The sequence below is a fragment of the Ixodes scapularis genome, unplaced genomic scaffold (assembly GCF_016920785.2).
Source record: "Ixodes scapularis isolate PalLabHiFi unplaced genomic scaffold, ASM1692078v2 PGA_scaffold3__209_contigs__length_174095766, whole genome shotgun sequence".
NCBI lineage: Eukaryota > Metazoa > Arthropoda > Arachnida > Ixodida > Ixodidae > Ixodes > Ixodes scapularis.
Window position 1 is genome coordinate 69,449,666 of NW_024609868.1, and position 72,089 is coordinate 69,521,754.

General features: G+C 46.5%; 1 protein-coding gene across 1 annotated transcript; it reads right to left on the minus strand.

Annotated features, from left to right (window-relative positions):
• Positions 1 to 7,340: 7,340 nt before the first annotated feature.
• Positions 7,341 to 27,300, minus strand: LOC8040742 (solute carrier family 25 member 35). Its single transcript, XM_029984568.4, has 4 exons — positions 27,143 to 27,300; positions 10,486 to 10,633; positions 8,649 to 8,947; positions 7,341 to 7,921 (listed from the first exon to the last, which is right to left on the minus strand). Exons 2-4 carry the CDS (start codon positions 10,601 to 10,603, stop codon positions 7,370 to 7,372), a joined length of 969 nt encoding a protein of 322 aa, XP_029840428.1. The 5' UTR covers positions 10,604 to 10,633; positions 27,143 to 27,300; the 3' UTR covers positions 7,341 to 7,369.
• Between the last annotated feature and the right edge of the window lie 44,789 nt (positions 27,301 to 72,089).

The following is a 72,089-nucleotide window of genomic DNA, read 5'->3' on the forward strand; positions in this document are numbered from 1 at the left end:
AGGTCTACTTCCTGAGGATCCTCACCCCTGCATCCACTGTGGCGACCGCCCAAATACCCATCACATCTTATGGATCTGCCAACCCCGCCTTCACCCCTTCCCCCAAACCCCATTTCCCTGTCCTTCCCCCCCAACCCCGAGTGGCTGACTGCGGCCACCACATTATCGGACCAAATTTACCTGGCTGCGTAAATCCAGTCCTCTCTGGAGTGCGCCACCAGAGGGGCCTGAACTGAGGGCCCCTGCTCATGTTCTTTCGGCCTAATAAAGTTTCATCTCTCTCTCTGGTAGGATCCTATTCGGTACGTCAGAGGAGTGTGCACACGAGGTGGCGCCACACATGCACACCCGGCATTCGCGTTCCATTCTCGTAGCGTTGTTTTGGCTGCTTCCCTGCTATATGCTCAGTCGTGTTGTTATCCCGTAGACCGTAATCCTACAATTTCAGGAGCGGGAAGCATAGTCGGCGCATCGATTCATTCAGCCAATTAGCTGTAGAAGCGTTTATGTAGTGGTAAATGATTTTGCATTAAAAGCCCGTTCACGCAGCACCCTTTGCTTATCTTGCGTTATTCTATGGGAACTTACATCTGCTTACGCCGCCAATCGCCGAAACATCGCGGCCTACTTCGAACTGCTGCGTGCATTGCGCAGTTGGCAACCCACGCGGATTTGATGCGAAGGAAAGGGGTTCAAATCCCGTTCGGCCCAGTCCTTCCTTGTTATCAATCTTTGCTATTCTGGAAGTTTCCAGCCCCTTATCGGTCGTCATCGTGTGCTCTGGTTCGGAGCATTGCCGAACGTACCGCGTGATATTAGAGAGTTTTAGTAAATCGTTCCCATGACTCCGATAACGATACCCGATACTCCGCCACCGCCTCCCTTGCGCATGCATAGTATCGTTATCGGGGCTATCGGGGGCATCGGAACGATCTACTAAAACTCTCTATTAAAGCAGCAGGAAACGGCTGCTTCAGGCAAGTCGCCGTCGCGCAATGTGCGGTTCCAATTGTTTAAGCTTGTACAGGGTGTCACAAAAGAAAATTTACACGGTCTTTTTTACCGCAAAAATAAACTAGGCATCGCCGAACGCTAGTTTTCCGCCCAAATGTAGCGCTAGACGTCATAACCAGATGCCAATGTTTCAGCCCGATCCGATAAGTTAATCAAAAGTTATAAGTGATTTTCTGAAAATTTCAATGGGAAAATGGAGCCCATTTTTGCCCGTTTTCGGTTTCTGGTGCCATAGTGCTCCATGTGTTCGAAAACTCCGTCGGCCGCCATTTTCCCATTGAAATTTTCAGAAAATCACTTATAACTTTTGATTAAGTAATCGGATCGGGCTGAATGTTTGGCATCTGGTTGTGACCTTTAGCGCTACCTTTGGGCAGAGAGTGAGCGTTCGGCGATGCCTAGTTTTGTTTTGCGGTGAAAAAGACCATGTCAATTTTCTTTTATGACACCCTGTATGCAGAAGTTCGCCTCATTCAATGTTTGTTTTCAGTTTATATTTCTCTTTTTATTTTTGACAGTATGAACCAAGGCGACCAGTTCGAGGGACAGATTTGTAATCGACATACGAAGCCCGGATGTGCCGGTGACTCATAACGTAACATACGGAAATGTTCGTGTGTCAATGCGCCCGTCTTGCGTCTGCGCTCTAGAAGCGCAATTTGCCTCGTCCAGTGCTGCTAACCGCGAGTCTTCGAAGTGCAGTAGCGACTCACTTGGAAGACATGTCTCACCCGTCCCTTAGCAGTGAGATTTCTGTTGCTGTTGTTTTATACAAAACGCGATGCCTGAATCAAACAATTTGCGAATTTCCAGAGCGAGCGTTTTGGATAGGGAAGCGTTCCTCCACGGCAATAGCGCTCAGTCGGTGGTGACGTTATCTCAAATGAAGCGCTTGCTCATGTCGTGTTCCCGTGAAGCTCATATCACCCCCCCCCCCCCCCACCCCCTCCCTCGATTCGAACTTTGTTTTGACCGCATCTAGTGTTTCATTTGCAGGTGGCCACTGTTGTAGAAGCCAAGAAGCTCGTAATCAGGGCAGAACGACTGAAGAACAACCCTGCCGTTCCTATCGCGCAGTGACTGTGGTGACCGACAGGATAAGAATGGCAGGGAGGTATTTTCGTGGTCCCCCACTTCGGCGCCTCGTGAGCGAACCCAGGGAACGACGGAAGGCAACGTGCACGCGCTGTAGACTGGACATACGAAAGAGACGCATACGTATACACGTGCAGAACGCATGTTGAGCTCTGTTAGTTCTGTGCAGCATAGTGGAAGACGCGAGCGTAATTTTAGGAGGTGGTTTTTTGTGCGCTAGAGTGTTCACGTAAACGAAGCATGTCCTGTAGCTTCATTCTTACATGTGAGGTCCCAGTATTATGCTGGTGGCTACTTGCTCTTGCCGAGAAAAAAAAAATCTGGTGCTTCGAAATGCAAGCTGTAGAAGGTACGGACTCAGCAGCAAGGCCACCGCAATAAGTGCGAGGTTAGTGCAAGCCGTGTATATTGGTTCCCATATGGTAGGGTTGCCGGCAGCTTGCAAATTTCACTACTATGTGATGCACGTTAAGGGGTATCCACACGAAGGAGAACTCCGCGGACGGATGTCGTGACGTCAACAACCCGGGAAATCCGTCCCCGGCTCCGCCGCGTGCATCGGCGGAGCTTTCGTGCAGTCAGCACGAAGCCTCCGCGCCTCCGCCACGGAGGAGAACGAGAGAACGGCGCCGCGAGGCGTCAAAAAGGGATGACGTAGGTCGCACATGATGCGCGCTCCGCGGAGGAAAGGAGCGGATTTCTCCTTCGTGTAGATACCCCTTTAAAGGGGCCCTGCAATGACTTTTTGACTGGTTCTTAATTTGCACTGAACTTGAGCGTACTGATCGTAGTAACTTAATCCAACTTTTCTTTTCTCAAATTTCGCTTTATTTTAAAAGTTATAGGCAAATTAGAATTACAAAAACAAGCAAAAAATAACATCCTTCATGACGTCGTAGGTCCTGCCTTGAGCGGCCTTGAACTAGAGGAGGAGTAGTGAGCTGAGTGAGCTCATCGAGCGCATACGGCTGCCGCACTCCGTGTCGACGGCTCGAGAGGGCGCCACTAAAGCACGTGTTGGATAAACTGTATGAAGCGGGCGGGCAGGGCAGCTCGTATTGCATTTGCAGCGCGACTAAACTCTAATTCGGCATAACATTTCATTGGCCACAAACGACAGCAAACACGGGGTAAAGATCAGTTCAGAACGGGAGCCACTTCGCGCTGACGCACCGCCAAATGGCCAAATCGCCAACAGGGCCCGCGCCGAAGGCCTTCGGAACGCTCGGAACCGGTCGGAATCTTGAGCCGGTATACGACCACAGCGCCGCCGCGTACATCCGGGACCTTTCTACTCTCCTCGTTTGTCGTGGCCTCATCCCACTAACCTTTTCTAGCTTGCGCCGTTTTTTTCCGCCGCTTGGTGGCGGTATGTCGACGGGTCATTTCTCGTTTCCGTACTTTCTAAACTGCATTTGTTTCTTTTCTGATCTAAAATAGTGAATAAAAACTACTTTCATACATAATTGAAACGGTTCGCGACACTTCTGTTTTGTATCTTGACTAACAAAAAGCTCTTGGCGGCTTTGACCAGTGACAAGCCCAGGACCAAAGACGTCACATTTTGCGCACTTTCGGTACCGCGGGTCGCCCTCGTCGGTGGAGGAGGTTTCCGCGTCGTCCGGTTAAAATATGACGCACTGATATTTAGTTACTCTCTCCGTGCCCGCTGGCTTGCCCCAACCCCAAGAGACGTGGAAACCGCAAAAAAGGTAGACGCTAAAATATGATTGCAGGGCCCCTTTAAGGGGTATCCACACGAAGGAGAATTCCGCGGACGGATGCCGTGACGTCAACATCTCGGGAAACTCCGTCCCCGGCTCCGCCGCGTGCACTTGCGGAGCTTTCGTGCTGTCAGCACAAAGCCTCCGCGCCTCCGCCACGGAGGAGAACGCGCCGCGAGGCGTCAAAAAGGCATGACGTATATCTCACGTGATGCGCGATCCGCGGAGGAAAGTGGCGGATTTCTCCTTCGTGTGAATACCCCTATAAGAACCCTATGCCAGCAGTCGCGTGGCTAAATTTCTCATCCATGCGGAGACATGAGACGCCTATTTAGGGAAGCCGGGTTCACACTGCTTATACATCATACAAAACACCGTCTGGCAGATATCAGTCACCGCAATATCCGTGGTTCGAATGCCTCGTGCCAAGTTCCTCTTTGTCATGCGGCATTCAAAACACGGATCTCATGGTGACTGGCGTTCGAATCTGTTTGCAGGCTGTCTTTTGTATGATGTATAATCAGTGTGACCCCGGCTTAACACCTTGCTGTCTAAAGGCGCGCGTCAAATGCACGAGCTAGAAAGAATCGGCGTTGGCCAACAGCACCGTATAACACGCGAACATGGCAGCAACATTTTTTTTATTAACACTCGTATTGATAGCGTGCGGAAAAAGCAAACAAAAATATTATTATACAAACTTTTCTCGAATACTTTGTTTGGGTGATGAGCGAAGAACTCTCACTTGGCAACAGCCATTTCTTGGCAAGCAACTCGGCTTCAATCAGAAGCAACAACTGTACACCGAAAGCGTGCGCATACAGAAAAGGGTGCACCGATGCTTCCGGCGTATTGAATGTCAACGTGCACTAAAAGCCGACAATTGAGCGGGTGGCATCGTGTGCAATGTCGCTAAAAAAATTCCTTAGATATGTCGAGTTAGGGTAAAACATTGGCCACTAGAGACGATCCAACGAGTTTGGCAACGCATGGTTCGGAACGGAACAGCAAATAAACAGTACAGTAGAAAGTTTAATCGTTCGTTTCGGCTGAAGTCCAGACATAGCCGACGCTACAAGCTAAAGGGACCAATCAGGCAAAGTCAAAAGCGCAGGTCATTCGGCATTTTCTGTTTATGATTGGTTTCGCGATGATGGAGCACGAACAGAAACATGACGAAAACCATGATGGTGCGCTATTGATGCTGTCCGATTGATCCGATCAACTCGTACCGTCGGCCCCGTCTGAACATAGGTGAAACGTAGTAGTTTCGATATCTCCGATAACGATACCCAAGACTGCCGGCACCACCGCGCATGCATCGTATCGTTATCGGGCATTGCTGTGAGAGTTATCAGAACGATCTACCGAATACTTTACTATAGGGGAATACGGGACACTGCCCTCATTCGCATTAGATAAAACGACGGCCGCGCCGAATCCTTCCCTGGTGGAGTGGTTTATTTGACGACGCCTTTCCCCCCAACCCCTCTATTGCAGCCAGAGCACGTGACCAGGCGACGCCTTGAAATACGGTGCGGTTGACGGGATCGCGGGTTACGAAGACGGTACCAACTGGCCATCGCTGCCGCCATCACGCGTTTCCCCGGTTCTTCGTTGTCGTCTTTTTCTATGTATTCTCGGGAGACTCCTGTATTCCCCTAGTGAAGTATTTCGATCTACTAAAAACCCCTATTAGTACAAAAACGTAATCGGGTCTTCCCTGCTTGCTAAGACGAAAAATCATTGAGAACGCTAGAGAGGTCCCTCCTAAGTACGTATTTGGTCGCTTCAACCTTGGCACCTATTATGGTGCTTAGACAGAAGTGATAGCTGGAAAGTCTACTATTCCCCCAGCCCCCGATCGGACCATGGGCGGGTATTTCGAAGCATGCAACCTCGTCCGTGGCGCGTGCCCACCGGTATAGGTAGGGAGTTTCAGAATAAAGCCTGGTTCACATTGGCCCGTTTTCTTGCGTTACGTTACGTCCGTCACGTTAAATCACGTCGCCGGGACATTTGTACTTCGTATGAAGCATGGCAATCAGTTTAAGGAGCAACACTGCACGCGACATTCGAAGCACGGATTCATAACGTAACGTAAGAAAACGTAAGCGAAAGCGCTTGTGTGAATGGGTCTTGACATTTTGGGTCCCGCGAACAGCTCGGGGCGTCGGACTGCGCATCTGTAGAAGTTGTGCGCATGCGCAGTGCGACGCCCCAAGCTGTTGGGGGACCCAAAGCGTAGGGACCTCCTAGTCTAAGACTCACTAATATTGTAACAACAAAAAAAAAAAAAAGAAAAAAAAAAGAAAAAAAAGCTTATCAATACTTGCAAATTGCTCAAATCGAGCTCGGGCGGAGATGAACACAGACGGCTCACGAAGTTCGCGCGGCGAGAGATCAAACCCAATAATACCCACCCCGTCCTTCTACCCCAAGTAGTGACTGAGATCATGCTTGCCGTTTCGTGTCTAGCAGCCTTATTCTCGTATACGCCGACACGGCGTGTAAAAACAGCCCATAAAGACATCGCCTTTCGAAGGAAATATGCCAGTTTCCCGGAACGTTTAGCCCTCCCGCAACATTTGAGCTGTTTCATTTTCTTCGTAACTTTTCTTCGTAGTATTTAGAACCCCTAATTATAAGCCACGCTTCAGGGTAACGACACTCGAGCCATCTTGGTGCTTAAAATAGGGGTTGCCAGTTATCTGAAGCCTTGTCTGAAATGGCAGAAAACGCTTTTCCGTCCTGCAGAAATTTGTTTCCAGTCCGCAACAGAGAAAAACAATATCGACAGAGGAAAACGATATCACCTGAGCTCCCCTGACACCGAGTCGAAAGCTCAGAAAGTCGCGTTTTCAAATGGCAACAATCTCCGATAGACTCTTTTTAAAAGTCCGAGCCAACGCCTGTCTGCCATTGATCGATCACGCACGCTGGGCATGTATTGGACACGAGCGCCACGTCAGCGTTCGGCGACGACTCGGATCCAATCACGCGCGTCGTGTCCAAGCAATGGTGACTGCCATTGTTGCTCGATGGACATTTTGAAAAGGGCCCATCGCGCCCGCTCTGCGCTAAGCACCAAAATGGCGGCGCCCACGAGATAATCGGTGAACGGAGTGCCGATGCTCCGAGCCTAGCTTATATTGTGGCTCCATACTTCGTTTCACATTAACTCCGACGCTACGACCCGATGGAGCCAATCCAGCGGCAGAGAGACTGGATCGCCACGGCGCCGTCACGTTTGTGCCTTTCCAATCACCCGCTAAAGCTAAGCCAATCACGCAGAGAGAGAGAAAAAACGTAGTATCACGGCGCTGTCACTGTGCGTGATTGGTTTAGCCCGCAATAGCAAGCGAACAGAGAAGACGAGCGCCGTGACGCAACAGTTTTGGCGCCGCTTGATTCGAGATCGTAGCGTTGAAGGGCGGTCGGACTTGGTGTGAAACGGAGGTATAGTACGATCTGGTAAAGGTAAACGCGTGATTCTGCCGAAGCCCGTTGCTAACCAACAGGCTTGCAGCTATAGCTTATTGGTAACCAAAGTCGATGTAGTAGTCTCTGGAGTGCCTGCGTTCCCTCCTGGCGCTCTTGAGCTCGTCCCAGGAGATGAGGGTGATCGACGACGTCACGAGGGTGTAGAGAAACGCACCGCCGGCGCCCTTCGAGAGTCCCCGCAGACCTTCGGTACGCTTGATCTTCCGAATGCAGTCCCAGATATTGCGGTAGTAGAGTCCCCGGCCCATAGAGTCCGACGGCTGGGCGTACATGCGTGCGCGTAGCACGTCCACCATCGCGATAGGAGGAGCGGAGATGAGTCCCGACATGATGGCTGCCAGCACCGTGTTGATGAAGAAGTAGCGCTCGCGGTTCTCGACAGCCGTGTTGAGGAGAGTCTTGAGGCCGATGAAGGTGGACATCTGCAGAGCGGACCCGGTGGAGATGCGCAGGATGTTGGACGAGGTAGCACGCCAAAGTCCGTTCCAGAGTCCCTGGGTGCGGTAGATATGCATGAAGGCAGACCGGGCGGTCAAGAATCCGTGCTGGTAGCCTACGGCGATGGAGGCAGTGGCCGAGTAAACCTGAAAGGCAGTGGACGACGTTTGTTGCTCAGAGAGCAACAATCACAACCGCATGCATCATTTGTGTCCAAGACCAAGTGAAGAAAATGACTGAAGAAAAGCGTTAGAGCCTGGGAACGGCAGCCAACTAGGAGACAGTTGCCTTTAATGGGCCTCTTACAGCAAGACGTCAATTGATATTCTGAAAATCTTCAAAGAAAGATCTTTCCAAACCCTTGTAAGGTGCCCCCGCTAAAAAGAGTTAGCAGTTACTCGATGGCAGACGATCATATCATAGGATACTGTGTGTATGTACTCCAGATTCTCCACTAGTTTTTATTACAACTTCGGAAATTCAGGGAAGTGAACGTGAGACTCTGTAAGGTGTTTTGTTCTTCATACTTCAGAATATGTACAACACGAGTTTTCGAACGGCACTGCATAAAGAACTAATAGAATAGGTCACGTGAGCACACACTCGCACGTTGTAAGACATACTCACGGACCATTTCTTTAGTTACCGTGATACATGAAAACAATCAACTAACGGTACAAACCTGTTCCGAAAAGTGTTCAGCATCCAAGGTGATTAGCCCGATATTAAATCAATCGGCCTTATCTAAGGCAGTCTCAAGAAAGAGCATTGCCAAGGCTCGGACCCAGTCTGTATAAACCTTATAACGCTTCTTGTCTAGACTCTCGTCGATAACAGCGACTAATTTAATTTCGAGGAAGATTTGGGACGCACCTGCATGTGCGTCTTGAGCAAAAAGAGCGGCGATCCGGCGAAAGCGCCCACCGCTCCAGACACAGCCCCAGAGATGGCGCTGAGTCGGATGCTGGGTTCCAAATTTTCATCCAGCGTAAAGCCGAAGTCTTCAATAATCTGGAAGATCCCCAGGCGCAATCCGTTTGCTAGCAGCTGGTAGCCTAAGCCTGGCAACAGGCCACGGTAAATGGCCAGCAAGCCGTCGTATCTGGCGACGGTATAGATGGCCTGTGGCACGTTCCGGTAGACGAGGCGAGGTTGCTTGGTCCGGTCCTTGCCTGCGAGAAAACCATTTGTTCAAAATATTATCCAAAAGAACATCCTTCTACCAGACACTAAAGACGACGCTGACTTCAGAACTACACGGAGCGGTTAAGACTTTGTTGCAGATAAAGCCGCGCATTGTAGAAGGACCCGCCAGTATGGCGTCGTCTCTTAAGTACAGTAACGCCTTCAGCTTCACGCAAAAGACGCGAAAGCAATCTAGGCCTCTGTTTAAAAGGGGCCAGGACACTAAAATTAAACGGATAGATTATTTTTTTTTAAATGGAATGGCCAAGGAATACTAAGTATATACACCAAGCTTCGGAATTTTTAGAGCTGTAGTAATTGCAATAATCAATCTACAAATTTTGATAATTTTCATCTGGCGAGCAGGCGACACTGGCCAAGTTAGTCACACCATGGTGCCGATAAACCACGTGATCATGAACGCTCTCTCATTCTAGGCGCCCACATGATCGCCGAAGCTCGCCTCGCCGCGGTACGATCAAAACTGCTCACGCCACTCCGCAACCCCAACTCTATTCTCGCTCTCGACACCCGGCCCTTTTACTTTCCACCCTGTATACGCCTGCGATAATGTCCCGGACGACGGCGACCACGGCGAGTTCGTCCATGACTCGCTGTCGCTAAAACTGGTCGCCAGCGGGTCGCAGTCAAAATGAGAAGCTTCCCCCATCTCTTGATAACAATATCTCTTATCGCTGCCACGATCAGTGTCGAAGATTTCGACGAAGCGAGCGATGCCATACACATAATCGTCACGGACCGCACGCTCGAAACGCCGAGGGTAAACGAAGAAACTGAAGCTCGAGACGCCAAAATAGCAAAGTCCATGAGTGCGTGCCAGGGGACGCCGCGGAGCTGGCTGGTGACATCACTAGCCCGCCAACTACGGCGCCATTCTCGAATTGGGCGGATCCGAGGGTCCCGCATATAAATCTATTTATTCACGAAACGATCGCGCCATTTTCAAAACAAATTTACCAGAATTATAGGAACATACAATGGGTCCTAGCAGTATAGTTATTTCATTTTTTGGCGTGTACTAACCCCTTTAATGTCCCAACAGCTGCCAGTGTGGTGGTCTTGCTGGCGGCATGTCTTCTACAGCAAACATTTGGCACCACCGAATTCGTGCTCCTCGGCAAGAACAAGCAGAAATGACCGTCATTACGGTGCAGCCTAGACTATCACACGTGAGCCCACGGTACAAACGGAATCCCCAGAGCCTATGTTTTTGACATGTGGACCCATACCGATGCACAAGGCTTACCCATATCGTCTACTCTAAAGCTGACATAGAGGCAAGTCTCAAAAGCTAGCACTCAGCGTGGAAGACATTGGTGTTGCCAATCCGTCAATATTCCCCAAAAACCTGAGCGCCAGAATTTAACAAGCCCGGACAACAAACCCCCCGTGTGCCGTTACGACAATAAGCGTAATTATTTTAAACACACTCTGTAAATTACTCTAAAACAGCGAAATCAAAGGAGCATGGCCGTAAAACCACACAAACATCGCTTCAGCTTACGTTTGACGGGAGGCTGGAGTTCTCCTTGTAACTGGATACGTATCTTGGCCACCTCGATCGGGTGCGTGAGCAGACTGGCCGAGCATGAGGCTGCAGCACCAATCAGGATCTCTGCCATCGGTCTTTCGGCGCCCGACTCCCCGCCAACCTGCAACAACGATGCCCCAATGGCAGCATCAACACACATACAACATGGAACACAAAAGCAGTCGAAGCTGGTGGGAAGAACGTAAGAGGAGCCTCCTGGAAACCACAGCGTAGCAACCAACGTTTGGCTAAACATCTTCGTGTGACATGCTGAAGAAGCTAAGGCTCTTAGCAAAACATGCTGAAGAAGCTAAGACCCTTAGCGAAACATGTTGAAGAAACTAAGCTTCTTAGTCACTCTTAGCGAAACATGCTGAAGAAACTACGACTCTTAGTGAAATATGCTGAAGCCACTCTTAGCGAAACATGCTAAAGAAGCTGAGACTCTCATTGAAACGTCGGCTTGCTGCCTTTCTGAGGTCTTCGAGAGGTTTCTTATTTCAAGAACATACCATATCGCTGTCAACTCCCCACGCTCTGAACACAACGTTTAGTAACTATGTAACCAACATAGCTGACGGGTTCGGGGTGGCATTTACCTCGACCACCACGTCTACGCGATGGCCAGGTGGACTATCGTCTTCCTGAACCCCCGGCGTCAGCATTCGTTCATCGCCTCCCTTCGCTTTTGCTTCCATTGATATAGTCAAGCAAGCATCCGTGTACAACGAGACGGGAATGATTCGAAAAGATCTTCTTCTTCTCCTAATGCCCCTCTGCCATTTTCCGAAATCGCCGGTTCGGAAGGTTGGGATGTTACGTTTGCAGTTATGTAAGTGAACGCGCGTGCGTTGCACGAGCGCCGACACGAGCATGGTCGCTCGTGAGTTTCTGGAACGCGAACATATTTTCGTACAAAAACCTTTGGGACCATTAATCCATCCCACAAATGTCTGAAGTAAAAGCACGGTGTAATATACACTCTTTAGATGAGGACACGGCGGGGCTGAACGCGCGGCGCGAGGAATCAGATAGTGTTCGTTCGACGGGCATCCGAAAGGCTGCATTTATTCCGCGGCCACCGTACCCGCGGCTGACAGTGTCGCCGGTGGCGAAACGGCGAAATTGTGTGAGAGCGAACAAAAATTATCTCGTTGCCATGACACCCCGGTCCACCGTGGTCTTTCTGCACGAGCGACAGCCTCGCTGGAGCTCTGTGCGTGTGGAGCATGAGGCGGCACGAGCCGTCTTTGCCGTGCCCACGGGTCGACGAGTCATCTGCCGGCGCCGCTTGAAACAATAGTGAGAGGGCGAAATAGAGAGCGAAAAGCGAACTTTATCTGCACTGCGCGAGAAGCGCGCTGTCCTCACCTGAAGAATATTATCTTACACCGTGAGTAAAAGCAAAGGTACCGGCGCGTGAACCTAGCTCAGTAGCATCTGTAGAATGATTTTGCTTGTAAGAAAACTTGTGCGTACGAGGTTCTTTCCGAGGCCACGCCCTCGTGCTCATGCCTTTCTCTGCACCGCAGATGTTTGTGAGATTGAGTAATGCATTTCGAATAAGGTGGTGTAGTTGGTTTGACTTAGCACAGTCTAGTTTCACTTTATGCGCGAACGAAGCCAAAGCTGCAAGCACGAGTATGGTGGCGTTTACATGGATGCGACCGCAGCGCATCGAATCGAGATATGACTATTTTTATTGGTAGTAGATGGGTAGAAGAGGAAGAAGTGGGAAGAAAGGGTGCGTGTGATTGGTCCCTGTTCGTTTCATCGCGTTATGATCGCATTCATGTTAAGCCAGCCTATGTTGCCTCGAACGATGCTTGCATTGCATGAGGCCTCGTGCTCGACAAGAGACGCCGGTGCTTGTTTTAGCTTAAAAATCAGCGCTGGAAACGGTGCCTGATGCAGCGCTGACATCACGCCGATAAAACACATATTTTGCGCGGCCGATGTGACAAGCGCACTGTAGTACCGAGCTCCGGAGACGTTCCTCGGGCGTGAGCACACCGTCACGAGAACTGTCTACGTCGTACGCGAGCGTTTTCCTGGAGCATACGGTGGACATCGAAGCAAATTGACTATTTCGTGCAAGGTAGGCATACGCTGCAGAACCGGAAACTCGGGCGTACGCAGCCAATCGTCGAAAGCCGTTGGCTTCTGCCCACCAAGGGAGGCACCACTCAGACTGTGGAAGGTAACGTGCGTATATGTGCAATGCACTTCAACGAACGATTAGCAGTGCGGTATCAATGAGATGATATCAGGACGGAGGGGAGAGCCCGGACCCCCTCCGTACTGGGTGTGTAAAAGCCGTGGCTAATAGATAGATCCTACGTTGCTTCAGGCTGTTCAGTTGTTTCCAACTGATGCACAGAGATAGAATAACCTCCATAATAGAGGTAGGATTTATAGATCATAGATAGGGTTTTGCACTTTTGGTTTAAACCGATAAAACCAAATAAACATAAGCGAGATTCATTTTTCAGAATTCGATTTTAACCGAAAAAGTACGCCAGTATATTAGAGTGAGGCACGGCTGATGAACTTCTTTTTTTTTACGTCTTCCTTTTATTTTGGGGGAAAGGGGGCGGGGGGTTCTTTTTGCGACCCCTCGTGACTCACATCCCTATGGAATTGTTAGCTATCTTCGGTATCCTCCTACTTTATACTGGGGCTAGTTCAACATTAAACAATCTTTTGGGGGTCACATTTTTTTTTTCCTTTTTTGATCCGGCTTTGTGTGCCGAATTCCCATCCCAGTCCTGTGGAGAGTGGGGTTTGGATTGTTTTTATTGCCCGAAATGTCCCAAAACTTCTAAATATATGAGCATTTTGAAAGTTCTTAGTGAAACTAATGACTAGATTCGCACTTTGCAACCAGAGTTTCGTGAGTGCATGAAGTATGCAGTGCTTTGAAATGTGGTACCGGTTGCATTTTGGCGCCCGCATTTGTCTGGTTGGTAAGTTTTAGCTGATGTAGTATTTCATCTCGGCAGCTTTCCGGTTTCAAGCGTAAACGCACGGTCACTCGTACGGGAGGAGAGCAACGAGCGGTCGTGGTAAATCGTGAGAAATCGTTCCAGAAACCTGACTCGTAAATGCAGAAAATACCGAGTGTGCTTTAACATAGAAAAATATCACAAACGACGTCAGTGGATTTATTATACATTTCGACAAAAACCCCGAGACTGGGACAAAAAGGAACGGACAAACACAAAGTCTCAAACACAGCTGAATTTTATTTGACAACGAAGGGTGCTTACTATATTCATATTATAATGTAATTGCGATCTCGATTACCAGATAACTTCAAGGTTGCTTTCTGTGTCCACCCTGGGTAGAGCGCATGTCGATAACTCCCTAATTTGTACTTGCCCGCGCGTATTTCCTCGTTATTTTAACGTTGTATTCGCTACCGTGAGAATAATGCTGTTTTACGAATTTTTCCAACTAAATTTTAAGCCCAATTACACAGAATCTAGATTGTCACCTTTCATGTGGCAGTTCCATAATCCCGACAACAGCGTAGTGCTGAGCAAAGCCATTTGTAAACATTCACTCGGTGCTAACAAAAAGACGAGAAAACCGAGGACCGTACACGGTTTTAGGTTTAATGGCAATACCTCACGCATCACCGAAAAAAAAAAAAAACTTTATTATTAAAAAAAAAAAAATCCAACGTAAACCGAAAATTAGCTTTCTAGATAAAAGCAAAAAAAAAAAAAAAAAGTATTCCGAATTTGAAGAAAAAATAATCAAGGCCAAAGCGCCAGAGCCTCAACAGATCATTGAATGATGATCTGCTGAAAGAATAGTAAAGGCGCAGGCTAGACGGGAAACGAGGCTAAAGCTTCAGGCACACCGCTCATTCATCATGGAGAAGGCACGGCGTTCGTTACAGACATGAGACAGAATTATCTGCGAACACTCGTCAAGTCCGCTCGAGGCACGTTTGCTTCATACATATCTGTATGCTTCGAACGTATAGCTAAAGACAGTTTTCATGTGATCAATGCGACAGGACAGTCATACAAGGAAGAAACACGCCTCAGGCACTCTCAGTGCAGACTCTTTGATGTATGATGCATTATCAGTACGACCGCGGCTTTAAGGAGAATGGATGGAGGTAAGCGGCAACGACCGCGAAGGGTCCTCACTCAAGTATACCGGCCCTAGCAAGTTGTCCTTCGCCTCATTCTACGAAGGTCTCAACCAACAGACGCGTCAACGTTTGCGCCCGGTGCTGATTTGTCTCCGTGGATGTATTCCTCGTGAGTGCGTCTGCAGACGTATAGAACGCGTACGTACGTGTGTTTACCCAGGTTGAGGAGAAGGCACTGGGAATTGTGTCTGGGTGTGAGACATTCGGCGAATTTCCAGCAGGAAGGAAAAAATAGTTGCGCAAACTGACCATTAACCATTAATCGCTTTACCGAGAAAAAAAAAAGAGAGACAATAAAGAACCGGGGCAAGTTTTTGTCGATCCGCTTGATGAATGGCTTTTATTGATATTTTAATCATAGAAAGAAGTTGGCGGTTGCGACCACTTTCTCGCATCTGTTGTGAATCACGAGCCAAAGACAACGCAACCGACGTGGACAGGCTTCGAGTCCAATTTCTGACAGAACATCTAAAAACGCTTAATATTGAACGCAATCGAAAGCTTATTTTACGTCTAGAAATGTGGATGTTCAGAGGAGCCGTCGCATTTTTGGTGTTCAACACTCGTGACATTTGGTCTGATTCGTTATCGATTGAGCCGAGGCCACGCCGAAAGCCAGTCATCGAGATGGGGTAGACGTTGTTCTGGTTGTTTTCTCCTGCTACGACACAAATCTTGAAAAAACGACGCATTCGAGGATCTCTCCGACGCGGTCAGCAAAAACGAAAAAGGTGTGTGTGTGTGAGAGAAAGAGAAAGAGAGAGCATCTGTCTTTGAGCTTTCATAAACAATAAAAACTATAAAAACCTTTCTTTTCTTTTTTTTGTCGTTTTACACAAGTGAGAGGCTTATGGCGCTCTCGCTTTTAGTCGCAGGAGGAAAAATCTAGGTGCCAGGAATCCTCTCGAGAAAATCCTTCCCCCAGCAATCCGACGCCCACGTGGTGCTCTTGTCCCACACCCGTCTGCGTGATAGTTCGTGCCCGCCCCGACAGGAGGCTCTCCAATTTCCTGGTAGGTCCGAGGGTTTCGTCAAACAGGCAAACACTCGAGCGATCCCGAGACGCTGAAGTTCCATCGTCCGTTCGCTGAGCTGCTCGCGAAAATATGCATTTTCGACAGCCTGCTTTTATGCTGAGACGTCCGACGGCACGCACCGAAGAACGATGTACCGACGGCCCTCCTATTATGTTTACCCATGTCCGATAGATGCGCCGCGCCATATCCGACAGACACACGGCGCTTTCGGTGTCTAGGACGATACCTCATCGACCACTCAGGTGCGAATTTATGAGTCAGGCTGGGTGCGGGGGAGGGGGCCTTTGCATAGAGATGTAACATCACAGACAGATATAACGGTATGGATGTGACGTCAAGAACGGAAATAGCTGCCCTTTCACAAAATATAGACGAAAAAAGATAGAAACAAACTGGTTTATGCTTCTTTTTTACATTAAAAGATCGCCTTTGGGGACTAGGGAAAGGGGGGGGGGGAGGGGTTGCGATCGCTCCCCCCCCCCCCCTTTGTTTTTCTCTTTATTAAAACTGGTTTTGGTGACCAAATAATGCCTAAATTACAGCAAAGTGTCAGTACTTGCAAGTTACATTTTCTTATTAACTTGCAAGTTCGTTCAGTTACAGTTTTATCTATTACGGTGAGAAATACACGAAATCAGAATTATACAGCCGGTGTTCAAAGTCACTTGAGCCAAAGTTTAAAAATATTTTAGTGCATTTTAGGAAGATGATACCAAATGAATAAGTTTGCTAACTGTTTGGAGCAAGTCACCCTATTTTTTTTTTTTAGTTTGCCCACTGGAGTAATTATTGAAGATTAATTTTTGAACTTTTTTTAAATACTCTATTTAGAGCAAAAATTGAAATGACAAAGTTGTACATGTATCGTAATTCCAGCCTTGTAGTGTAGCGCTCTCAACCGTGGCCTGCACGAACTAGGCCCGCATGCTGGACAGGGCACTGTTGACAAGGCGCTGTTGGCAGATTCGAACTATAGACGCTTTACACACGCGCCAGATTACAGCCGCCATTGCCGACCTTCTCTTGCCTTACCGAGATACCGAGCCACTGAAACAGGTGATGAGCCTCCACAGAGGCCAATGCTGAGGAGAAGGACGCAATAAACTCTAAAATGGCGATGATCTGGCCTGCAACGGTTATGATGAAACGGAATAAAGAGGAAACAAGAACTGAAGTTCGGTAAGGTGGCGCCCATGCACAGCTACTGCAAAGCGTCTATACTTCGTTTCTCCTTAGGTCCGAGCGCTTCCGATGTTATGAGCCTCTTTCTTTTATGCTGAGCACTCAACATAAAACAAATAAAAGACGATGTTCTCGGGAGCGTAACACCCGCGCGCCTGGAGACAGAGAGGTACGCCAGTAGAGCGCACGAACCAGTCGCTTCTTCTTGTCTCGGCTCGGAGTACACGCTTATTATTCCTTCCCCACAAGCCGAAGGGCCAATCAAACAGTGTGAAAAGCGCAACGTCATGGCATGCTCTCTGCGCTCCACGGAGGAACACGCACAGAGAGACGGCGAACACCCGGCCGGTACTATCAACTGCAGAAAGCACCACGACACCACGATATGACCTTGTGCTTTTTCGCTGTTTGATTGGCCCTTCGGCTCATAACACTGACCGCACTCTGCTGCGTCATTATCAAAACCATCGTTTCTTTTTTTTTTTTTTTAGCGCGTTTGTTTGGATGGCATATTTAATTTATTTGAGCCACTGACGGGGGAGAGCACTACAATGCTTGGCACGTAAGCGCGAAGTCACTTTTTTTTTTCTTCTTTTTTTGTAATTTGCGGAAAAAAAAAGGATTTTTTTTTTTTTTTTGTAGGCTGAAAAAAAAAAAAAATTTCTTAAGGGTTCTGCTTGGTTCGAAGACCTCTTGGTATGTGTTTTGTGTTTTGCTTGTGTCCCTTCTTTTTTTTCAAAAGTTTTTGAATTTATGATTTAGGAACGACACCGGTGTGTACAACACCGGTTTCTCAAGGACAGATCAGTAGGAACAAATTTAACTGCTTTCCTTGGTCACAGCGGACCTGCCTTATGAAACCATAGTGAGGTGGACACAATTTACTTTGGCATGACAAAGGCTTTTGATAAGGTGGACCACCAGATACTTGTGTTAGAACTGAAAGAATATCGGTTATGTACATTGTGTTATGCATGGTTTGAGGCTTTGAGCCTTATATCGGTAGCCGCCAAAATAAGGTTAGGTTTTCGAACTGTGTCCGAGTAATTTACATCTTTGTCTGGTCTGGCGTGCCACACGGTTCCAACCTAGGACCACTCTTGTCTTTGCTGCTTGTAAATGATTTACTGTCTTGTATTATGAAATCAAAAATACTAATGTTCGCCAATGACTTAAAACTGTTCCGCAAGGTAGGTCAATGCGAATGACTGCTTATTGGTACAAAATTATATCCGCTCCATTGAGCAATGGTGTTTGATGAATAGGCTCCAAGTCAACCTAAAAAAAAAAAAAGCGCTAGGAATGTTTGCTACTAGAAAGAGAGCATTATTATTTTATTATTCCCTATTTTATGGACAAATACGGAGAGTACTTCACTTGAGTAATCTTGGAGTTTTTTTGTGGATTCTGAATTACATTTTCGTCTAGACGTTTTGCGCATTGTAAACCGGGGGCTACGCAACCTCGGCGTCATTTCGCGGCTTACGTGAGAATTTCGTAATTCCGTACGTTTTTTTAGGCTTGTACTGCACTTGTTAGATCCCGTCTCGAATTTTATATTCGGTGGTGTGGAGCTCTGTAGCGGTGTCGCGCAGTTATTCAATTGGAAATGTGCAACCCAAGTTTATTATTTATTTTTTTATGATAGGTGGTGGACGTGGGTCTCTTGTCCCTGTAGGATCGTAGAATTGAAAGAGATACAATTTGGCGCATTTCCTGCGCCAAATTGTGCGTGCCTCAGTCGAGTGCACGGAGTTGCTGACGGCGCCGAAGTTTCGTGTACCATCGTGGCGGACTTCCAAGTGCCGAGACACCTTTTATAACGATGTGCAAGCCATTTTTCCCATGACACGTCTCCAACAGACTTACGATACTTTGTTTAATCACGTAGACCTCTTTGTGTGACTCGATTGTTTAGTTCCCCCTGCTCTTAGTTTTGCGCTTGTATTTCACAGGACAGTGCATTGCTGCCCAGGTCATTCGACTGTTAACACTTCAATAAAATACCTACCTACCTACCATAAAACAGGAAAAACATATTCAACTTCTTTTTTATTTTTTTTTATAGAGCTCTTTTACTTTATAAAAAAAGAAGCATGACCCTTTTTTTCGCGCTCTGATTTCCTTGCATGATGACAAGGGTGAAAGTTCAAGTACGTCCTTTCTCCGAAGCATCCACACATTCCGTGGGTATAGAAAGGGTGAGACAGGTGAGACAGCTCACGGAGCACTCTGGTGCGTATCGGCTGCTGCCGCATGAGGTTCCAACACCGGAAATAGCCCAGAGGATCCGAGAACGCGTGGCGGAGACCGAGACAACTTTATACTGGTTTTCACCTCAAGAATCGTAGTAAAAAATGTCCGGCTCCTCGCAGAGTAAGAATAATAATAATTTTATGTGCACTTAAAAGGACGCAGTTCGCGGTGTGCGAGGCTGGACAGATAGGTGAGAACCCTTACGCGGAGCGTCTGCCAGCCCACTACCACCTGCGATTTCCCTCTTATGCAGAGTGTTAAGACGTATGTAGGGGTATTTTAGATTAGACAAGTGTTATCTTATCAAGACGTACGCGTTCCAAACGCCAAAAGCATCGCTTCTTGCTCTGAAAACCAAGTCTTGTAGGTACTACTTCGCACGGCGTATGAACAATGCGCAAAACTTTTTCTTTATTTTTTTTTTCCTTGAGGTGAAAACGAGGCGACGTGCGCGACCGAAAGCGTCGCTGTGGTCGACCTTCCACGATTGGCCCAAGAGCTGACTATGACGTCGGAAAGGGTATACCATCGACGGAAATAAGAGGAATGAAAGAACTTTAATTTCGACGGTGTTGTCAGTGTTGCTTTGAGAGCGCAATGATTTCAGGCTTCCACCATGCTATTTACAAACACCATCGAACTTGTTGTTCGCAAGGTAATGACGTCACAAGGGGGAACCATAGGAGGGCGCCACCAAAACATCTCGCCGCTAATACACAGCTCCTCAGCAGCACGCGCATTGACGTCGCTTCGGAACGCGAGCAAATCACGCGCCGTACACACGAACACCGAAAATGGAACTGGCCAGGAGACCTTCTTTGGAAAGGTCTATAGGGAATATTCGCTGGCGGCCATTGGGCAGATCGAACTATAGGGGGTGCTTTATCGAGCTTGCTGTCCTCATAGCCCGGTGTTTACTATACTTCGTCTCACCTTAGCATGGACTAATAGACCGATCTCACCAGCTAGTTTGACTACGCCACCGCTGCCGCTACGACAACCTCGCTGGAGCTCTGCTCGAGTAGAGACGAGACAGGCACAAGCCCTTTTGTGCACTGCCGTGTGCCTCCCGTGAACTAAAGTTATGGCGGCATCACGCATGCGTGAAACGCTTAGTGATATCGGTCTATTGCGAAGGCTGTGCGAGCTCGAGCGGTTAGCCTCGGCTGCCTTGACTGGAGAACTCGCTGCCCAATTCAAAGCAACTATAACTCGAGCTTTCAGCATGCGCGGCTAACAATAGTCCATGCTAAGGTGAGACCACGGTGGGTGAGACGAAGGCTGTGTTCCAAAATTTACTCGATCCGACTCCGGAGTAAAGTTTTCGTACCGTGGCGTTCCAAAACTTACTCGAGCTTACTCGATGACGTCAGAACTCGCGTTCCAGAAGCGGGTTGTTTACTCCGGAGTAATTACTCGCGCTACCCTCCTCGATCGGGGGGTAACGTCGGATCAAATCGAGTAAATACGTCACGTGATCTGCTCGTCGTCTGCTTTCTGCGCCGACAGCCGTCAAAGCTCGCTTGCTCCGTTGGTTTTGGTGCCGGACCTTCGACATGACAAAGAATAGGTGCAGCATGTGTGGTTATTGCGATTTGCTGTTTTCAACGCACGAATTGACTGCATTACATCAAGACCGTGCACCTTCCCCGGGAAGGTATGTTATTATCAGAGTGCGAGCGTAAACAGGAGCTTCTCCGCATTCTCGTCCTGGGCGTTGGAGGGAATGCCGTATTCTCACGTTCAAGGCAGAAAATGGTTGAACGCAGTAAATGATAAGATAGTATTTTTGTTTGCTCCAGAGTGTGTGTAATGAGAGGATAACGATTGTAAAGCTGTGAAGACTTCGGTGATTTTATTGTAATCATATTTGCGTCAAAGCGAACGTCAGTTTCATGTCATTTTTGAGAAAGCAGCCTCGTGCTGTACCACTACACCGTGTGGAATCAATTTCTGCAAAACATAATCGGTGCAAATTACAATGCGTGGAATATATGCATTTAGGGAGATCGGGCTGATTAATAAAAACACATTTTTTGATATCTAACTGTAAGGAGTAAGTAATTTCTATCTCAATATACAGCTCAAAAGGAAGGTGAGTAAAAGGAGCTAGTGGATCCACCGAAAGAAAAAAAAAACGCGTCGTCATTAATATTATCGTCCCTTTGAGTGCTTTCTTTATGATCAAAAGGATCGTCTGCTATTCTCTGCCACCGCTGCTGTGTTTTCTTTTTGCCGTAGCTTAAGACGAAGCCAATCCGCGTAGCATCCAGGTTATTATCCCGGCCGTTCCAAAATCGAGTCGCGGATCGTTTACTCGCGATGTCACGTGGTATTACCCTCTGACGTAGGAGGCAGGTTACTCGGGTAAAATTTGGAACATAGCCGAAGTATAACACATCATAACAAAGAAATCGAACCTTGCCTAGCACGGTCCGAGCACACGCGCTTCGCTCCGTATACAGTGCTTTGGTCGCACGAGGAGCGGCCTTCCAGTCGTCATATTCGATTTCTCTGATCAAAAACAAGAACGAAATTCGGTTTGTTTCCCCCACAGCTGAAGCGTACCGCTAGGGGCGTGACTGTTCGATCTCCTCCCCAACAGCTGTGTGCGCGATTGGTGAGTGCGTGCTGACAACATCAAGATTGCCGGTCCTTGCAGCCTATTAATATAAGCTCGTTCTGAGCATGCGCTCTAAACAGCGCCCTCAATTACGGAGTCCAGTGAGTAGCCTTATAGATGGGTCGCCGCGGCCGGCACATAGCACGAGGAATTCTTTCACAACTCGAAGGGCAGCACCGTTGTGTAAGGAAAGGGCATACTATTGTTCCAAGGACAAGACAGCTAGGTCGCCAAAGTACACGCCAGGGTTTAATACTACGTGCCAGCAATGCGGACAGAGGCAGAAAATAGCCCTATCTCGTGACCGGAGTGCTGTGAACCGAGTTTGCTAGTGCCCCCCAAATGTGAATGACTATGCCGTTGCCCGGAGACTGAGGGGGTTGACTGAGACCTGCGCGACGGGAGCAGGCGACGTGCAGTGGCGACGCGCCAACTGCGACGACGGCTGATGTACGCCGTCATGCCGCCCGTGCATTCAAGGCGGTGGAAAATAACGAAAAGTAGAGGGCGAAAAGCCTGTGTATAAACTAGAATTTTTTCCCCGTTTGATTAGGCCGCCATATTTCAATCCAGTTCAATGGCCCCGCACCGTCCTCGATTCACGGTATATTTTAACAGTAATTAAAATGCAATTTGATTACTTTTGTAACTATAACTAGATGGATTTGTAAAAATAAAGATATACAAGTTTTTTTTTTTTTTTTTTTTTTTAGCTTTACAGATTAGTTTAAAAACAGCCGTGAAAGCTACTTATACAGTTTGTGCAGGTGAGTTATACGGCCAGGAAACATATATAGTATAAAGGGTTAATCATAACGATCAGTCGGCTAATGAAGTAAAATATGTTAATTAACTCGTGACTGCCTGGAGCTGAGCCGGTTGGTATGCGGTTGGTATGCGGCGGTGGTCAGATCCGCCAGCAGTGTGTGTCTCTTTATCTCCACTCCTTGGATTTTTCCTTCCACGTTCAGCTGGAAACCTTCAGAATCACGTTAATTAACGTTCTAATTAGTGAAAATAGACATACGGTCTCAAGGAGAAACTTGCGGAGCGTCATCGAGAACCATTAAATCAGTCATTTTTAAAAATACCTCGAGCGCGTGAGAAGAGCATTACTGAGCTAGAGTCACCACTCGTGCAGCAGGTACAAGGCTACCGGTGCAATAACGCGACCGCGCGATTTTTCTGTCTCTTATCATAGCTCCAGCCTTGTGGTACCTGTTGCCCGAAAGACGCCTTTAGCGCACCAATACGCTTTCCATGCGCTCAAAGTCTTTCTGAAAATTACTGATTTAGTGGTTTTCGATGACGCTCAGCAAGTTTCTAATAGGAACCATGTGTCTCTTTTCGCTAATTAAAAAGTTAATTAACAAATTTCAGTTACTTAGCCGACTGATCGTTACGATTAACCCACACACCATGTCCCCCTGGCCGTATAACCCACCTGCACAAACCGCATAAGTGTAGCTTTCACGGCTTTGTTTTTTTGTTTTTTTTTTGTCCTATTTTAATTAGTGCCATTTTTAGAAAAAAAAAACTCCTACTTTAAATAAAGCAACTGTAACTTCATTAATTTTTAGAGTAGCTTCTACGACTCTGCCCGCATACCATCAGTGTTTCTTTGCTTACAAATTGGCTAATTGGGAGAAAGGAAGCACATATTAAAGAAATGCAACGGTCCGACAGCTCTTTTTGCCGCCTTGTGCTCCAACTATATATAATACGAGATTATCGGACGGTTTCACAGCAAATAACGAAGAAAAATTAACACAAACTTATCTATCCACTCATGTCCTCTTGCATCACGCTAGATGAGTGGCGCTGACTCAGAGATGGCTTTCGCCGAAGCTTCGCGCGTCAAGCTATATGCGCAGTGCAAACACAGTTGGTCCTTACTTCGTCACCTCTAGGACCTTTTCTTTTTTTTTTTTTTGCCTGCATATTAACGGTTACTACAATTCCCAGAAGTCCTAAATTTTGGCCAGCGTCGTAACCCCACCCCCTTTTCACTTTTTCCCTAAAAAAAATCAAGTAATGTGTATTAACTCGATTACACTCCAACTTTACTATAATTTTTTTTCGAAAATATAATTTTATCGCAATTACACCCGCTGTGCTCCGAAAGTAGTCAACTAGAATTACTGGTGCCCAAAAATGAATTCATTACAATTACGGATTACAGATATTTCAATGTCGCTGATATAACAGCATTTCTCCGCAATGAAATGTATTTGTCCATTCCTTGCCTCACCGCTGAATTCCACCAACCCTACGAATTCAACGTTGAATTCTGCGTGTGATTGGAGCCTGAAGTTGTATTATTCTGCAACACTGGCAACATTGCTGGTGTTCTTTTTACTGCGGCAATACAAAGTAAAAGGGATCTACTAATACTGTAGTTAGGCACTAAGAAATAGTACACAGTCCCAAAGTCGGAATTTCAAGAGTTAACATTCTCAGTGATGTGATTGCTCGGAGTCATTTTGAAGCACCTTTTGGAGCAGTAAAGATAAAGTTTGTAGCATAAGCACCACACTTCATCTTTCTTCATACCACTGCAAAGATTGTGTTAAAATTGGCGTGTTGGCCTGTCGAACTGGAAGTTTGCCTTCCCACTTTTGTGAAACCTTTTCTTAGCATCTGTGGCATGGTAGGTTTGATTCCTCCGAACACAAAACAAGCTGCTTAGTTGTGCGCAGAAAGAAAAAAAAAAACACAACACGATGACATTTTATGAATGACAGTATGAATTGCAGTACGTAGTTATTTTAGGTACAGAATCAATGATAAAACAAATAGTATATTCCACTGAAATAATGTTCAAATATAATAATTTAGTGCACCCATACTGATGGTGTGTTCAAATACTGAAAACTATAATAGCACTTCTTCAGTGAGATTAAAAAAATGTGTTCGTATTTTATTGTGGACATTAATAACATTTTATATGTAGAATTCATAATAACAAAAATTGGCGCGTGAATGATAAATATATGCCCTCTTAAAAACATCACCAAATTCGTTAATGTTGTCTTTAAATTTCCATCCCCTGCTTTAGATATTTTAGCTTTACTGTACTCTTGACTGTGCCATCGAACAGATATAAAGCCATTTAAAGATAATAACCAAACAAGAGATAGACATAAAAAATAAACCTATAAATCATTCCATTAAACCTTAGCAATACTCAATTATCTTAGCTAAATCTCGAACTTTAAGATATCGTCAGAATACTGCAGTCTATTATACTATGTATAATAGCCACTGCTTTATTCAGAAATTGTACGTCACGTCCGGCCTTGAAAGGGTGCCTTCCCCTTGGCATACGGGTGCACCGTGGCGAAACAAGATACGCAGAATCCGGATGTCTATTTTGCGGTTTTCGCTTCACTGCAGTGCACCTGTGGGTTGTGAGAAGCGCACTCAACGAAGCTATTAGATAGACTGCTCAAGTCAAGAAGGTAGGAGAAGCTCCTCCCACAAGTGTGATGCGCCCGTTTCAAATCTCTCCGCAGTCGAAAGAAGAGTTCACTGGAAACGCTCCTTGTTCCGTTTCAATGGATTCCCACTTGTCTCCGATCCCACTTTTTAAGAAAGCGACCTTTGTATTCATCGGAGAGGGAACCGAGCCCCTGAGTGCAGCCTTTGTATCCATCGGGGGGGAAGCTAATCCCCGAAAGTCGTATTTGTTTCCGTCGGTGGGGGGAACTCTAATCTCCCTCTCGTGGCTTCCACAATGCTAAGTCAGAGTCGAAAGATAAAGCAAATATGTACAGAAAGGCAAGACCCTCCTCGCGCGTTGGCCGCGACGTCACGGAAACGGTGGGACGCTATTGGATGCGGAGGTGGCGGAGGGATATCCGATTTCCTTTGAGGGGCATTTGCCGCTACCTTCTTAACCTGTAACTGACTATAGAACAAACCAGGCACGTAACAGATATTGCGGAACTTACGAGTACTGTCAGTGTTTGATAGAAATCAATTCAAATAGTACATTTGACGCTAAAATCAAAAGTTCTGATAACCCGCACGAGCCTATCGTAGGCTCGTGCGGTGTAGCGAGGCCTCAAATATTATATTCTAAGTGACATTGACTTTCGGCGCAAAGTTAGCGCAAATTTCTCAAATTTGGGCAACATGTGCAGTATGCAGCGAGGTAAGCATTTTGGCGCCAATGGCGCAGTAATCACACCACCGCATTCTGGAAACGACCGACTCGAACCGTGATAGCAAATTCAATATGCAGATTCTACAATCAAATTCTTTATATTTTTTTTTTTTTTTTTTTTTGCACCAGACCATTTTACCAATTTTCGTGCTCGCTTCCTTTGCGTTGTCCATTTACATGTGCAGCACCTGGCACTGACGGTTGACCAGCTGTGCTTACGAGGTCGGTGCATAGGCACAGTCTTGGCGCTTCCACAAGCTGGCAGAATATCAGCAGAAGCCGACGCCCAACACATTTCTGTCGTGTCAGTGGCTCCAGCGAAGGGAGCTCGACAGTGACAAGATACTGCGATGACTGATGCTAAAACGTAGTTGAATTACCGTTAGTGTTGTCATTAGCCAAATGTAATAATTAGAACTTCGCATATGTTACTAAACAATCAAGTAACTAATTTAACTACTATCCAAGCATGCAAAAGCCGCACATATTTTTTCTGCCAACTCACAGAGCAAAGAGTTCAGAGTCTGAAAACGCCCCGTGCCAGTTTGTTCGCGTAGTGGCATGCAAGCGTAACTTACAGGGTAGAGTATTGGACAAAATGGGCTTCGGTCCCTAATAACTAAACGGAGGTTGTCGAAGCATCATAACAAATATATATTTGTATGTTTTTTTAGGAAAGGGGGGGGAGGGGGGGGGGGGGTGAAGCCCCATAAGTTTACCCCCGCCCGTTAGCATTCATCTATCCACCCCTAGCTGCGCCACCGCTTCAAGGTCAGATCACTTCGCTCGTGCAATGCGAACCCCACCTCCGCATAAAGTTTTCCTCTAGAATTCTATGCTTCTTCACGTGACCAAGACAGCGACTTGTGATTATCAGACTTAGTGTCATGCCATATCTCATGCCAGCTTTTATTGTCGCTCCATTGAAAGAGTATCAATCAGGATTGCGAAGCTGGAAGCAAAGCCCTGCCGTACGATCAAACTCGCTGCGCCGCAAAATTGAAGCGGCACTTGGGTCCGCGCGATTAACAAGGGGTGGGTGAAAGAAAACATCCCCAAGCAACACGCTGCCGTGCTGTTAATATTTTACGCAATCAGCTTCGGACGTGTTATTTGTTTTGGTAAGCCAGCCCTGCAGGCCAGCGGGTTGGGGTTGCAAGCAATCGTAGATAATGCGTCAGAAGTCACAGAAATACCTCAGGTTCCTCCCTGAATCCTCGAGCGGGCTTGCTTTGGGCTCGGCTCGAGTAACGTGAATCTTGTGTCGCTCATGTTTTGTCTCCGTGAGACCGGCAAAACACCTATTCTTAGAGAACCGCTGACCCAGTCAGCTGGGCAGCCCTTGGAAAAACGTTGTCGGGCCAGTTCCGCAGATCTTGGCAGTTTGCAGAACCCGTGGCGCCATCATATAGCAGCGCATGACACTAATAAAACTCTTTAGACTTTGGTTCGTAAAATTACCGTATTATGGCGCAAGTCACCGCCCGACTTAAAAAGTCCGGCCACACGTATTTACCTCTTGCATTTGGAAGCACGACGTAGTTTCGTTTTAGCTGCACGCCTGCAGCATGCCGTTTTATTAACACTCCCTTGATTTGACAGGGCGCACAACTATTCTACAACTATTAATCCTTTTTACAAATTTCAAAATTCCAACCTCTTCATTTTTTCCTGGAATATCGTTTAAATTTTTAGTTCTGATGTAATATTTTTATTGTTCTTTTTACCTAGACTACCTAGTTTTCAGTGCTATTCAAGTTTATGAAGCCTCTAACATTAAAAAAATGCATTTATGAGGCAAACTCATTTTCCGCATAAACTCTTTCTTCCCTCTTGGCAGTGGGCCAGCTGTTGGATATCTGAAGATAGAACCTTGATGTCACAATACATGTACAGTGCTGCTGAACACACCATTAGAAAATCACAATAAGAATGAAATAAAGTATGGGGAAAAACATAATTCACAACAGCCAGCTGCAGCTTCAAGTATCTTTCATGAAAGCAGACATTTGAGCAATGCTGAAAAACACAACATGGCATTTTATGACCTTCAAGTACCTGTAAGACCAAATAGTAATCCGGTCGTTAATTTGCAAAATGTAACAATAATACATTAGGATGCAAGGACGATGTTGAAATAAACAAGTACTTTATTTCACACAGAGACGTGAAGTACTCGTGAGATGCATATTTTGAGCATAAAATTAAGGGACAACAGAATTCACAAAAATGTACATTCGTTGGTCTTGGCTGCACTACTGATAGTACAGCTCCAGGTTCATTCCATCATGGATCTCATCTGATAGAAAATTGTCAAGGTTTCAGTCAACATAGAAAGTTGCAAAAGCGATATGGGAGATGCAGGCACAGTGCAGTCTTTAAATAAATACAAATAAAAGCATGGTGTAAGTGTGGTGCAAGGAATAAGAATGCCACCCTCTTCCAGCATGCCCAGAGAATAATGGCAGCTTATACATTTTTTAAGTGAAAACAGCCAGTCAGGAGTGAAAAAGATAACTGCTAACAATATGTGCATGAACAGCCCACCATGTTCATTGGGCACTCCTGCCAGTCTTTATAAAGACACTCTGATCCAAACTAGGGCTAGAGCTCTACATTTAGGCTCCAGTCTCTAAACTATTTCACAAATCAAAAGATAATGGGGAATGTGGGGACCAAACTCACAGCAAAAGGCCAGATCGAGGGTTGTCGCTCATATTGCGTGTGCATGCGCCACTGCCATGTAACTATGCAGTAATCTCCAATATGAAAAAGTAAGCTGCCCTGTGCAACATATGTACTGCATGAAATCAAGCCAGGTCAAAAGTTTATAAATAGTATTAACTCGTGAAAAGAACAGGATATTAGAAAAGCTATTCGTGCAAGGCTACATTTACACCATGTCCTATTTCTGCGCGCAAACTGTTCGTTTATGATCTAAACTTTTCACAAGGGTGAATTCTAAGGCAGACTACATTAATTTGACTGGTAGCATGCTTCATCAATGTCAGTCACCAACTCAAAGATTTTCACTCGTCATTGAAGGCACTTCTGACATTGTTGGGGGCCACCCAGTTTCCGTTATAATATCACAAAATTATGACTACCAATGAAGCAAGCATTTCCAGTACCCAAGTACATCTTTTACCTCAATACAAAGTAGCACTCAATTACACTTCTTTCGGATTTAGACAGGAGAGTAATATACAACAAAGTGTTGTTCCATCCATACTAACCTGCAGGATGCATTAATCTATAAACCGTTTTAGTAACGAACCATGCAGTTTAGTTTGCCAGACTAGAGATGTTACCATGCACAAGACCATATACTATGAATAATCAAAACAGTGCAGCAAAATAGATCAAAACACCTATCCCTTTACAATCAGATTGTGCTTGGCCAGATAATTCCAAGAGCCTTTTTCGAGGGAAAGGGTTAGTGTAATCACAGATGTTCATACTATCATCAAGCAGACAGGGGGTAAAGATGGAAGCAGAACGCAGCAGATCCTGAGCACACTTCGGTGGTCCCACCAGAAACGACTTGACCAAAAAAAAAAAAAAAGCGGGAAAAGAAAGCAGAAGAAACGTGAGGCATGTTTGTTTTGCTGTAATGAGTTGAAATTGTTTGAGTGCTAGTCAATTTTATTTATTTTTGCACAATGCGCAATGCCAGTGTTTTTTTGTTTGTCTCAAATTAAGTTAGAAAAAGAGCTGGATACAGAACCTTACAGGTGATGTTTTGCTGCTTATGTCTCTATATTAAGGAGTCGCAAGCAATATGGGCCCATCGGGACCACCCACTGGGAACACCGACGTCCGCATCTATGTCCCGCCGTTCCGAAGTGCCAGGTAGGTCAATATACTCGCTCTACGCACGCAGAAGGCATCTATGCTCATTAAACCACCCCTTTTTCACCCTCGCAACATTACCACATCTATTGCCAAGTTGGCAGAGCATGTGGCTTCCATGCCGAGTTCCTGGGTTCAATCCCGGCAGCCTGCCTCTATTTTTACTGTTTGTTAGTTCTACCGGAACGGTCCAGTTTAATTAAACAAGTTCTCACTTGCTCTGGTCTAGAATTCGGCATACTGGCATACCGTCTTTGCCTACTGGCAAAGACGGTATGCCAGTAGGCGGCGATGGCGCGAGCTCGGCGCGTACCACGCTGCCAGAGCTCGCGCAGTGCTCGCGATCGGCTCGGACTGATTATTAAAAATGGAGCCTTTCATCTGGAACGACCTGGTCTCGGCTCTCTCGTTCGCGATTTAACATTGGCGACGAGGATACTGGTTACCTGTCGTCGGAGGTCATCGGCATCTCACGAAGGAACGGGGACCTGGATCACGGCTACCACGGTGCTAAGCCAAGAACCCGCAGCGAGCAGCGGGAAGAGCCACTGCTGAAAGGACCCCAAGGAAATAGTATGTGCAGCGCTTCTCTCTACTTCTCAACGTAGTGAACGTCGCAGTGTACGAAAATGCCACACCTTGGGAAGGTGCTAGAATTCAACGAGGCCTCTCAGAGTTTCGAGACGTACGTTGAGCGTTTTGAGCTTTTCGTCGCTGCGAACAGCATCAAAGAAGAAAAAAAGGCAGTAACATTCCTAACAGTCATCGGCGATCGAACATACGAAGTCCTCAAAAACCTAGCAGCCCCAGACTTGCCAGGCTCTAAAACGTACAGCGAGATAAAGACTCTATTAGAGGAGCACTACGGCCCGCAACGGTCTGTAATAGCCGAACGCTGTAGGTTCAACCAACGGAGTCGGCTAGAACATGAATCCGTGGAGGATTTCATTTTGGCCCTGAAGAGTTTGTCTCGATTTTGCAATTTCGGAACATTTTTGCAAAGTGCTCTCAGGGACAGGCTGGTAGCTGGCCTGAGGGACGAAGAAACTCAGAAGGAACTGTTTGCGTTTGCTGAAGAAAAGCTAACTTTCGCAGTCGCTTGCAAGATAGCGCGGGAAAAAGAAGCAGCAGTAAAACAAACGGTGGACATGCACAAAGAATCCAAAGCAGTGAACGCTATTCATAAAAATGTGTCACCTCCTGAGAACAGAGGTCATGGGAGAAGCACGTCTCATGATCATGGGTACAGTACTTCGCAAACAATTTGCTATCGTTGCGGAAATGAGCATGAACCCCGCGAATGTCGTTTTAAAACATATCGCTGCAAGATCTGCTACAAGACTGGACATCTCCGGAAGATGTGTCACAACACGCCTGGAAAGACTCCAGAGCGCAACGTTCAAATCCTTGAAGAGTCTGATGATGAGGATGAAGACCTACTGACCGTGTACACGTGTATGAAATCTTCACCGGGATTTCAAGTTTTCGTAGAGGTGGACAGAGTTCCTCTACTCATGTTGATCGACACGGGAGCGGCGGTCTCAATCATACCAGAAGAAGTTTTTATTAAACACTTTCCCCAGGAAGAGCTCCTGGAAACCAAAGTAGCTCTCCGCACTTACTCTGGTGAGCGGCTGTCGGTAAAAGGGAAGATCTCAGTCAAAGTCCAATATAACGGGCAAAAGGAAACACTCGACTTGTTTGTAGTAGCTAGCGAAGGTCGAAGTCCACCAGTGCTCCTAGGTCGCGACTGGCTCCGGAAGCTGAAGCTGGACTGGACGGCTATCTGCAGCATCACTGTTCAAGACCAAGTGGAACAGCTTCGAAAGAAGTATCCGAACGTCTTCGACAGTTCCCCTGGCATGGTACAAGATTATCAGGCACAGGTTGTCATCAAGGAAAACAGCACTCCAGTCTTTTGCAAGGCACGTCCTGTTCCTCTGCCCCTCAAGGAAGCGGTGACAGCACAACTGCGAAAGCTTGAAAAAGGTGGCATATTGCGTCACGTTTCTCAAAGCGACTGGGCCACTCCTTTAGTTGTGGTACCGAAAAACGGAGGAGAAAGCCTTCGGTTGTGCGGTGACTATAAGGTGACCATCAACCCGGTTCTCAAGATGGATCACTACCCGTTGCCACATCCAGAGGACATCTTCAGCACGTTGGTCGGGGGGAGAGTGTTCTGCGTTCTCGACCTGTCGTCAGCGTACCAGCAAATCAAGCTCAGCGACACGTCGAAACACCTGCTGGCCATCAATACACACCTGGGACTGTTTGAGTACCAGCGACTTCCTTTTGGAGTAGCAAGCGCACCTGCCATTTTTCAATCGTTGATGGACCGTGTCCTGCAAGGAATTGCACAGACGTGTTGTTACATCGATGACATCATCATCGCTGGCAGAGATATGGCAGAGTGCAGCAAAATCCTGGACACTGTTCTACAAAGACTGTCCGAGTCTAACTTGACCCTCAGAAAGGAGAAGTGCAAGTTTTTTGCGGACTCAGTTGTGTATTTGGGACACCAAATTTCCGCAAAAGGCATCCAGCCCACACAAAGCAAGGTCAAGGCAATCACAGAAGCGCCAGAACCTACGAACGTGACGGAACTTAAGGCTTATCTCGGAATGCTGACCTTCTACGGAAAGTTTCTGCGCAATCTAGCTGACACGGTGTCGCCATTGTACGAGCTCCTGAAGAAAGGACATCACTGGAAATGGGACAGCAGCTGCAAGAAAGCCTTCCAAGCAACAAAAGATCTGCTAGTCAACAGCTCAGCTTTGGCATATTATGACATAGACAAACCGATCGGGGCGGTTTGCGATGCATCAGCCTACGGCCTTGGAGCTGTTCTGTTCCACAAGACGTCAGAGGGTGCGGAAGTGCCTATTGCCTTTGCGTCGAGAACATTAACACCCGCGGAAAAAAACTACGCTCAAGGAGAAAGAGAGGCACTGGCTATCATATTTTGCCTGAAACGATTTCACCGTTATCTATATGGAAGATTCTTTACAATATACACAGACCACCAGCCTCTCTTGGGAATGCTGTCTCACGACAAGGCCGCTCCAACCTTGGCCGCTGCTCGAATGCAACGATGGGCGTTGCTTCTGTCAGGCTACAACTACCGACTCTGTTATCGACGTGGCAAGGACAACGAAGCAGCAGACGCGCTCTCACGTCTTCCTTTGCCTAGGTTGTCGGAAGACGCAGAGAAGGAGTGTTTGGCGCTCTTCGATGCCACACCCATAACTGCCATGGAAGTAAGCAAAGCAACCTCGGTGGATAACTTGCTTAGCCGAGTTCTGCACTTCACGCTGCGAGGGTGGCCAACGTCTGAACACGCGACAGAGCTGCAGCCATTTTATGCTCGTAGAAGTGAACTCTCAGTAGAGGAAGGTTGCCTGACATGGGGGCTGCGTGTCATAATACCGACAAAACTTCAAAGTACAGTCCTCTCCTTGCTACACGAAGAACACCCCGGCATGTGCCGCATGAAGATGCTAGCACGAGGATTCGTCTGGTGGCCGAATCTCGACAAAGACATCGAAGAGTGTGTTCGAGGCTGCAAGGTTTGCCAAGTTGTTCAGGCAGCCGCTCCGGTCGTACCTCTACATCCATGGACGTATCCACAACAAATCTGGCAACGCATCCACATTGACTTCGCAACCAAGAATGACGTCAACTTCTTGATTATCGTGGATGCTTATTCTAAGTGGCTGGAAGTCTTTCCTATGCGTTCCACGACCACCGCCAAGACACTGGAAAAACTTCATATTGTCTTTGCAAACTTCGGACTGCCGGAGGAAATTGTGACAATGGGCCACAATTTTCATCTCACGAATTTGCGGAATTCATGAAACGAAATCTAATTAAACACATAAAAACGCCTCCTTACCATCCCGCTTCAAACGGAGCAGCCGAAAGGGTAGTCCAAACCACAAAGAAAGCGTTGCTGAAGCAAGTTCTTCATGATCAATTCACCAAGTCCGTGCGAAGCTTACAAGAGAAGCTCTCCGACTTCCTTATGGCTTACAGAAACACGCCATCAACGGTGACAAAACTATCTCCATCAGAACTCTTTCTGAAGAGGCAACCCCGAATTCAACTCTCGTTGTTGAGGCCCAACTTTACTGGTGAGATGCGCGACAAACAGTTGCGACAGAAACAAACAATCGACTTAGATCGTGCTCCAATGCGATCATTTACACAGGGCGACAACGTGTTTGTCAAGACGGTACAAGGCCAGTGTTCCTGGGAGGAAGGGGTGGTGGTGAAGGTCGTCAGCCCTGTGACCTATCTTGTACAGGTGCAAGGAAAGGTACGCTTCGTGCATGCAGACCACATGAAACGTCGGCAGACACCTCGAAAGCCACCCAGCACCTCGCCGTGCGAAGCACAAAGAAACTGTCCATTCGGCGATTCACCGGCATCTCAAGAAATGCCTGACAATCCCACGACAAGCCAGTATAGTTCAATGGTCGATACCCCGGCTTCAAAGTCAAAGTTCAAAGTCGACCCTGCTTCAACACCCTCAGCTTCGTCATCGGAAGCATCGCCACTTCAAGGGAACCCGGAAATTCCGCTGCGACGAGGTTCTCGAGTCCGGAGGCCTCCTGCCCGGTTTACTCCGGACAACTTCTCCTGAGGGGGGAAGAATGTTATATACTGGCAAAGACGGTATGCCAGTAGGCGGCGATGGCGCGAGCTCAGCGCGTATCACGCTGCCAGAGCTCGCGCAGTGCTCGCGATCGGCTCGGACTGATTATTAAAAATGGAGCCTTTCATCTGGAACGACTTGGTCTCTGCTCTCTCGTTCGCGATTTAACACTCTGGTCTAGAATTTTCCCAACTGTAGTGTCTGTATAGAAAGAGCTATAGGTCACTGCATGTGATCGGTTGTTCTCTCAACGCCGTCACAAGATGCATGGCAGATTTGTATTTTCATTTCAAGCCCAAGTGTGCCCCATTTAACATTTATTTCTCACTTCCTAGACACTTATCTTTTGGTCAATCGTGACAATATATAAGACATGCGCTCGTTTTAAGTGGTATGCCCTAATACATTTGATAGGGCGAGGCTTGTGAAAAAGATTGAAAAATAAAACTGCCTTAATCGGTACCACCTCAATGGGCACAACCAATTTTCAAACCAATTCGATAAAAATTAAATGGATTCATGGATCAAACGGAAATGTCACAGTAAAGCCAATTTGGGAAGGGGAAACAAAAAAGAAAAACGGGACTGGCCAAAGGAACAGCCTGAGAAAAACTAGCCGAGAAGAGTCGACCCCTGTCCGACCTCGCTACTGGGGCACAAGCTTGCACCACAGTGAATCCGACGATCACCGCATGGCGACCATGCACCAAGCAGCTTTGCCACAGTGATTAGTTTAATATCTCTCGGCTCCCATGCAGAGGGTGCCCCAGTGCGAGGGCCCCTCCCACTTGGGAAGACTTGAGGGGACGCTACCCTTTATGTCAGCCTTCCCCTTAAAGGGGCAATGAAGGCAATTTCGGACATTTTTTTGGGCGATTGAACTGGGTTCCAGGCACGTTTCGAACCACGTTGCCCAAATTTCAGCCGAAACCGGCGCTTGTGTGCCGCGCAAATCAATAAGACAGTCGCGGTAATAATCGTACCGGGATTGACTTGGCGACGCCCCGAGGGTTGCGGGAGAAGCCAAGAGAAGCAGAGCTCACGTGACCGATGCGCAGCCAAGAAGCGCGACGTCACAAGAGACGCGTCAGCGATTGGTCAAAACAAGAGACGTGCCCTCGGTCACGTTTTGGTTCGCGATTTTTAGAAATACTGTTCTAATTTACGCTTGAATAACAATGAAAAGTATAAATCGGACCGGAAATGATTACTGAACCGTAAATAAAGCAGCATATTCATTTTTTTTCTTTGCTACACGGTACGCGAAACGGCCAACGAGCAACGGAGCAACTATGGGCACTTCGGAATGCGGGCCGCTCGTTACCGGCTGGGCGGTCTCCCTCGGGCACGGTGTAGGAGGTGATGGAGGAGGCCGCCGCACACATACTCCCGTTCCGTTTGTGTTGGGTCACTGAACGAAAGCCCGAACTCGCTCGCGAGAGCGGCATTGTCGTCCATGTTGACAGATTCGACGACACGACTGCGCCACCGCGCTGCTATAACCCACCGCGGTAACCAGAGTCTCGATCTCCTAAATACTACCGATACCGACTATTCACACTTGACGTCACTCCCTACGTGACCTCCGCTTTCGGAGACCCAGAAACGAGAATGGATATTGTTCAATTTGGTTTCTTTACTTCTTTCGTAGGCACATAAGTACGCGTCACAAATGTCTACGAAAAATTGGGCAGCATGCTATGTTCCCAAGAAGCATAAAAACACCATTTAAAAAAATGAAATAAAATTGTCTTCATTGTCCCTTTAAAGAGGCCGTCTCGACCATCGGTTGACCACTCCGATCCAGGGGCTCCCCTTCTCCAGTGGGAAAGGCTAGGGGTGGGGAGTCCCTTTATGTTACCCCCGTCCTTAAAAGGAGCCCACAGCTAGGGCTCCTCCCCCCACCCTAATACAGAAAACACTGGAGAAAACCGAGCAGCATTTATCTCCTCAAAACAGGGCCAAAACGAGCTGTTGGGTGCTCTTTTCCCGGCTCATGCCGTCAATGTTGTCAATCCACATGTTCGGGTTGGCGAACTTTAGAGCATGTGCTGTGCTCCGGATATTGTTAGAGCTTCGCAATTTCTTTCACCGTATTAAATGGCCACAAACGAAATCCCAAATATCTGCTGAGGCAACTGTTGTGATCAAGAGCAAGCCAATCAGTGAGGTTGCATTCAATCGTGATGCGCTCAGCACCGCTATGAACTGGGTAGATCAGAAAAAATAAACCACTCTTGCTTTTGAATACTTTCAGCAGAAACAGGGTTTCTAGCTCCTCGCCCTTAAATATTAGCTTTTTTGTGTCCCACTACATGAGATGCAGTTAATAAAGTTTGAACCCAATATTGCTTAATGGTACTTTTAAGAGGTGAAATCTCGGTGCCAGCTACAATATAAATTAAAGTCCACTGTTCACATCAGGGTCTTTGTGTGGTTTGTCTGTTCAAAACAAAGAATTTTCTTAGTTTGTAAGATACCTTACTTGAGTAGCTTAAAAACCTCCAAGCACGTTAACCCCCCCGTCCCGTCCCCCCCCATACACACACACATTCCAAGGTCCTGTTTAAATAAAGTTAAAGCTTTCTGTGATACCGTTTTTATGCAATGCAGAAACAGATATTCAACTAATCCTAACTGTATTCTGTACTGTGCTACAGGCTCACGAGCCCTGTACCACCTCTTCCAAACACACAGTAATGACACTGCTGAATAAACAAAGGATACAATCTCCAAGTGTGATGTTGTCCTTGAACACGGTGTACCTGGAAAACAATTGGGAGGGCAGGAGGGGGAAATATGTAGTCATTGCACAATATAAAGATTACAAAAAGTGTTAGCACAAGCAGAGCAAACCTACAATAGAAAATGTAAAAAAACACACACACACACAAACACACTATAGGTGAGAGCCAAACTTATCCACTATATATCTGCTACACTGTGTTAGCAGTTAAAACTGCCATTTGTGCATTTTCTTAACTGCAACTGCTGCACTGACTGGCTCTGCAAGATGAACAAACTGAATGCATGCACATTCATTCTTGCAATTACATTGCTGTACAAACAGATCAATCACAGGACAGTGTTATAATTTTTCTCAACTGCAGTAAAACATTTTTGCAACCTCCTTTCACAGCTACACGGTGGGCGCATCGGGTGCCAAGAATATTTCACGACGTCCCAAGTAAATGGCTGTCCCTCAAAATGTCCGTGATTTGACACCATGGTTCCCGAAATGTCTCGTGGCGAAAAGATTTCCCCAACACTATGCAACCACTCTCCTAGGAACGAACTAAACAACAGTGATGCCCTTTCAGCACTAGGGGGGGAACTAAAGGGTCGTCTACACTTGCCTTAAAGTTTACAAAACATTCATAAAAGCTTTGCAGCTTTTCCAGTGTTTCAAAGGGCTTCATCTATAGATGGCAGCATCATCAGAAATGTGCCTAAAGCTGCTGACGCCCAATGGAGGGCACAGGAAAAGTGTGAAGACAACAAGGCCTAACAATCCTGGCAACCAGATGGCAAGAGTGAAAAATAGTGGAAATGGTGGTATGTATTGCAGCAACCTATAACTATTAATACAGTAGAATGTCACCGATACGTTTTTCAGGGGGATCGGGGAAATAAAACATACGATCTGGGGAAACTTAAAGGATGAGAACGCCATTCGAGGAAAACTAGAGATGAGACAGATAGCAACTGTTACGAAACAATTTATACTTTGTGCAAACTCAAATCGGCTCAGAAAAAGTTTGTGAACATTCATAGGTGTAAACTGAAATAAACATACCATACAAGTTTGTAAGCGGGTTTTGAAATACGCCCCAAAAAGTTTGTAAACATTCATCAGTGTGAGCTCGAATACATTAAAAAAAGGGTAGAAATTTAAACCTGGCACTTAAGGCGACTGAAACACGGGTGAGTTGCGGAGGAGCGTTTTCTGATGTCCTCATCGGTTCATCTCTGCGCAATCATCCAGAACACTTTGTACACCAGGGCTGGAAAAAAGGTCTTGCTGGATAAACAGGCTGTAGTGCTGTAGTGCAGGAGATATCGCAGGCTGTAGTGCACGTGCAGGAGATATCGCAGGTGCTAAACGAGTTTTGACGTAGGCTTCCTTATACAAACCGGGACAAGTGCCAGAACCTGCAGCACATCAGTCAGCTGAAGTTTTTGCAGCTTCTCTCACGTATGTAACTAAGAACTGTGCGACAACATGGACCAGCAAACAAACAAAAACAGAACAAAGTACAATAATGCACCATCTTCATGTTGCTCTTTAAAAACATTTTGTAGCTAGATTAAACGTGTTTGAAACGTAATTTGAGGTAAATGATTGGTCAGTGAAAAGGCACTTGGCATTTTCGGTTTGAGCTTTTCAGATTTTTTTTTCTTCTTTTTTTACAGAGGAAAGGGGGGGGGGGGACTCAAAAAGTGTTTTGTCTGGCAACAACGCACCTTTCTTTGACAAGGAGGTTTATTTTTTATTTACTTGTTTGCTTTTGTCCGTTCCATTTGTTCACTTTGTTGCGCAATTCTTGGTTCAATGCGAGGAACAGCAGGGACTGCTCCCGGCAGGCGCACTGCAAGTTCCGGTACTCGTCAAGGGCCCTGTCCAGAAGCTTCCGTCAAAACTCGTCTAGCACGCTGCATTCTGTCCCGCACAACCATCCAGCCTCTCAACCGGCAAGACCAAGACCCAATGAGGCTTGGCGAGACCTTCTTGTGCCCGTGGTGCACCGAAAAGTTGCGCGTGAGTGCACGGGGGCGAGGACACGGTTAAATGCACCTTCGCAGACCCAGGACTCTGTCGCCTCTACTCCGACCCTCCTCAAACAGGACCACACCTGTGTTATGCCTTGGGTTAATAAAGATAGTGGCACTTCGTGTTAAGCCCCTTAAGGTGTCCCGTCTCGCGTGGCACGTCGGCACACGATTGTTTTTCGTATTAATGCAACAGCACCGCGATTGCAGCCACAAACGTCACATTAGCTCTTAGACGAGGGCGCCACTGTGCAGCCGTTAAGCGGTTAGGTCGATCCTCGCCGTTCCCCGTCTCCGTCCCCCTGTGAATGCGCTAGGGAGGCGGACGATCTGCAGACGTGTCGTCGCTCGACCAATCCATGTGTGAATCAGTCCGTCATGTGAATCGGCCGGCGGCTTTTCAGGCGTAAGAACGGGGAAAGCAAACAACCTAAACGGGAAATTAATACCTGCGGAGCTCAGCGGGAACAGCACTTCCGAACGTAAAAGAAGGGAAAACGCAAAAACCGAGAACGTATCAATGAGGTTCCACCACGGTATAGTAGAAGTGCTTTCTGTCCAAATGCGTGAGCAGCATGTAACCGTGCAGTTATAAATAAATCTCCAAAACAGGTTGACAAGTTTCGCCTTTAAGACTACAATTCAAGGTCTTGATTCCTTTCCACAATCGGTGACAGCTAAAAAGTATATTTAGTAGGGCAGAAATCAGCAGGGTATTCAGATTGGAGGCATCTAAGGACCATGTTTGGGTGTGATGTAGTGATGGCACATAGCACCGAAAACACAAAGTAGTCAAAATTTGTACAGTTGATTATTCGTAACCCATAGGAAATTCACAGCACCAGCATACCAAACCAAGAAACTGTCAAAGGTTGGCAAAAGAATAACTGGAGATGCCAATAGTCATATTAATCAGACAAAATTTTTTCATAATCAAATGACACATCAATTATGGGCATAGTACAAATACAAACACTAAAGGATGAAAATAACATCATGCGAACAAAATTAACTGCGAGCCTCTTTTTAGAAACAAGATACTGAAAGGCCCACGGTTTTGTAAACAAAAATCATACTAGTATAACACCCCACTGGTAGCATACCTTCTGCTCCGGCAAATTGTAAGAAAAACTAAAGGGGATAGCCTACATTCTATTCATGAATCTGGCCTAGAACCTATGTAACAGACCATATGTAGGCAAAGCTGGTAGAGGCATAACATTTTGAGCGTGCTTTGTGTTTGTCCCTCGTTTTTTTCCCACAGCCTAAAGTCATATTTCATAAATTTTATGCTTGTCAGGTGCAGAAGGTTGGCCACAAAGTAAGGGTGGGCTATCGTTCAAGGGGATTGGTGGCCGAATCTGTTAGTGCACATATGCTCGGAGCTTTGTGGAGCGAAAGCTCGCGCTGCAGAACCCGGGGATCCTGGGTACAATCCCCACCCCTATGCCCGTTTCGATCTGGATGAGCATCGTACCAGCATGCAGCTGTGTATCAGTCCTGCGTGATGCAGGTTAAAGACCCCAGGCCAACAGTGGTATGGCACTGGCTAAATTTCTCATTTACAGTGCAAACCAGTGCTGCCGTATCTGAAAGACAGACCGAACTTGCACCGTATAAACAGGATTGTCTCCTTTGGTTTCTGGTTTGGATCATCTTTTGGGGAATAGTCAAACTTTTGAGGAACATCTCACCATTTTTTTAGCACAATCTTGTCCCATCTGGTCCCGGTCTGCGCAGCAATCAGCTTCTTGAGGTCTCCGACAGTATCTTCAGAGCTGGTTCATGTTTTGAGTCAAGGCTAGTGGCTCTTTAGATGTTGCACGATTGCTCTAACACATTCATGAGCTGTTTCCCAGAGGAATCACAACAAAAAATAATCATCTATCCCCACTTTAAAAATTTACAATGAATTGCGGCAAGTCCAGACTCCACTGCTGTACTTCATTTCAGGATAAATCGGCAAACGGCAAAAGTCACAGCCTTGGCAAGCCAATCAAAGTGCCGAAGTGAGGCACTTGACGATGTACACTGCGCGACACCGTTAACGCAAAATATCTATTGCTCTTTTTTTCTCTTTCAGAATCAAATGGCTATCATCAAAACTAGTAGTGGGGTGGAAAGTAGACATTTGGGGCATTAGCCTAAGCGGTAAAATCTGGTGCCTGCCAAATACCCTTTTCAGGCAAAGTACAAAAGAGTGCCTATGTCTAGTTTGACTAACAGGGTCGTGCAGTGTACCACTGAAGTGCACTACTCTTGTGGAGAGCTCTCATGTGCTTTGCTCCACCATTCTAACTGGCACGGGAGGCTGCAGCATTTGCACTTGTAAAGTTATGCCCAAACGGAGTAGAGCAGTTTGGATAACATGCCAAACTTTAACGACATAAGGTTTGGAGTAAAATGTTTCAAGAAAATAATGGAAGAACGCAAACAAAAGGGGCTGGGGCTTTGTCTTTTGGATGAAACTTTGTTCTTATGTAGCTTGTTTGTCGTCACCATAAATGTGGCCACTAAACTGTACCTCGTCACAATGTGCTCAGCAAAACCAAACAGCCTTCCATTTTTCTTCTGAGGAATCACAATCATCGGTCACCTCCAGATTGACTGCCCATCCCTTGGGAGGTTGACTCCCATTCAACCTTTTACTCTGGTCACCTTATGCTCTAAAACTTTGGCATATTATTCTAATGCTAGGGGTATGTTTGGTGACAATTTGAGCTTTCCACCCCGTTAAATATATTCTTGCCAGGCAAGAAAAAAAAAGAAAAAAGAAACAGTTAGCTTTTTTAGCACAAATTATTTGCGACTCCAGCAAAACGGATGCCACTAAGCGGGAAAACTGGGAACCAGCTGGAACAGGTCGCTTTGTGCCTCTCCGAGTCTCTGGCAGCTTTCGCAGACCCGTGTTGTAGGCGCGGTGGCGAACAATGTAATTTGACAAAAATCCAAATATTTCTTAAAAAAAAAAAAAAAAAAAAAAACATTTGGGGGTTTTACGTGCCAAACCAACGCTGGGGCACTTGGCACGCCCCAGCGGAGGACTGAGGATTAATTTGGACCACCTGGGGATCTTTTGACATACAACCGAAAGCTCGGTTACACGGCGCCTCCTCTGCAATAAGCCTCCGTCAGATTGCGGGCACCTCGGCCGGGATTCGAACCCGCCACATGAGGATCCGTAGGCCAGCGCTCTCGCCTTGGAGCCACCAAGACGGCTCGAATATTTCTTCAGTTTGCCCAAGTGTTCATTAGTGTCGTGAAGCCTCAGTAGATTGTTTCCTTCCATCACGTGTTTCAAAGCCCGTTTACACAACACACGTTTTGATTTCTTGTCTGTCTCGAATCACATTCAAAGTGACGACTACTTGGTAACTGATAAGTGGTTTCTTTATAAGGATGTAGAACAGTGGACTGAGGACGACAGATGAGGTGTTTCACTGGAGGGAACACCACTGTTGCAGTCAAGTGAATTGGAAGGTTCGATAGCTGCTTTTCTTGAGTTTGGTTGTGTTCGATTAGCTTCAAGATCAGGGGTTTCGCCAGCAATTGAAATCAGGGGGGGGGGGGGGTCTAAATTTTTAGAGGGTGGGGGGCATCGAGAATATAGAGGAATCGTTGCGAATTAAAAGGGGTGCCTCCAGAAAAACGGGGGGGGGGGGGGGGGGGGGGGGGGGGGGGTACACAAGATAGAGCCACCCACGTCGGTCGGTGCGTTGGCTATTCATCTTGGCTGCTTTTCGCCGAAAAAGCCTCTGGACCATACTGAAGGAGTTGCGCTGATTTCGCAATTACTTCATTCCGGAAAACCAGCTAGCTGCATACGATAAATGAGGGAAATTGTCTGCTTTCAAAAGGTGGGGGACGCAGCTCGCAAAGTTAGAAGCTGGCATGCAATTATGATCTATTGCGCCTCCAATATTTATACTATACCGCCGTCAAAGCCAGCAGCAACATCCATTTACATTTCTCAGGTTGTCAAGTTCAATGCCCAGAAAGGTTCTGCGTAAATCTCCAATAAGACTCTCTTCAGTTTGTCCGCATTCGTCTCCATGATGCCGGTTAGAACCATTTGGCTGAGTTTAAAGAGGCACTAACACATTAAAATAATTTTTTTTTATCGTTTGAAAGGATTGAAAATGATGCGTGGACATTACCCTCAAAATTAGAAACTTGGGAATTTAGTATTTGTGAAGTAAATAAACAATTTCCCAATGCCGAATTTGAAGTTCCCGCGCGATCCGCGCCAGTGGAGTGACGTCAACATTTGAGGGCTCCTGAGAGTCGAGTTTCTTTCGCGCCTCCGCTCCGAAAGCAAGGAGGTGATAGCGGGACAGGGGCGCCGGCGTCGAGGGAACCACCGTACCGGGGAACCGGTTGCCTGCGTGAGTGCCGTGCTGCCTATCGCTTCGAGCAGACGACAGTGCCCCGGCGGTGTCCCAACCGAAACTACGATACACAGACACCAAACTTTTATTTAGCAGTTCACCTAATCGCTAGTCAACAAAGCTCATATTTCAACCCAAAGAATATACTAATATCGCTAGTGGGACATGGTATGTAATATAATACATAATCCACATATTCATCAAATTGACTTCTCAACTGCTACTAAAACCTGAATTGACATACGAGTGTCAGCTGCTTAGTGGGGCGCCAGCGGGTTAACATGCTCCTTGGCTCAAAAAGCGCTTGCTTAGTTTTCGTAATTTTCCTGCTGCCTGTGTTGTTGACCAAGCAGACGACTGGAGCTGTTTCTTAAACGCGGACACGCAAAAAAGCTCGATTTTGCAGATGGATAAGTCACATGACTGAGGATGCGAGTTAGCCAAAACTTAATCTAGGTGCAACAATTTTGTAGCCATTGCCGCTTTCCTTAGCTGATCAAAACTGATTAGAGTCTATTACCGTCTCTCCGGAGCCCATAGTTTCGGTTTTGAATGAAATCTCTGAAACAAGTTTGACATGAAAAGAACAAAAAGCACCGGGAAAGCCAGTGCGCATAAACTCTGCTAGTTTATGTGTACCAACTACACTTAAAGGGGCACTCAAGTAGTTTTTTGGGAAGCTACTTTTTGATGCGATGGCATTAAGGAACTGTCAGTGAATGAGTATCTTCAGTTTTAGCAGGGCAGAACCGCCTATTAATCACGCAGGAATAAAATATGTGCGGACTCTTTTTTGTTCCTGCGCCGACCAATGAAATTATCGTATGTTTGAAAATTTTGGCGGCCTTTGTAAAGTTTTGTTAAAGAAACAATTTTCAGTTCATTTAAATATGTTGTCCATGATAATTTCACAAGACGTAAAATAGTTCTAGTTTAGAATACGTGATACTGCAATTATTGTTTCACAAACAAGGGACTATGTTTTCTCCTTGCCTTCCTCCGCAGGGGGTGAATTTCCCATTCCCTCGGGATGCCCGGAAGCGCACGTATCATGAACTCGCGCCTCGTTGCCTGCCAGTCCTGCTGCCGGTCGTGCCGGGCTCCTTCTATTTGCAAACATGGCGTCGGCGGTGATCGTCAATGTGGATGGCGTGGTGAAAGCTCATCGTTCCGCGTAAAAGCGCTATCCTTGACTGTGAATTTTCGTCGTGTGTCGCTATGATAACCCAGCACGTACTAGAAGGGAAGATCCACCTACTCGTGCGGCGATGTCGTAGCGGCACTCTCAAGACAGCCGAAACACCCGAGCCGTCGTGTTTGTTTACTTCGACTACAGGGGTACTTTCTAAGCATTTGTGTCCTCGAACATAGCCCGGATTTCTTATTTGGCGAATTTCATGCATGTGCTCAAGTTCAAGGTATTACTAGCGCATACCGTATAAAGGATGCGAATTTTCACGCGTTTTCATCACCGGAGAAAAGTGATTAGTGTTAGCAATTCTGAACGCTCACAACGTCTATCTAATCACGAAATCATATTTCTATGTTGCTATATCGCTGCAAAGATTACATCGTCTTTTATAATTGTAGAAAATGCGTGTGGCGATATTTGTACTATTGGCAAACTCGTGAATCAGAGTCTTGATCGTCCAAGACGGCGTAGTGCATCTTTTTCTTTTTTTTCATTCACTGGACCCTGCAAGCCTATCATGAAAAAAAAAAAAAAAAGAAAGATAAAGCTTCAGGCTATAGAAAACTGTCTGTCTATATTCTGTTATGGCATTGAGTGGCAGTGCGTCCCTTTTTAGAGGCGCCGCTGAAACAGCTGACGGCGACGTAGAAGCGGTTGCCGTGCTGCCGACCCGCTGCGCTTGTTGCAGGTGTCTGTACGCGCGGCGCAAAGCAGTCGTTCCGGTTGCAACGGACACAGTCGTAGGTAACGCGCTCGTTGCACATGTCTGAACCAGCCTGCCGTCCTCCCGAGGCGAAAGTCAACGTGGCGACATCGTTTGACATTGCGTACCAGAGGTTAAGCTGCGATGCCAAACGTTGGTTTGGTTACGGCTTGCCCCAACCGCAAATCGAAGAACGCCCGAAAAGGTCTCCGTTTCGTCGTCCTCAGAACCCGAACACGACTCCAAAGCGCTGCTATCGTCCACATCGCACGTTGGAGTGGCGTCATAGGAAGTGATCCCCAGGTCGACTGTCTGCCGAAGAATTTTCAACCTCTAACGGCGTCAGGTCCTCGAGCGTAGAGAACTCCGCCATGATCGAAGCTCGAATGACAAAGAGTTTTGGCCGCTGCAGCTACTTCAGAATCACTGCCCGACGGAAAGTCGTCCAACGCCACTGGCCCGAGATCGTTTTGATATGCGAGCTGTGACCAATGAGAGTGGTTTCGCTTTCGAATGGATCCGAGGTTCGGCGACCTTCAATTACATTTTTATTAAAGAAATAATCACCGTATGACTATATTTTTTGGTTTTTAGAAACTCAAAAACCACCTGAGTGCCCCTTTAAACTTCGAAGTTGAAATACCTATAGAATTGGGCATCAAACAAAACTAAATTTGTTAAATTGAATGCGCCACCCGTTCAGGCGGCCCGGCCCAGTCGACGCGACCTGTTCTCAACCGCCATGTTTGTTTCATCGTGGTGCCCAGGGCCGTAACCAGGGGGGGGGGATAGGGGGTTCTGACCCCCCCCGAAATTTTTTTCTGGGTACGGCCGTGGTCGGTGCACTGGCAGCCAGCCGATTTTAATCTCCACCTCTGCGCACGCGCAGCGGCGCCGGTCGGCTACCGGGTACCAAACCGGGACCGGTTCTCCAGTTTGCTGTAACTCTCCATTATATGCCACCGATGCACATGATTCATAGGCGAAAATAAGACAATAGACACTTTCAAAATGGCCGCCGTTGTCCCCGAAAACCCCCCCCGAAATTTTTTTCTGGGTACGGCCCTGGTGGTGCCCCCTATAGGTCGCTGGAGTTCCGAATAGTGAAACTCGTTGAGCATTGGGGTTACACAAACACTGTACTGCTGCAACGGAAAAAGAGTAGCGTAAGTAACCGATGACCGGAGCGGCAAAATCACGACAAGCATCACTATTGTTTCTGAGCGCGCCGATAGCGAGTGCCAGTCACATTGCACGTTTCAATGCGGGGGTGGTCGGCAGAAAATTGAAAGAGAAGATAGCTGTTAAAATATGGGCTTTATGATGGGCTGCTTTCTGCCGGCCACCCCCGCATCGAGACATGGAACATGACTGTCATTCTCGCTATCGGCGCGCTTGGGAACAATAGCGCCGCGTGTCATGATTTTGCTGCTCCGGTCGTCGGTCACTTGTGCAACTCTTTTTCCGTTGCAGCTGTACCTCAGTTACACAGCAGAAACTGCCAAGTTTTCCTAAGTTAGCCGAGTGCGCACTACCGGAAAAATATTTTCTGCATAAATGACATTTTTTTTTCTTTTTAACAGCAATGTATAGATTACGTCTGGGTCACACTAACTATGTAAGGAAAACATCTGTTGTGGCTACGGCAGGCTTTCAGAATGGGCCGAGAACCCTTACCTCTGGATATTATTACCCCAACTGGATGTATGTCATTTCAAGAGGCATTAAAACCACGTTAAACCCGAACCTGGGAGCCCCTGGAGCTTGCATGCAGTCATCGTCTTCACTCGAAACAGAGATCGTTACATTGCCATGGCTCGTACTATTTTAATTTGGCAGGAGCATATACACGTCAGAGCTAAAAGAACGAGCCTCTCGTGCCGATTTAGCACCTGAAGCGCAGTTGTGACGCTGCTCTAAACGTTTCGCTCAGACTGCATGCACAAGCTCCAACAACCATCTACCATTTCACTAATTCCATTCTCCATATTTTAGTTCAGGGTAACGAGCAGGAACAGATTTGGGTAATCCGTAATCAAAGCACGATGGCTTTTTTGACGCTGACAAACCGTGATCGAACAAACCGCTGTCGAAACGATCTATGGTGAGCGGCCGTCTGATTAGAAGACTAAGTTTAGAAAACTAATATCGAATATATTAGCATCAAGAACGAAGAATCAACCTACCTTAACCAGAAAGGACAGCTAGAAATCATCAATCTTACAGTGCGGGTGTCAAGTAAAGCTAAATCAGCGCACACGTAAAAGGATACTTGCACTTCACGCGGACTTTTTTGCCCAGCCTATCGTTGCAGGTGATCTCGATCATTTCGACTAGGTGGTTGCGTTTCAGAGAACCTGCCAAATGAAAAGGCAGGGACGAAAAATCTGTTCCAAAAAGGAAACGAGCAAACCGTGCGAACTGCGAAGAAACGACAAGCTTTACGAACTAAAATGGTGTCGAGCACAATGTTGGCCGATGAACGTCCCATTTCACTAACCTTAACAAAAAGGACAACCGTTTTCGAAATTTGGTCAAAACTTAACCTTTTAAATGACTATTTTAATCAAGTAAACTAAAAACATGGCAAAAATATTGTTATAAAAATGATTATATGCGATTATTACGCAAAAAAAGTGCGACAAAAATGTTTTCTGGAGTGCAAAACGTTAATGTTGGCCATAAACATTGAATAAGGCAGAGGTTAGCGCCATCTATCAAACATAATCTTTAACATAACTTTAAAATAATCATTTCTGCACTACTGGGTGTGAACACCTGCTCCACGATTCACTGGAGAAAGGATATACAAAATTCGTACTCATAACAAACAATTCTCGAATAAGTAACGAATGTGCAACAGATTCAACATTTACATTCAGCATGGCTAGCACCACGCCAAAAGGCCATTACACAAGCATCGTAGATATATTTTTGTAATAATGCATAACCATTTTATACCTATATTTGCCATTAATTGTTGAATAAGAATAGAATAAATAAGTTAAGGCTGCATATTTTTATTCTGTGAAATGCAGGGCCGGACTTACCGATAGGCAAAGTAGGCAGCTCCGTAGGGCGGCAGAATTTTGGTGGCGGCCAATTTGTGGCCGCCCCCGAATTAATTGGCTCTTTTTTTTAAGCTAGTTCAGAATTCAGCTAATTCTGGAATTCCAGCTCCAAATCTGGCTTCTTTTGAAAATTTTAACTCCAAACTTAGCTACTCCCCCCCCCCCCCCCCCCCCCCCTGAAAGGTCAAAAACAAAAAAGCCCTAGGCAGCCTATGTATGGCCGCCCTAGGCAGCCATAAGGGCCGCCCACACTAGCGAGAAAACGCGCGTGGCACGCCGATCGCGGCAAGTAACAAAATGGCGCCGAAGCACAGTCAGCGCCACGAGCGCGTGCAGAGACACGCCCTTTATCTTCCCGCTTAACCGATTTATCGGCGCGCCGGGAGCGTTTTCTCGCTAGTGTGGGTGGCCCTATACATAGGCTGCCTAGGGCGGCAAAGCACTAAGTCCACCTCTGGTGATATATTTATTTTATCTGCCTCATTGTAAAGTCCCTTTTGTTACTGGACCCCGGGATCGAGGCTGTTGGGTCTAAACGGTGGTTGTGTACTTATCTGAAATATAATCAAATGAAATTGAATGAGAACATTGGTCTGCCCCATGGGTGGGCAGGCAATATACCGTTCCTCTCTCTTTCTCTTTGGAATTTTTAAGTTTTAAACTCATGAGCAGATCTGCATCTTTCCTAGTTTCGTTAACTTCGAGAATACCTCACTAATATAAGGAATTGTGGCAGAAGTAATCTGATTCACCTTTTCCCAGAGAGTACAAATTAAATTTTGTCCCAGGCTTAATTCGAACTACCCCGGTTTCTCGTACCACCGGTCGGGGTCCACGATTCGCCGTGCTGTGTGAAGAGGCCACGATCGGCGTGGCCTTGGATGAGCCCGAAGCACCACCAGCTGCCCTCTGCCGCCCGATGCGAGGCATTAATTAACGGAAACACCGGTTCACGATTACAATCTAGACGCTGGGATTATGAGCCTCGTTGTGTGACCCTTCTCCCGCTTGTTTCTGCTGGAGTTTGTTTATTTGGCTTCATCATAATTCGATCTCTGCTATCAAGGAACTAGCGAGGGTTTTGTGTTGTTAGGCGTCATCACGCTTCTTTGTTGGGCGTTTCTATCTTGGTAATAAAAGTAATTGTTCGGGACGATGAAACACGAAGGGAAGTGGCACGATAGAGAGAGAGAGAGAGAGAAAAAAAAAAGAGTGGGTACGTGATTGCTTATAAAATCGTGACGCAGTCTGAGTGGTCTGGCTCGGAATAGCCGTAGCTATTATCATGGAGAGAAAATAGCAATATTTTTATGTTGAGCTTATAGCATATGCTACAGATGCTGCGTATGGTGTACTTTGCATACCGAAGGTAATGCAATATTTATTGGCCACTCGTAGTAGGTACAACAATTGTCCAATAGTAGGTAGGACTAACGCGTTACTAAAAAAAGAAAAAGAAAAAGTAAACAAGTACCTTTACTCGTTTCTCGCTCAAATAATAACTAAGAACGTTATTCGTTGCCAAGTATCAAAAGGAACGCGTTAAATAAACCCCAAAATAACGCTTTATTTCTTAAGTAGGGAGTCGCCGAGAAGTCGGAAAGTGCAAGTGGGGTGCAAAGATAAAATATATTGCTGGAAGGTCGAGCGAAGGAACCTCGCTTCATTTGCTAATTTTCAGGCTTGCAATGTGCAATCCTTGGGAACAAGCGGACAGAGGCGCGTTGAACAAACCTGCGCGTCCATACTCTCCAACTTGGTGGGTGCCTGTCCTAATTTGCCATTTTGGCGTTTCTGAATTCTGGCACAAATACAACACGGGTTGGGGTAACAATAAAATTGATGGTGTACATGTTCCTCGAAAAAAGTAACTAAATAGCGTACATTGGTCAAGCATTGATGTGAAAAGTAGTGAGGTTGCTACTTTGTTGGCAAAAAAAGTGACTAGTTAGGACTAACGTAGAGGTCTGATTCGACCCTTCATAGGACACCAGACGTTCAGTGTAAAATGTGACACCTGTTGTCTGATGGGTGTGAAAGCTTGGTTTGTGTACTTGGGAAGAGAGAAAAAATGAAAGAGAGCGAGTGCTTCCTTTGGATGTGCTTCTTTTTGTTGCCATATGTTAGTTTTGTGCACATTATGTTTCATACGTTTTTTGATATGCTTATTACTTTAGGCCGGCGTTCAACTTCGATCTTCTGCAAGGCAAACAATCACCTTGATTTCCTCCTCCCCCAATTTGTGAGATGGTAAGATGAGGTTTCACTCCGCCTAAAATTTGGGAAAGAAAATATTGAAAGAGCTCCCATGCGGGCGCAGCGTTGCAAACAAGAACGAGTTCTGGCACTACTTAAGCTGCTTAATTAAAGCCGCCAAAAATTACAACTGCCATTCCAAAATGGCGGTTCCGCGATTGGTGCGACTGCTTGCGAGCTTGCGCCGCTCGCGGCCGGCGGAGCAAGCTTTGGCATCACGAGTTTGCCCTAACGTTCGCCATGCGGCGCTAGGGGCCAGAACGCGAAGAGAAACGCATAGGGGATCTGGAACAGTCGGACTCGGATGTATTTCGTTCTCCTCGGCACTGGATTGGCTTCGTCAGCTCGGATGAAGCAAGTCGCGCAGCCGCGCTGGTAACCAACGATGACGTCACGACCGTTGGCAACGAGGCTTGGACGGAGAGAAAAGCGAAAAAAAAAAAGGGTCGGCGGCGGTGGGGGAGGAGGAGGAGGGGCGGGTTCTCGCAAAACGCATTCGATTAGAGGGCGCCTCCGTCGCGTTCTTATTGATCCCGCTGCTGCAAAGAACAGGATTTGGATAATTAACTGGATGATTGCTCCCTCCTCCTCCTCCTCCTCTCTCTCTCCCCCCCTCCGTCGACGACACCCTCGCGCTCTTTTTTACCTCCCTCTCACCAAACCACCACTTTTTTTTCGTGCTCCATCTTATCGGTTTTGTGTTTCGTTTTTATCTAGTCGGCTCCGTCGATTTCTTTTGTTTCAATGGCCGCATTTTCTTCTTTTTTATGACAGACAACGATTTTGTGGTTCGCTTCTTCTTCATCTCCTGCTTCCCGGTCGCTTCTTCTCTCGGTTGTTTTTTTTTTTTTTGTAATTTGAATAAATGTTTGGTTCTTTCTTGGGACAGATTCGCAGGCGCCCGCCGCCGCGCGCTTAGGCAAGGCAGGCGCGCGGGCACTTTGCAAGTTGAACCAGGGTCGTCGTCACGTTTTTGCGTGACTGCCGCTTTCTTTAACGGTTGTACTTTTGAGCGGGGCGTCACGTTTATTTTCCGGATTGCGGTCGTTAATGGCGCCTCGGTGATGAGGTTATTACGAGACGAGGGGAAACCCGATCGCCGTAATCGTGCAAGCGCCGCCGGAGTGGTGGCGGCCCGGCCTCGGGGCCCTCGAAGCAGCAGGTAGTTCCTGGTCGAGAACACGCTCGGAGGAGGAGTATACAGTGTTGCTCGGTCTAAAGCCGCTAAATAAGCTACGTTTGAGAGTATGGCTAGAAATGGTGCGAATAGTATATAGTTTTTGAGTTCGAAGCGAATTGAGGTTTTGGGCGAATATTTTTGGATCGAATATCGAATAGATTCTCCGACCTGCATCATGCTTAAACGAAAATTCAGCTGAACTCGTAAAATGTTTTTCCTAACCTTCCACTTGTCCGATTCTAAGCTCAGTAAATTTCAATATAACTATATGTATGAACGGTGACACATAAAATCAAACTTGTCGCAGCTATCCTAATCGAGGGAATTTGTAAAAAAACTTCGTGCTATAAATTAAAAAAAGAAAAAAATTCTAGATAGTTTTAGATTTGAATAAAAACAAACAGAAAAAAAAATTAATAGTGAACGCCGGTTGTCCAGTCGTCAGTGACAAACACATAGTCTTGCACAATCGCAGCGTGTTAGCCCCGTTCAGTACGCTTCTCACCAAGCACCTGGGCACTGCGGGGAAGCAATACCCGCGGAGACCGCGAGCTCCACGGGTGTTGCTTCCCCGCATTGTACAAGTGCACACAACGTGAGAAGCGCCCTCGATGAGAATAACCTGCCGGGGTAAACATTTCGAGAAGTGCGAATATCGCTGTTCACCTCAAAGGCGAATATCGAAGAGCGTATGATTCGGTGTGTGTGTGTGTGTGTGTCAGGGGGGGGGGGGGGGGGGACGCGCCTTTACTTTACCTAAAAAATTATCGATTTACCTTTCTCGTTACTTCGAGGACCAAATACAGAAGTGCTTCTGCTTCATGGTTTATTGTTTTCTTTCCAGTAGTGTTTAGATTTAAGCAGTAGCTGCTTCTCGAAATGTTCATGAGTTACGTTTCTCCGCTTCATGGAGAATACATCTTCGGCGACGCCGAACAGTCATTTTACTGATGCGTTCGAAGGAACGGCAGTGTTGTGCTTCAGGAAGAGTCCGGTGAATCTTGGATTACCCTCTCTCTTTTGTTGTCTTTGCTCCTACAATTCTAGGTTGAGAATGAGTTCCGTGCCTTCCCGCGTTGGCAACCTCCGGGTTTACATTCGGTCCGCACACGATTCAAGGTTCAACTAACAAACTTTCTTGTTCTCTCTGGGTGAAGGACATCCCCAGCTGTGAGTTCGACTGACGTCTTCAGCGATAAACGGGGCTATACTGGCTCACTGTTTAGTTGTTTTTCGGGTTGCCTATCTGCTTTTGTCGCAGTAGAGGCATACTCAGGTTCGAATGAAAACGAGGCTGCTTAAACTATGTTGTACACGTTAGTCCACAAAAGTAACGAAATAGCGTTACTAGCTACTTGGCCTTAAAAGTAACTAAGTAAGTTATTCGTTTCTTTTCTAAAAGAAAGTAACTAAATACGTCACTTGTTACCGAAGAAAGCAACTAGGTAGAAGTAACTCGTCACTAGCCAGTCACACGCTCTACTGGCTGTCAGTCAATCGCTCAACCTCCGCTGCTGTTCAAGTCCCGAAAACGGGAAAGGGAAGGATACGAGAGAGAGAGGGAGAGAGAGAAGCGTTGTGAACGATTGTGAGTGAGGCTGGGGGGGGGGGGGGGGGGGGAGAGAGGTGGGGGCCAATAGTGTATGCGCCCTGGGCGCTTTTGTCACTGGCTCGAAGGATACGAGGCGCTTCAGAACAGATGGACACGCTGCAGGCACACCATTGGCAGGTCGCGTGTAACGTGAAGTCTGACGAGCACTAACGTCCCAGAAAAGCAGAGGAGATGAGGAGGAAAGCCGTGATGTTGGCCTGGTGGATGTCCACACAGGAGACGCACTGCCGGACTTCAAACTTTTCTTTGTATGGCGGAGAAATGTCGCTTCACGCATTATCGAAGATCCTCTTAGGACGCCCCTTGAACGCTTTTATGGATTCCCTGATCGGTTGTGTCCGGTGTCACTTCCAGCGTTCGTGAGTATGGCGCGTGTCTTGGCCACTTTATCGAGCAACAAACATGCGCGTGCTGGGCTGTGATGAGCGCACGCTGAGCTGTAATTCTTTTAATATATACATTGGAACGGCTATATAGACTCTTTCAGGCAGCTATGCATGGACGCCACCATAATCGACTTTTAATTTTTGTTTCTTCTTATTCCGTTCGCTTCACTTCGTCATTGCCACATCAGGAGAGTTCATTGCCACTTAAAGTGCTACTGCGTCTTTCACCCCAGCATAGGCCTCTGTGGAGGGTCGTCAACGCCGGCTTCACTGGCTCGGTACCTGGTTAAGACAAGAGAAGGTCAGCAATGGCGGCTATAAGCTGGCGCGCGTGTGTAAAGCGTCTTTGCACCGCTAAGACAGATTAGCATGCGCATGTTCGTCGCTTCGGAAAGAGAGCAAAGCACGCCTCACGCGCACGAACTCCGAGGACGACGCCGGTCAGAATCCCGCTTCTCTAGGGTGTCTCTAATCGCTACCCGGACGATAAAAAAAAAAATCGTAAAAATATATTATTGAAGGGAGTTTATATAAACGTTTCACAGCGGTGGCTTTGGGTAGTGCAGTTATCATACTCAAAGTTTATGAGCGTAGGCTAAAAAAAAAAAATAAAGACTGAGAAAGAAAGGTTTTGCCTACGCAGAGGGAGGGAAAAAAACGGCAAAAAAAAACAACAACAAAAAAACAACACACGTCTGGTTCATGCTTTTACTCACAGACGGTATATCACACACGCTCGGGTCTTCTGGATCTGCTTTTGGGTATTCATTCCTCTCAAAGAAGCTTTCGTGTTTTTGCCTTATGTTGTGCCGTCTGCGAGTATATGAGCGTCAACGTGACGGCTTTTGCGTTTTCCTCCCTTTCATTAAAAAAAAAACAGGATTTTTTTAGGCTTAATTGCTTTTTTTTTTCTGAAACCTATACGCTCATACAATTTGAATACGATAAATGCAGCACCTAAAGACACCTTTGTGAAAAGTTTCATTAGACTCAGTTCATTGGTTTAGTTATACGGGGTTCGCAAAAAAAAGTATAAATAAAAAAAATTGCATTAAAATATTTTGGGAAGTATTCCAGCAGCGTTCGAAAAGAGAGGCATTGCAAAGATAAGGGCACTGCAAATGAAATCGAAGGGACAATCTACGTGCCGAGCTTCTTTTCCTAATTACTCTTCGGCATAATAAAACCATCAGGATATAGACAGACCCGACTCTCTTGAAAGGTGGAAAGCAAATCAGTGTGATTTGCTTTCTTTTGAAAGCGGCTTTGAGCACAGTAAGAAAAATGCAAAAACTTATTTCTTTTTTTTTTGCACAATAAAGGAAATTTTTACCCCTCTTAAAAAAAATGTAAAAAAGTCGTGGTCTTGCTTGGACCTACTCTGCAGAGCTGTCCCCCGGAAGCCACCGGAGAGCTATCCGACTGACATATTTTTCTCCCGTTCACGTAGCTTTAGTAGCAACAATTTACATAACTGAAAAAAAAAGTCCCCCCAAAAGTCGCTAAGACTCCAAAAACAAAAAAAAACTGTCGTTAGGACGACTGAAAACACTCTAAATTTAGCGACTTTATCGCTAAGTTAACACCACTGCTACTCAAGCTGGTGGGCACCACACTTGTTCCCCCCTCAGATGACAGTGCGGTGGGAACTACGCCCCCTCCTTACCAGTCAGCCGCCTCCCTTCCATCACCTGGTCCACCCTCTGCGCGTGTGTCTGAGTGAGAGTGTAATCACACGGCGTAAACTCAACGTTTTACTGGTCCAACGAGCACAAAGTTCCCACCGCACTGTCAGGCTAGGAGTGGACGAAGTAACGTAGAGTAATGCTTGCAAACACGTGTTTTTGAGGGTAAACGGGACGGGTCCTTCAACGCTCTGTGGCGAAGAGGACAGAACTGTCGTCTCCTTGGGGGCCTCGTTTAAGTCTATCCTAATTGAAGCCAGACGGATGAAACTTTCTTTTTTGTATGGGAGCCCTTTTGATGCGTCCGTCTTAAGGCTCGTTCACACACTTGCAACCGAGTACGACCGAGAGAGACAAGACCGGTTTCTAATCCTTTTACGACGTCTTAGGACCAGCTCCGCAGCAGCGCGCCCGGTCTTAAAGGGGCACTGACACATCAAAATCATTTTTTTTATTATCCGAAACGATTGAAAACGATGCCGGGACATTACCCTCAAAATTTGAAATTTGGGAGTTCAGTATTTGTGAAGTAAAAAAACAATTTCCAAATGCCGAATTCGAAGTTCCCGCGCGATCGGCGCCGGCGCCTTGACGTCAAAAATTGCGGAGTCCTGAGAGTCGACTTTCTTTCACCACTCCCTGCTGTTGCCATGGCAACCCGAAGCGAGGAGGAAAGGAGCGAGCGCCGGCGTTGCGGCGGACCGGTTTTGAGCGGTGTCGCCTGTTTTCCGTTGGAGGATACAAATCCAGGAGACGGCACCACAACGAACTCCCGATTTTTGGTATTTCAAAAAGAAGGGCCGTAGTGCGTTCGCAATTGCGTTAAAAAACATGTTTTAGGATTGCCGTAATTAAATGTTATAGAGATGTCGCCTACAAAGCTTCTAAATTTCATGATTCTTGACGTCACCGATCAAAAGAAGCGAGGAGGCGAGAGGCGGGAAAATCAAACGCCAAAAATAAAAAGGCGCGCGCGCGCGGGAAAATTTTTTTTCGCGATGCGGTTTTTTTTTTGCGTGTCTATGACTGCAACTTGCATCGTTTTAGACAATAAAAATAAATGCGACCTTTGGGGTGTCAGTGCCCCTCTAAGAGGTCGCAAGGGGCTTAAAAACCGGTTTGGTCTCTCGGTCGTACTCGGTTGCAAGAGTGTGAACGGGCCTTTACAGTTTACGCCGAAAGTTGCACACATTGATATGCTTCACGAGGTGCTCACGATCGCCATATGGAACCTTTTAGCGAAGCAGGGACCTATTAGCGATATAGGAATAGTTTTCTCCGTAACAATGAGTTTGAAATCTCCCTTACAAGCCAGATAAATGTCTTCAGCTCTCCAGAAAATAGTTGTATATGGCAGTATTTCGCAAGATTCACAAAGAAAAATAAAGGAAAGGGAGACTGCACTGCAAGCAAAGTATCGGTGCCGTTCTTAGTTACTGGGCTTTGTGTTTCAACTTCAGATTGACCGATTTTGTTGAACCAGAGAGTGAGGGTAGAAGGTAGCCAACCAGATCACTTCATTCGTCTGCACAAGTTCCATATTAGTGCTTTGGTCTTAGCCTCGAAAACTCGCTATACGACCAGGTCTTTTCTTTCCGGTGGGACAGCTCCTTCTAATTCGCAAAAATGGTAAGGTCACCAGCATCTAACTGGAGCGTCTAAGAGACAAGCGAATTTGAAGAAAGAAGAACAAGAAAAAAAGCTGCGAAAAGCGAAGTTGAACCGTCGATCAGGCCAAAGGAACTAGCGAAGGTTCTGTCCCGTCTACTCTATCCTGCTCCCTAAATGGTGCGTGTGAGCGTCTTCCACGGACCACCCAGCAACCCGCCATCCCCACGGAGAACAATCTGAAGAAGCCACCCCAACTGGGTGCTCAACAGTGTTCCCCAGGCCTGCACGCAACTGTACCGGAGCCGGTTCCTGACCATGGAAGGTGGCGGTGTATCAAGAACACTTGCATCACCTTCCACCGAATCCGATGAGCGCCTAGAATTGCCTCCACGACCCCCGAGGTAGGACCCATTATTGTTGAAAGCGTCCCAGCTAAGTGGCCTGCCGCTCTACCCGACCAAGTTTGAACCCAGTATATCGACAAGGGACCACAGAACGTTCGAAATCGATCGGAACATTTTCCTATATCTGAGAGACAGTACACGAGCCAGAAACGATACCTATTTCCTCAACGTTTTGTAAGGAAGGCTGCTAATGGGGAGGTGTTTGAGCGACACTGGCGCATGCACTCGCAGTCGAAAGTGTCTGTGTTTTGTTTCATCCGCAAATTGTTTGCGATTCCAAAGAGTGTCAGTCTTTTTGCAGCTTACGGGTTTTGAGGCTGGAAAAGGGCGGAAGAAAAAGCATGAGTTCATAAAGACAGAGTAGACCGCCGGATTGCTGTCATTGCGTGGCTAGCTCACTCTACCGTTTGTGCCAGAAAAGACAAAGAGTTAGTTTGGCACTTTGTAACCCAGAGCGCTTACACGAAAGGTACTGAAGCGAGTCGCGGCAGTCATTACTTTGCTAGCTAAGCGAGAATTGCCACTGAGGGGAAGCTACGAAGTGTTCGGATCACTTTGAAATGGAAATTTCCTAGGCATACTCGAAGTAATTGCGGAATTCGAACCCCTTTCTGAGCGATCACATTTCCCGCCATGGTAACAAGGGTAGGGGTAACCCGTCGTATCTTTTGAGGTTCACTTGCGAGGAGTTCATTGACTTCATGGCATAGACCGTGCAAAAGCGAATTGTCGAGGATGTGCAACGTGCGGAATACTAATCTTTGATTGTTAATTCTACTCCGGACATTGCCCATGTTGACCAGCTGTCTGTTGTGCTTCGATATTGTTTAATGAGTATTCATGAAAGGTTCATCGGATTTGTTCGAATTGAATCGCACACGGGTCCGTACCTGGCTACCACAGTGCCCTCTCTCCTTGACGCGAACAACATTTCAATTCATAACTGCAGGGGTCACTTTTATGACAATGCCAGTAACATGGGGGGGGGGGGGGGGGGGGTAAGTACAAGGGTCTCCAAGTCCAGAATAAAGAAACAAAACACTATACACGAACTCATCTCTGTGACGTCACGGCGCGGTGGTGGCGCGCCGGTCGCACTTCCGGTCTGGGACTGTGGGCAGAAGTCCCCATGCCAGACGTGTGTTCCTGCGTTGTTTTAAAAGGAACCAAACAAAAACCTGCCTTCTCGTCAAAACGCCGCGACTGGGGCCGTACCAAAAGTGTCGAGAAAGGTTTGAAGGTCAGTTTTCACGTGCTCGGTTCGTCCGAGAATCTGGATATGTGCCGTGAAAAGGGGAAAGCAGACGCCGTCGGACAACGATTGCTTGGGCGGGAAGCACTTTGGGTTGAATTCACGGACACTTATGGTCATCAGATTTATTTGTTTCGTTCCAACATGAACGCCAGAAAACCCTCAAGTTGTGCGGACCACCTGCGGACTACGTTTAGTGCGCCTTCAAGTTCAAACGGCCGCCTGATCGTTCGAACTGTCGTCTGCTCTTTCAAACGTTTCTGTTTGTCGTCTGCTCTCTTAGACGACGCCGGCCCATAGACCAAACGTTGGCCCGGTACTTGCGATAAGAAGTAAAAGCAGGCATAAAGACTTAAATTTGAAGGTTGGTAAGCAGGCTCGGTGTAAACAGTAGATACAAGGAGATGTTGATCATTGTTACCAGTGACCATCACCGACTTGTTAGGCCTAATTCACTTGGTCCGATTCTGCTTGCGATTTTCAGTATCAACGTCGACTATCTCAGCTACGGTTCACGCTTTTGCAGCCGAGCGGCGTCGCGACTGAAAATTGCGAGCAAAATCGCATCATGCGAATCAGGCTTTAGCGTACATACTGCGGCGTCCACGCGGAATGAATCGCCACATGTCACATTATTCACGCGAAGTTTTGCGGTGTAACGAGCCTCGGTAATTTCGCTGACTCCGCTCAAGTAGTCAGACATCGCCAAGAAAACGTAGAATCAACAATTCGAACGCGAAAAAGGGCAGGGGGACTCACACCGACGCCGACAACAGCGCGTTCCAATGGTTTGTTTATGGGCGACGGCGAGCTTTTTGCCCACACCCCCATCGCGCATGCGCGGCGCCGGTGGCGTCCGCTAGGGGCGCTCCGGTTTGTTTGTAAACATGAGTTGGTGTATACCCGTTTTCACCTCAAGAAAAAGTGGGTTTTGTGCATTGTTCATATGCGGTGCGAAGTAGTTCTTACGAGGTTTTATTGTCGGAAGTAAAAGGGATGCTTTTGTCGTTTGGAGCGTGAACGTCTTGATAACACATATGTAATCAAAAATTTACCTTCATATATCTTAATTATCAATATAAAGAGGGAAACTGGCAATCCTCCGCGAAGTGCCGGACGTTTTTTATTACGATTCTTGAGGTGAAAACGGGTATAGCTGTTTATGTCCCTTTCTCGGGTTATTCTTTAAATCCAGTAGGATCTTGTAGTGTTAATTGCTGTGTAGAGGCAGTGAAGTTTTTCAGCCTAGCTCAGAAGCTGTACGTCTTCTTTTCTGCCTCACCAAAGCGCTGGAGATATTTCATGAACAGCCTTGAAGAAGGACGAAAGCCCTCCGTCCTGAAAACCTGTCTGACACTATACACGTACAAGGCACGCCGATTTCTGCGGAGAAATTGTAGGTAATTTCAAACGAATCAAGAATTGTCTGCGTAGCATGATGAACGACGAGGATGAAACCTGCGATACACGTATTGAAGCGCCGTTCTTCTCAAGAAGCTGTCTAAGCTTGAAACCGTGTTAATGGCAATACTGTGGAACGATATTCTGGAGCGGTTTGACAAGACCAGTGTCGTAATTCAGAGACCTGGTTTAGACCTCTCAACAGTTGTTGATTTTTTGGACTCACTTGACGGCTTCGTGAATTCCCTCCGGCCTAAATTTGAAGCTTTGGAAGAGAGGGCTAAGGCACTAAGCGTTGAGCAGTGCTATCAATATAAACAAGCTCGAGACTCTTCGGTGCAATTCACAACAGTGGACGAGAATGACAAGACCCGCGGCTGCAAAAGGTTAGACATAGATACGTTTTACGTAATTCTTGATAATCTTAGCTCAGCACTGCGTGCTCGGAAAGCTGTGTCCATCGACATCTGCCGAAAATTTCGCTTTCTAACGCTTCTTACAGACAATCGAAGCGACGACGAACTAATCAAGCAAACTGATAGGCGAGCGGTGATTTACGAGGACGACCTTGAGCCGACTTTTTCAGCAGAGGTCTTTCAGTTCTCACATTATCTACAGAGTTGCGCTTGTAAAGACAAAAGTGCTCGAGGACTTTTGAAAATGTTGCAGGAGAGATAAATTAAAATTACTTTTCCCAACCATTCCACTGCTCTTAGAATCTACCTGTGCATCCCGATATCAAACTGTGATAGCGAAAGATCCTTTTCAAAGCTGTCCTTGATTAAAAATTGCCTTCGCTCCACCCTCGGCGGGAAAGCTGTCCTTGATTAAATATTGCCTTCGCTCCACTCTCGGCGAGGTATAAAGAGGAATTCTCTCGCCATCATGTCTACCGAAAGGGACCTATAGCGTGAGATATCTTTCGATGAAACAATATCTAAATTTTCAAGCTTGAAGAGTCGGAAGGTGCCGCTTTAATGTGATGTCTGTTTGTATTTCTGTTCTTTGTGAGTTGTTTTCATTTTGTATGACTGCATTTTAAACGTCTGTGACAAATATTTTCTCTTTATTCCCGCTTGTGCTCAATCGTAAGAATACCCCCGCGTTTGCTTTTCCACGGAACATTGGGAAAGTCAAGGACTGCGATCTACGAGGTGAACTCGGTTAATGACGAACCAAAACTATAAAAATACAAAACTGAAATCAGCGACGTGGCACTCGCTAGCTTGTGAAATCGACTAGAAGGGTGTAGTGTAGCCGTTCAATAAATCGTGACGACCGTTACATTACCCCTCTTCTAGTCGATTTGATGATTTAAAGTAGAAAAATGAACTTCGCGGTGCGTTGGTTTGGACACTTTAGTCTGTTGGGAATCCTGACGTGACGGTTGGATATGGTCGGGCTTAAGCCTGTCTATTGATACATTCTCTGTTTTTCCGTGTAACAGTATATGTAAGTATTTCGGCGTCCTCTTCGAAACCGAAAATGGACCGTCGTAGGGTGCTTGGAGGCGCTTCCAATTTTTGACATCACGGCTCAGACAGTCGCACAAGCATTCCTACACGTGTGGATTTCGCGATTCGGTGTTCCAGCAATTGTCACCACGGATTGAGGCAGACAATTCGAATCTGCGCTTTTCACGAAACTCATTTCTCTCCTCAGTATCAGCAGGCTGAGAACCACAGCTTACCACCCCTAAGCCAACAGAATGGTGTAGAGGTTTCATCATCAGCTGAAGACCGCACTCATCGCACGAGAGGCTCACACCCACAGGACCGAATCGCTACCTTTATGCTTTTGGGTCTTCGAACGGTCTTCAGAGACCAACTTTCATGCTCAGCTGCGGAACTTTTCTAAGGAACGGCGCTTCGCTTACCACAGGAATATTTCATCCCGCCTGACATACTAGTCACCCCCGATTCATTCGACTGCGTTCACCGTCTCAGGGATGCTATGTCACAACTCCGCCCCACACCTAAAAGGCCGTCATCAACACGCCCTGTTTTTGTCAGCCGCGAACTGTCAACAACTACGCACGTTTCCGACAGAAAGGACGCTCTTTGCATATATATATATATTTTTTTATTTGCTTTTGTGTCTTTGCATATTTTTGACCTCGTCATTCCCCGAGTTCATCTCTCAGACTGCAGGGATTTGCTCAGTTCTGCAGGAAAGCGAATGCATTTTTGAGGAATGTACGAGAGACGATAAAAAGTGATGGCTTTCACTATGGGTTTAATTCCCTTGGAATGCATAAAAACAAAAATGGACACATAAGATTGCATTTTGTATGATACTGGTTGTATATATTGTATATTAAGAAATTTGGTTGTAAATATTGTTAAAAGATATCGCGCTAACTTAGCACATTTCTAGAAATTTTGAAGCGTGGACGTTTTAATAAAGTATTTTTTTTCCTTTTACTGACCAACATTATCATGATCATCATCATCATCATGACCACAGATTTCGGGGCCCTGGTCAGCATTAGCCCAGGACCCCGAAATCTCTTAATACGGCCCTGTCATTAATAAAGCTGGTAGTTTGTATTTAAGAGATGTGAGGCCATAGTTCGTGCGAGCGGTTAATGCATGCAGCATTCCATTGTTCACCTAGGCGTGTGTGATAGGTGCGTGCGTTTTTGGCTAAAAGATTCTAGAAAGCAGCTTTGTTAACTTTTTAATGCTGCTTTATATGAGACCAAGATGTTGTGGGTATGCAAATTCGTTTACCGAACAACCTTAAATCGCGCGAGAAGTTCATCAGTGTGGTGAAGATTTGGCACATTTGGGACTTCTTAATTATTTTCTTTTTTCTCTAGAGTCAGAAGTTTGTTTATATTTTGTAGGGTAGTGATTGGGCGGGGGGGGGGGGGGGGTCCCATACGAGAGGACAATATACAAAGTGTGATTGCACAAGGCCGGTGAATGCTCGTCAGCATAACAAACGAGGTAAATACTGAGCGGTGTCTAAATAACCTTCCAACGGCTTTTCTTGTTTCTTTTTTTTTTTTTACGTATTATACGTGATTATTTTATGATCATTTGTTTACAAAAAAGACCTAAAATCGTGAACGTTTACTACTTCAATTGCGGCACCTGATATGGTGATGGGCAACTCCGGTCAATATTTTCGAATTTGGGATTACGACTGTTTTCAGCTCAGGCAGTGTCCCTGAATTACAAGTTATTAGTTTTCTTTCTGCGCAGTTTTATAAATATCACTCCTCAAAGTTTGGTTTCGGGAGACTACGGCGAAACCGAAACTATCTGCTAGAGGGATGGTAACAGTGATCATAAGTTGTACCAGTGCCTACTATATAAGTTACACTATGCCTGTCAGCTTCTCTCCAAGACGTGTCGAGGCCCGATGCTTCACCTCACAACACGCACGTACAGCTAGGTAGCGCCGCCTGGCGAATGTTCGTTTTGTCTATTTTTCTAACATGTTGTATTTACCTTATTATTGAAGATATATCATATATATGTCTTTTGAACAACATGCCGAACACTGTTTTGGATGCGACCGCCCTGATTCAAACGAGTTTCCCCGAAACAAAATACGAAACTACGAAGCAAGCACGGCCAGGCTTAGCTTTTGCAGCGCGGACGCGGAGAACGCTTGGCCGCTTGACCGTCTGCTTTGGCGGCAGTTTGGGGCTTTGGGAGTCACCTTGAATCGCGCGCATAGAAATAGTTGGCGCCGGGTCGTGTGCGAGTGAAAAGGTAGGAAAATAAGTAATATTCTGTTGATAACGACGAGCTGGTCCCGAGCTGTCAGTCAAAAACATTTAGATTTCTTGCTGTCAAAGCTGCTCGGGCGACATCATTGAACCTCCTACGGAAGGGATGGTTGGCTTTACTACACGGCGGGTTTGTACGCCTAGGTGGCTCCACCGCACGGCAACCACACGTACTGTTTGCCCTCTCCCTTCCGCTTGCCAGTGCTCGGAGCTGACAGGCATTGTGTAACTTATAAAGGAGGCACTGGTTGTACGGCCGCGACGTGACGTAACCGTGGTGCTGCGGTATCGCGGTACAGGGTGGTTATCATTTCGGCCCGCTCTCGTATCGACCTTTTCGTTTGTACTCTATCAAAAGGACCATTTTATAAACGTCCTTCTTGGTTGGGTCGGCCGCATTTGATACGTTCTGCACTCTAAGAAAAAAGGGAGGAGAAAGGTAGCAAAAGCGACTGTTCCTCCTTGTTGCGGACAAGTTGCCCAGAGAAGGGAGGAACGGCAGTTCAGATGAAAGGAGGAGGACGAGTTCCTCCTTGTTCAGTTGGCGCAGGGGTAGAACATCGCGCTACTGACCAAGTGGTCAACGGTTCGATCCCCAGAAAAGTGTTTTTTTTTTAAGTTTTTTTTTTTATTTTTGTTTACCAAAACACACATAAACAAACCCAGACCGATGAAAGGAAAATTAAAGTCCTTATTATTCTCCGAGACGTTTTCCTTCTCCAGGCAGACCGGAGAAAGCTTTCGCCCTCCCGACTCATCTTCTTTCGGTTTCGTTTTTCGAGCACATCGCGCACGATGTTTAATAAATTAACGTTGAGTTGATTGAGCTTCAGCGGCAGCGAAGGCCGCCTGTAATTCCGTCTTCTAGTCCAAACGTGCAGAACATTTCGGTTGCATTGACGTTTTTACCACTAATTTTATCAAACGAGCTAACGAAGCCGCTAGAAACAGCGAAGTTCCGGAGCAGTGCCAGCAGCGCTACATACACTGGGTAAGACGGCCGCACTGATCTCATAGAGATCAGTGGACGGCCGTCTCCAATTTGCGGGACACACGCGGAACTACAGCAGCGAAACCACGAGGAACTGTTTCGATGTTTTCGACGTTATGGAAATCGCGGGAACTGCGTCCAAGGAAGGCAGGTTTTCCTGTCGGCTGCCTGGGTGCCTTCCGTGCTGAGTTCGGTTCCGTTGTCCCGTGCCGAGTGCCAACCGGCGTTCAACGTGATTCTTCTGCGTGTCAGCAACATCGTCAACGTGGTTCTGTATTTCTTCGTGTCAGCGACATCGTGATGGCAGTGTTGTGGGTTGTGAACAGAAGACTGGAATTATCGCCGATGTGACCGTGTGTTCGCGTATCAGTGGTGTAACAACAAGATGAGATAACGTAAACTGTCGGGCATTGATGCCGCTGGTCGGGCCGTTATCGGAGGGGCCGGGGTGTCGCAGGATGACATTCCGCTTTACATTAAAGAGTTTAAAACCACTTGAGGGATTAGGTGCAGTCGATCGACGTGTGGATAGTCATGTTGGAACGCTGGTCTGAACGGTAAGCTCCTATCGTACAGTGGCCAATGTGACTGTCGGTCCCCGAGAGCGATTGCGCTCTGGGGAAAAGACAACACTACGAAAGTATGACGGAAAGTACGTATATTTATAATGGAAGTTTAGCAAAAAAAAAAAAAAAAGATAGGCAAAAGTTGAAAAAAAAAAAAAAAAGCTATCCTTTATTTTACTGTTTAAATATATTACGGTTCCTGTAGAAACTGCCCTCTAAGTGGCGCGCTGGGATGAGCGCTAGACGTTTTCGAGCTCGCAACGTTGCAGCTCCGTACACTTAACAGTTGTCGCAAGTCGCGGCTTTGACTGCATTCAAGTTGATCGAAAAGCGATTTCTGTGCCCGTGAAGCATCACTTCCAGCTGAGTGGATATCCGCTCTTCAGAGATTAATTCAAGACGCCAATTGCAGCTTTGCGCGAACAGCACAAATAGAAAAACGAACACTACAATATAAATACTGGCTACGAAGGGCCATGCGGGAAAACAAGCTCATGGCTTGGAACCACATTGGAGCGGCTCGATTTATTGTCTTTCAAATAATTATGGCATGATCGAGCGTCTTCTTTTTAATAAGAGATTCATCCCCTGAGCCATTAAAAATAGCCTCAGATGTATGACATTGCTGGAAAAAAATGAACATGTTCGGAATATTTTTTTTGGCTTAGGGAGTCACCGAAAAATTCCGTACGTTCAAAACGACCACTATAAAAGGCGGAAACGCAGGGCTCGGTAGTAGTGATGTATTGATGTGTGTATGTGCGATGCCTGTCTATGCGTTCAATACATGTTGACCTGATGTTTGTACTGTGCGCAACGTGTCTACATGTGTTAGAGATTCCGATGAAAAGGAAACGCAATTGTGGCGTAAGGAAAGAAAAAACTTTTTGTAAAACATGAATTGGGCGGTACCTAGCGCCACCTAGCCTAGCTACGCGCGATTACTCTGCTTGACCCTGCCATCTGGTGGCAAGCGATTTAACATCCTTTTACGCTACGCGGCTACGCCATAATTTCGTGTTACCGTGCTGAGTTAAGCCAAGAGGTTGCTTCGGATTTGCTTTTTTTTGAGAGCGGCTTTTGGTTTTGCGGGCGAATGATTTTCACTCCTCCGTGATGTGCGGTTGACGCAACGGTTGGCGAAGGAATTGTGGCTCGAGGAATAGCAAAGGTAGGACATGAAGTGCTCGAACTGAGTGCCGGTCGTCTCCGTTGAACATCGCAGTGCTGACGATGAGAAGACTGAGTGACTGCATGCTTTCGAAACGTAAGTTCCTTTACCTCCAGGGGTAAAGAAACTTCGCAAATAAATACAGTTCGCGGAAAGCCCGTGTTACGTTTTTATTTCCTGCTCCTCTCGCTTCGTGCAATAGACTTAGTGTTCTCGTTAAGCCTTACCGAGCTCGATTCGTGGCCGCCATAATGAGATGCAGTCGACGGAGGAACTTTTCCTCCCCTGCTTAAGGGACGAAAGTTTCTCCCTTTCTGAAGGAACATATGTGTCAAGAGCGTTCCTCCCTTTAGGGAGGACTATACTGACCCTTTTTTCTAAGAGTGTGGTTACTTCCTTGGCGTTTTATTCTCCAAGAAAAACAAATTAAAGAGGGGCGCTTCGAGCTGTCGGTGTTATTGCTGGGTCACCGCATGTCCCCGAAGAAACTCCTTCAAGTTCGCCCCTCTCCCCTCCCAACTCACCTATGCGCAACTGCTCACATACACATGCACACGTATTTTAGTTCCGCGGTTTGGCTAATAGTTCCTGGAACACGTCCCCCCATCTCTTGAAACATTCAGCGAAGGTCAGGAGCCGCTCGTTAGGTTGTTCAGAAGTAGTAGCAGGCGCTGGACAATAAAACACCGAAATGCTCTTTTGCGTTTAAGCACAGCTTTGTATGTATTTCTTGTCCAGGGTCGAGGGAGAATGCACTCGAAATTTTCCCCCTTTCCACCTTAAAGTGAGCTGCAGCGTACGCTACAAGCCATCGGAACAAATCCAGGGCTGAGAAAGTGCCACGCGCCATTCGGTCCTAGTGCGAACGGGGCCAAGTGCGAATAGACCCAAATACAAAAAAACAAAAACAGTTTGGATGTTTTGAGAAGGCTCAAACGAGCAAATCCAAACGAGAAAGGGCGAAATGCGGTGGGACGTTTTGAGATACACCCCGCGGTACAACGTGCGGAATCAACCACAGTTCCAGCGCGACGAGTCGCATCTTTAAAATTGGTTTTAGTGAAGTACGCTGCTTCTTTGACGTAATATTTCGGCTATGATCATATTCATTTTTTGCGCGGAATAGGATACATCTAGTTTTGTTCACATAACTTCGTAAGCTGTTTGTTTGAGCCCATACATGTAGTTGGAAGAGCATACGATTCGCTGTCGTCTCAATTTCGTTACATATATTTACTGCCCTTGCCAAATAAGGTAGTGTCATCAGCATAGGCTATAATTTGACAGTCCGGAATGCAGTGTTCTATGCCATTGGTAAACAAAAGGTATAATACTGTCAGCGTCGTCGAAAACCACTAAGCCACTAAGTCAGTGAAATTTAGAAAGACTGCGAGCGCGTGGGAGGCGCGGTTGTACGTTCAAGAAAGTATTAGTGCAACAGGAGCAAATCTACGAAAAGGCGGATAATAAGAGACGGGAAACCAGCGCGGGCGCGCTTTTGCACCTCCAGGCTCGCGCTTATTGCCAGCCGGCAACGGACAGGTGGCGCCAGCAAAGTGAGAGCCCACGCTTATACCTCCTCGTCTCGTCGTAGCTTGGCAAAGGGTGAACGATAAGCTCCACATTGCGTGGTGACGGCTTCGATATGCTCTACGTATACGAGCGCAACGCACACATATACTGGCATGTTATGCGATCACGGCTTCCTGCCGTATACCCAGTACTTCTTGACTCAGACACTATACCTGTTTTCACATCAAGAACCATAGTAAAAAAAAAGTCCGGCTTCTCGCGGAGCATTACTGATTTCCCCCTTTATGTAAAGAATTGAGATATAGGTAGGTGATTTGTAGATTAGTTTTATGTTGTCTTATCAAGACGCACACGTTCCAAACGCCAAAAGCATCGCATTTTCCTCCGACAACCAAATCTCGTAAGAACTACTTCGTGCCGCGTATGGACAATGCGCAAAACTTGCTTTTTTCTTGAGGTGAAAACGGGTATCGGCTAAGCGGCGCCACTAGAGTATAATGGTTCACGTTTGAACAATGTAGCCGCCACTCCCAGGCATACCCAATGTTTCATGCTTCAGTCGCTAGAGAGCGCCAAACCAAACAGCATTACAGGCTGCCTTATATGGAGATGATTCACAATGGCGGCCCTAGCTGTGTGCGCGGCTGCTGAGCATGCGTGCTGACGTCCAGCTTCCGCAGTTCTTTTACAAGTTGCATCCCGCACCATCAAGACTGCCGGTCTTAGTAGGCTACTAACGTGACTCGTTCTGAGCATGCGCTCTAAACATTGTCCTCAAATATAGTGTCCAGCGAATACGCCCTTTTGCACCAGTGTTAACTTTAGCGCGCCACTGCGCTTCTCACGCGCTTGAAGTCTAGAAAGTTTACTGATTTGGTGGTTTTCGATGGCACTCAGCCAGTCTGTAATTGTAACCATGTGTTGATATTCACTAATTTAAAAGGTAATTAACATAGTTTAGTTAATTATCGGACTTAGCATGACGATTGACCTCTCCCCCTCGTCGTACAACTCACTTGCACAAACCGCATCAATAAAGCTTTCAAGGTTGAAAAATAAAATCTTTAAAGCCAAAAAAAACAACAAAAAACACTCTGTATAATGAGCGCCAACTTGTCCGTGCGATGTTGTCGAGTGTAGAGTCGTTTTCAGAGTGTAGCTGTCAAAGCTCAAAGCTACGCCAAACAAAGCGCACAGTTTTGTTTGTTGTCTCTTTCGCATCATAGCGCCTATACGGATCAGACATACTCGCGAAACCGTTCAGGGCTGCAGCATTGCAGAAGCTATGCTATATTTGACATCCTCGCATATAAAAGTAGCGTATTTACTGATGCTTTAGTGTACAAACAGAAGAAAAACTGAGCAATAATACCATATAATTGCCGAGAAATGTAATTTCTTGCGTGCGTCAGTTCTCGCGTTTATTTATGTGCACACTATACCCGGTTTCAAGGTCGCGTCCAATTCTGTTTTTTTTTTTTTTTTTCTTCTTAATTTTTAGCTTAAGCTATACAACTAATTTTGTGCGAAGAATCTTCAACACTTCTTCCGCTGTTTGAATTTCTTACGCCATTTCTTTGTTCTCGCTGATGCACACTCACGCACGTGCACACACACAGCCCCAGGTGTGCGTGGTAACATTGACAACAAGGTCATGCACAGACCGGCCAGCGTCCCTGGCCCTTTTAATCAGAGTAACGAGACTTAGAGGCGCCCGTTTTAATTATCAAATTTTAACGAGCTCGCCCGGTAATTAGATGTTCCATCGCGGAAAGAAGGAAGCAAGCACACGCTCGCACAAACAAAAAAGGAGAGAGAGAGAGAAGGGGAGGTGACTCGCACGAAAGCCGTTGTTGCTCTGTTTGTAATTTGTTACGTGTGTTCCGGATTAGTGCTTTGAGGCTTTTCTCTGTCTTGCAAAGTGTTAAGCCCGCATTTTCTTTTGTTCCTCCGTTTCTTTTCTATCCAGATCTTTGTTTCTCTTCCACGACAAGGTTCCTAATTAGTTGGAATTAGGGTGCCCTCCTATGGCAATATCCCTGGGGGGCACAGGGTGCATGCTCCAAAACACAAGATTAGAGCAACTTTTACTGGAATTCGAAACATCTGCAGTGACGATAGCGAAGTGCAGGGTCACCAACGTATCACAAGATTAATGAACGCCACACCACCAGCTTATACAGTATTAGCTGCGCCATGGCAAGCCTGGCACAAATCTATATACTTGTCGTCAGTGTTTTATCGTAAAAGTCATTGCGTCTGTTTTTTACTCGTGGTTTGACACGATATTTTGCGATAAAGATATCATGGTATCTTAATCTTAAGATATAGTATATACAGCGAGCAAGTTCGTTTGCTTCTTGGTGACGTCACAAAACGGTGACGTCACAGTACTGACCTCTGATTGGAAGGGTAATGGATACACATTGGTTTTGTCCAATCGGAGCAGCGAACGCTGGCGTCGTCTGCCGTGCTCCGTTCCCCTCTAAGCTGACAGCGCGGTGGAACCTACGAGCTCGTTGGACCAATCATACGCCTATCTTTCGCCACGTGACTGCGCTCATACCCATACCCACTCACAAAAAGCGGGGTCGGGGGATGAAAGGCAGGCGATTGGTTGGTCCGGCAAGTTCGTAGCTCCCCACTGCACTGTCAGCTTAGCGGGGAAAGGAGTAAATATGTCATGGTCAATGGCTGTTCTTTTTTTTCCCTCTGTATTTTTTCGGATTTTGAATTTTTTTTTTCGAACAAGGATTTGGTCATTTGGCTTCGAGAAACGGTAGATGAAATACCTAGAAGGGTAGTTTGTTTTTGTCGACAAACAAGTACCAGACGCGTTGCAACGAGTGAGGAAATCATCGCCACCGACTTCTCCCCTCTACCGTTAGTCGAAGAGCGATGAACTGGGTCAGTTTGGGGGCCCTTGCTCTTCTTAATATACGCTGACGGCTTAACCATTTAGAATCTCACCAAGTATAAAGCTTTACGTGGACGACGGTGGAATTTGCAGAAGCGTTCAAGATGTTTCTTACACTGATGCCTTAAAGCGTGACTTGAACTCTTTAATAATGTGCTTTGAGAAATAAAAAATGCGCTTAAACATTAAAAAAAATGTTGTTTTATCTGTATTTTTAGAACGCGTGAGAGCGGTTTTTGTCAGAGGATTATATATCAAGTCAATTGCTTGATCATGTTGCTAATTATAAGTATTTATGTGAATTTTTGACGGCTAGTTTGACGTGGAGCGAGCACATACGGTATTTAGCTAACAAAGCTAGTGGTACATTAAGTTTCATTCAACATAACTTCAAACCCTCTCCCCGGTATCTTAAGGGAGCACTGTATGTTACCAATATAAGGTCATTTTTAAAATCTGCATGTACATAAGACCATCACATGCAAAGTCTAATCTACAAGCTGGGACGTATTCAAAATTATGCTCCTCGTTTTGTTAGCGGCAAGTACAATTTAAAGCATTACTAACATTAAGAATCATCTCAGATGGAAACTCCTTTCTCAAAGGAGGAAATACCCGCGTGTGAAATTTGTTTATGCCATTTTTAACAATCAAACCGGCATCGATAAAAAAGCCCACATATGAAGAACCCATGTTTTATTTCCCAACGGAACGACCAAACTGCGCGAGTTCAGCTGCCGACCGATGTGTTTGTCCACCCTTTTTAAGCAGTAAAGCCGGCACCACGGGGACGGGAAAATTCCGGA

Excerpts from the sequence above, each read along its gene's own strand:
- LOC8040742 (XM_029984568.4), bottom strand. The coding sequence starts at position 10,603 with ATGGCAGAGATCCTGATTGGTGCTGCAGCCTCATGCTCGGCCAGTCTG. Across the intron at positions 8,948-10,485 it reads ACTCCAGCCTCCCGTCAAAC|GCAAGGACCGGACCAAGCAA; the intron begins GTAAGCTGAAGC and ends GTTTTCTCGCAG. Across the intron at positions 7,922-8,648 it reads TGCTCAAGACGCACATGCAG|GTTTACTCGGCCACTGCCTC; the intron begins GTGCGTCCCAAA and ends ACTGCCTTTCAG.